The sequence below is a fragment of the Xenopus laevis genome, chromosome 5L, assembly GCF_017654675.1.
Source record: "Xenopus laevis strain J_2021 chromosome 5L, Xenopus_laevis_v10.1, whole genome shotgun sequence".
In the NCBI taxonomy this organism is placed as follows: domain Eukaryota; kingdom Metazoa; phylum Chordata; class Amphibia; order Anura; family Pipidae; genus Xenopus; species Xenopus laevis.
Genome location: NC_054379.1, coordinates 132,009,416 through 132,081,504, shown reverse-complemented (window position 1 = coordinate 132,081,504; position 72,089 = coordinate 132,009,416). Strand labels below are relative to the sequence as shown.

General features: G+C 38.6%; 1 protein-coding gene across 1 annotated transcript; it reads right to left on the bottom strand.

The window, feature by feature from the left end:
* Positions 1–21,381: 21,381 nt before the first annotated feature.
* slc25a36.L (solute carrier family 25 (pyrimidine nucleotide carrier), member 36 L homeolog) lies at positions 21,382–42,549 on the bottom strand. The gene is given in 2 exon segments (NM_001171958.1): positions 21,382–22,798; positions 42,145–42,549. Coding segments are annotated over 2 exon segments (216 nt in total). The 5' UTR covers positions 42,186–42,549; the 3' UTR covers positions 21,382–22,623.
* Between the last annotated feature and the right edge of the window lie 29,540 nt (positions 42,550–72,089).

The window sequence follows — 72,089 nt, the reverse complement described above, 5'->3', positions numbered from 1 at the left end:
ATCATTGGCTGCCAATGGGGAGAACAGAGTGAGCAAAGGCCAAAAATTGCACAAAAATTCAGTTTTACGGCAACTTCACAAAGCTGCAGAATGTACACCAGAGCATAAAGCGAGGAGAGCACGATGGACAGAAACAGAGGAAGTATTGGCTTTTGCATGACTGCTGTTTTTCTATTGAACAGTGGATTTTTGGGTCCACCAGGGGATCATATGCAAGCAATGAAATGTAAAATAGCGATATATAAAGGATAGGGTACATACCCATAATGCTAATACAATATAATGATAAGGTTTTTATGCATTTTGCGATTGCTTGGATAAAATTAGCAACACAGTTTATCAAGTTTTTAAAGCCACCTTTGGTTTGGCCAATGCTTATAGGGCAACCAAATGTTACAGATATATAATACACAATGGCCATGGCTAGCCTGTGGACTATATAGTGAATAAAGTACCCCCCTCTTGTAAAATATAAGGATATTATAAGTTACTGAGGAGTTCCATGACCATATAAAAATACAAGGCCTAAGGTCATGGAACTCCGGGGTACCTTCTAATATCCTTATATTTTGCAACAGGGGGTACTCTATTTATTATAATACACAAGTTTCAGCGAGTCATGTGGCAGAAATGACATCACTAAGCTCCGATTTTAACAGTTGATATCACTAGTCACTGTTTATAAGGATATTATTTACAGGATATTCATAGCTCTTGTGTATTATATCCTTATAATACACAAAAAGCCATGAATATCCTGTCACATGACTCACTGTAACTTGTGTATTATAATAAATAAAGTACCCCCTGTTGCAAAATATAAGGACATTAGAAGTTACCTCGGAGTTCCATGACCTGTATAAAAAGAATGGTCGTGAAACTCCTCTGTAACTTATAATATCCTTATAATTTGCAAGAGGGGGTACTTTATTCACTATATAAACAGAGATTTCACTTGTGTCTCACGACTCAACAGCCAACTCCCTCTACTATAAAACACAAGGATAAACCAGCGAGGAGGCCGATAGATTTTTAAAAGTAACTCTTTAACTCTGTTTGCATATAAAACCCATAAGACTGCACCAAAGAATTAAAGGGAATGCATTTAAACACCCCCTAAAAAACAAACAGATTTTCACAGGTTAAAGGCTCAGACAGTTTAACTACTATAATTTGCCTGTTGCCCAAAGTGAATATAGACTCACCTGCATATCTTTGGCAGGCATTACAAATGCAAACACTTTCCGATGCCAAACTAAAGCTGTAAAACATAATTCAGCAGAGACTGGATGGACTGATGTACCAAATCTCATACTTAGATTAAAAGGCTACATTTCAACCAGAAACCTGCCACTTAAGTGCAACCCGTCTAGTGGAGAAGATTGTGAAATTAGGAAACTTGTAATAAGGCAAAGCATCTTTATAACTATCTTTATTTAACAAATTAAATCCACCCACAATTTCTTCAGAATGGCAGACTCTCCATAGGACTTAGGCACAAGACCTGGATATACAGCAGGTCTATTAGTAGGAAGACCGGGGACTCCAAGGGGCCACGCTCAGTGCCAAGTGCTGATGAGTGTAGTTTGCCCATGCAAAGGACATTACTAGAGACAGGAATCACATGGAACAGTGTGCATTTTAGAATCAAAAGGTTAGAAAGGCTCATTACCAACCCATTTGGGCTGGAGGGGACACATGGCTTTTATAGACACACACTCTAACAGTATCAAGTTTAAGTACATTTTATAGCTTCGGGGATAGGGGCAAATGCTCGAAACTGTATCCCAGTCACTTAAAAGAACTTTTGTCAGTAGAAAACATGACAGATGTTTGTCCCCCACCAATGGACCTAAAAAATGCCAGTGTGAACTTGTACTGAAAATCTCATTTTAATTTACTGCTCGATACAGAGCTGATATCCGGTATCCAATAAACCGCATTCAGCCATACTGAAACTCTAAACAAGCAAGGTTCATTTATTTGAAGCTAATGTTCTATCTCAGGCTTCAGGATCTTAATCTACACTCTGAACCCACAACTGAGGAGAATTGCAGCCCAAAAGCAATTTGCTTAATTGGTGCATTATTCAAATTCCTTATCATGGCTGCCCATTACGTCATGTGTGGGGCCCTCAAATTATTAACATGGACTACAGAAATAAAGGAAATCGGAACTAAAAGCTCAAAGAAGAAACATGGTTGTTGCATGTGGGGTCATCTGTTGATCCAGAAAAGCAAGGAGCTAGCGCTTATTCGAAGAGCTGAATGGGCCAACTGGAATGCACAAGAAATGGACCATTTATGGTCATCTTAAAGCGTCACTACTGTATATCCTCCCATATTCCAAGAGAATTGTGCTTAGTACAGGGGAAAACCCATGCAAGCAGTTTTACAGTATGTCTCCATACAGGCTACAAGAAACCCTGGGGTTGTCTCCAATATGGAAAATGTCATTTATGGCTTCATAATGTCCCTCTAAGCTCTGTGCTCCTTCAGAAACAGATTATGGTGCTAGCACATGCAAAAAAAATTTGTTTACTCGCACATGCTTGAGCAAATGTCCGACAATTTTTGCAAAGGGATTATAACAGACTATGAAACATTATAAAAAAAAATTGGCTTCTCTCTGTGGATTCTTGCTAGTGGATTACAAGGAGGGCTGTGGGAGATGATTTAAACAGTTAAGAGACCCTTTAAGGGATGAGACACGCTCAGATTCGGGGAGATTTAGTCGCCCGGCGATAAATCTACTCTTCTTCGGGGCGACTAATCTCTCCGAACTGCCTCCCGCCAGCTAGAATGTAAATTGCCGGCAGGGTGGCACTCAGAGCAATTTGTTTTTCCAAGTCGCCCAAAGATTCCTCGTGAGGCAACTTCGGAAAACGAAGCGCACCAATTGCCATTCCGCCGGCGATTCTAGCTGGCGGGAGGCAGTTCAGGGAGATTAGTCGCTTCGTTTTCCGAAGTTGCCTCACGAGGAAAATTTTGGCAACTTCGGAAAACGAAGCGCACCAATTACCATCCCACCGGCGATTTACATTCTAGCTGGCGGGAGGCAGTTCAGGGAGATTAGTTGCCCCGAAGAAGAGATTTGTTGAAGGAGCGACTAGTCTCCCCGAATCTGAGCTTGTCTCTGCCCTCACCCTAATTATGTAAAATACAAAAGAACAGGAGCCTACAATCTTACCCACCCTCAGTTAACATTTTATGAGGAGATTAAGCGGAGTCCAACTGTACTTGGGTGTGATACTGCTCTGTTTACAGCCAGAGGAATGCCTAAACCCATAAAACAAGAAAAAACACAATGAAAAAACCCTCACAGCAACCTTTGCTTGGTGCTGAGTGTCACTTTTGAGCAGAGGAAAGTTTATTGAGCTCTCCATGTTAGTTTTAGACTCCACCTTCGAGCTGGCTCTTCATTTTAACATTTTGTTGCTTGATTAAAGGGAATAAAAAGATTGTAGCAGGCACAAACAAATAAAAATAATTTCTTGAAGCATCAATCAAGATGCGTACATGTGATCGTTACCTCTTCAAAGGTTCTATTCTTTTGTGATTATAATGCATCAAAAACTGCCTGAATCCACACAGCCCTTGTGTCCTGCTGGGAATGACATTGTAGTTTGTACTAAGGAATTTAGCTTTTTGATTATGTTGGCAGGTTACACCAACAGGAGATGAAGTTTAACGCCGTAGCATACAAAGTTATTTAAGATCACTGCTAACTACTACGAAGAGAACTTCAGAGAAAGCCTTGATACTTTGGACTGCTTTAGGACATTAACATACACAGTAAAAGTACTGCCGGGAGGCCATTTTGCTTGCAATAAAAGACAGTACAAATAGTTCTAGTGCTTTCTAAGAAAATACCACATCACTCTCATCTTTGATGCATTATATAAGCAAACGGTAAGAGATGCTTTTCGTATTCTGTACTCAAGCAGCTCATCCACATGTGGCCGTAGTTTCATTGTGAGCATAAGTAAACACAATTATCAGCCTTAAAGCAGGATAATGTTCAAGTGTATTTCTACTATTCTACAAAGGCTCAATAAAAGTAAAACAATGTACAAATTGCACAATATTTGAAAAGCCCAGTCCAGGAAACTCTTGGCAATTATACCACAAAGAAACTGGACCTATGTAGCAGCTGGAAGGATTACACAAAAAAAGCCCATCTCAGATGGGATGACCGTTCTGAATGTTATAGAATAAGGGGGTACAGGGGATTAAGGCACAACTTCCCTAGCCCCCTGCACATTCTATATTAGGCCTCATACGCACTACAGACTTAGCTGGGTGGTAAAAGCTAATCATGGCCTGACTGTCTGAGACTCATTAGTTCAACATTGTTCTGACTGGAGTCGTGTGAATTAGAATAGGGTCTGGAAGACTGACTAGCAGAACACAGAAATCTGTAGTGTACATGAGCCCATTTTGTGAACAAGCATTCCATCCAAGACTTCCTTTTCTGTAACTTCCATTCTGATATGCACCAAGCCTTACAGGATGGACTCCACTTAACCACTTTAGAGAAAATAAAATGCAATTCTAAAATGGCTGGTGTTGACAAGCATTCCCCACTCGGACATCCACCACATCACAGCTTCTTTGTGCCACACATAATAAATGCAGCAGGATTGCCTGTGGCTTCTGCAGATTGTGTACAGCTACTAGTGCACTTCATGACGGTTTCCCAGTCTTTACTTTTTGCCATTTTCTGTTGGTGCTGGTCCACTTTAATTCCATTTGGTCTTTTTGTCTACTTCATAGATAAGATAAAAGAAGGATGCTATCCATTCAGCAAATAAACCACCACCTCATACGTTGACATCATAATCGCTGTGTTAGGGATCTGTCTGATAAGGTGGGTTGTGAGACCTCGATAAAGGGCCCCGTAGCCTTCTTCCTTTACAATCAGTGACAGGGTCTGGAAGAAGGCTCGGTATTTTGTCCCTTCTTCTCGGAGACGAGTTCGTACAACCTCTACAAAAGAAGAAAACCGAGAAAAAAAAATATGAAAACATTTCCATTGTTGGAACTGAATCTATCTATAGTATCCATCTATAGTATCCATCTATAGTATCCATCTATAGTATCCATCTACAGTATCCATCCATCCATTGTATCCATCCATCTACAGTATCTATCCATCCATCTACAGTATCTATCCATCCATCCACAGTATCGATCCATCCACAGTATCGATCCATCCACAGTATCGATCCATCCACAGTATCCATCCATCCACAGTATCCATCCATCCACAGTATCCATCCATCCACAGTATCCATCCATCCACAGTATCCATCCATCCACAGTATCCATCCATCCACAGTATCCATCCATCCATCCACAGTATCCATCCATCCACAGTATCTATCTAGTACATACCACCCCAGATTATTTCATAGAAACACACATATACACATTTATGAAAGTTGGGAACATAGATTTTATAAACCTTCTCTAAAAAAAAGTCCACCACAAAACAAAACACAAACAAAAACTCCAACATTTATTTTGAATACAATGATGGTTTGTTAGGATGATCTCCCGTCCCTCATATGATTTTGCATAAAACTGTACAAAAAGTAAAGCTAACTCTCTAAATTGCTCATTGTTCTTAATCTGATAAATACACTGTGGGGGAGGGGGGGTAAAAGACAAGTCATTCCTTCAATCTTACCATGTGGATATGCAATTGTGGTGGCACATGTTTTAGAAGTTGCTGCTGCCAGCATAAGTCCAACAAAGTCTGAGGCCTCTTTTACAGACTCATCTTCATCTGGAATTTTCTGTTCCAGCAGTTTGCGTTTAATACTTTCGTAAATAACAAAGTGGATAACAGTTTCAGAGATGCCAGCATAGGAGGCAGACATGCCTCTGTAAAACCCCTTCAGGCCATCGGTTTTGTACACTTTGCGTATGCAATCTAGCGCACTCATTCTTCTTTCCCCTCGATTTCTAAAGAGAGATGAGAACATTAGAAGAGATACTGTACTCAAAGGACCTGAAACACACTCCTGCACTTATTTACTGGGGAACAGTCAATATCTTAAGGAGAACTGTATCAGATATATCAGATATAAGATAGGCACTAGCTAGTAAACACAATGCTTTATAAATAAAAGGCTATAAGAAAAAGGAGAGGTAACACAAAGATGTTGAGCTAAATTAATGTGAAGATTTAAAAACAAAAAACCAAGCAGATCAAAAACACGTTCCAGCAACCTACATTTATTATGCAATACAAGTATGGGACATGTTATCCAGAATGCTCAAACCTGGGGTTTTCCAGATAAGGGGGTATTTCCCTACCTCAAGTCTAATAAAACATAATTTAAACATTAAATAAACCCAATAGGTTGGTTTTGCCTCCAATAAGGGTTCATTATATCTTAGTTCTGATCAAGTACAAGGTATTGGTTTATTATTACAGAGAAAGAGGAAATCATTTTTAAAAATTTAAATTATTTGATTAAAATGGAGTCCCATAATTCAGAGCTTTCTGGATAATGGCTTTCTGGGTAGTGGATCCCATAGCCGTATTATAACCCTAGCTGGAGGACAAAAAAAAAAATAAAAAATAATCAAAGAAATTCTGGCCCATCTTGCAAACAGATAAAGATCACGGGAAGTTGTTTACTGAAGTTCAAGTATATAGATACAGTTGGTTTAAAAATCGTATGAAATGTACAGACAGCAGTAATATGCAGATATACATGCATGACTGCTGTAATATATAGAGAAATGAAAACTGCATTACTACCTACACAGAAATCTGCCTATCTCTGGGCCCTAATGTGGCAGTAACATTCTTTATTAGAAAGAGCTTTTTGTTTTCACATCATGTGCAACGAGGACTGTGAGTTGGAGTAAACAAGAGCACAGACACTGTGAAAGTTCTTATTATCTGCTCGTCACGTGATGAATAAGGAAATATCTTATCAATTTCTCACTGGGTCTCTCGTTCTCAAAAGGAAATGCTCACAAAACAGAAAATTTTATATAACCGTTGTCTCATGCAAATAAGGAACATTCTAAGCAAAAAATCTATTAATAATTCTGTACCGGTTTCTTACCATTATCCCCTTTTGTTTCAAAGTATTTTCTTTAATGGACGGTTAGCTCCAATACATAAACTAGGAAAAGGGCCAATGATGTATTAGAGGCAAATGTCCAACAAAATCAACTGCTCTGCACGTAGAGAGACAGATTGTGGAGAGGGGGGTTGGGAAGATTCACTTATTTTTAGACCGTGCAAAATTATTTGCTTATTTTAAGAAAGACAGAACTCTTTAATAGTGCAGATATCGGATTGGCAGCGTTTCGTTGCCCTTATCATGTGCTGCAGTCTGTAATGCACACGGATAAGCCATATTTAACAAACGTGCATAGATATCAATGCTCTTACCTTGCATCGAGCTGCAGGCGAGTCTTAATTAGCCAGATTGGATTGGTGGCTGTTATGGCTGTGAACCCTAAAAGGAAGTTGGAAATAAAACATTTTGCATCAGAAACAAATAAGGGCAACATAACACAATCAAATGGGGTTGAGCTTCAGATAAGAGAAGCTATAGGGAATTTACCCTGAGAAAGTTTTATTGGTTTTCAGTTTATGACATGCAATGACATGTACGATACAATAAGAGTCAGGTTAAAAACAAATGGTGTAGGTCTTACAGACCAGTCAGTCCTGGTTTTAGTAGCTAAAACACCAATGCATGCTCGATTATCAAAAAAAACCTTATGATTCTAAAAACTGTGATAATTAGTGAAATGGCACATCACAATCACCAAAGGAAAGTGATGCAAAACATTATAGAAGAGACAGTCAGGGAGAGTATGAAGGCTACCATATACACAGTACAATTAACTATGAAAGTGAAGCAGTGAATGTGTTTAAAAAAAAACAAAAAACTTTTTAATGGTAAATTCCCTTTACAGTCACCAACCAAGAACATTCTAATTACCCTTCCAGGGTTTGTTTATAGGGTCACAGGAGGGAAGTGATATAGTTACGTGATTAAACGTCAGACAATATAGTATAGTTCTGTATTATTCTGTTCTTGCATATTCTTATATACTACGTCACTCATTGAGCTCGCTAGAAAAACGTAGCAGAAACTGCGCATATAACACAACATGCATTTAACACAGAGTTTATTGGGGCTGACAAGTTACTAAAGCATATTTTAAAAATGACTACTATACCCAAAAACAACCAAAGGCTTTGCTCTTCATCTCTCTATTAGAATATTATGTTCATCTTTTCATCTGCTCCTTACCTATGTCATCCAGCAGGGCTATTTTACTCAGCACTTGTGCCCAACATTGTATTCCTCACCCTATAAAAGTCATCCCCAACTAGTGCCTCGTGAGTAACATGTTGCTCGCCTAGCCCTTGGATGTTGCTCCCAGTGGCCACTAAGTAAGTGCTTATTTTTGAACTCCAGGTTTGGAGGCAAGCTTTGGTTGCATAAAAAAACAGGTGTACTGCCAAACAGTCTTCTGCAGGCTGTCAGTCCACAAAGAGGCTACCAAATAGCCAATCACAGACCTTATTTGGCACCTCCTGGAACTATTTTCATGCCTGTGTTGCTCCCCAACTTTTCTGATATTTGAAAGTGTCTCAAAGGTAAAAAAAAAAAAAAAAGGTTGGGGGATCCCCACCCTAAAGAGATTAAAGTCATGGCACTGACCACCATAATTTATAAAAGGCACTAGGTTTGCACAGTAGCAATAATCAATAGCAACCAATAAGCTTTTGAACAGGTAACCAGTAAGTCCTACATGCTGATTGGTTGCTATGGGCTACTGCTCTTGGGAAACTTAAGGGCAGATTCATAGCTGAAAAAAAAAAAAAAAAAAAAAAAACTAGCTTGCTTTGAGATTGCCTCATACAAAGCTCCCATATAACATATCCAAATGTGTTTTTTTAGCAGTCATGAATGAGGGAGTCATAAATTATTGGTAAGCATAAAAAGGGATTTTTTATTAGTGATCTAAACACAAATGGCTATGTTTCTTGAGTTTTATGATGTCCACTGAGCTATAGTTTTAATTTATCTAACTCTGTTTAGTTATCTTTCGGTTTCCTATCTTATTTAAAACTTATTGACGTTACTGCTTCAAACTTCAAGTTAGTTATACACAGGCCAGTATTGCCTACCAATTTTAGCAGCCTTGATTGAGTTGGCAGCTTGCTTGCCAGTGTATAAGGTCAAAATGACAGCCTCCCTGCAATAAACTGGTTGGAGCTGAACCCAGTATTGGCAGTCTTGCAGTTGAGGACCATATCAGGCCTAGGGTTGCCACCTTTTGTCCCGTGGAACTCTGTGTGGGGGTGGTGGAGCCGCAACATAATGGGGGGATGGTCCGTAATGTCAGGGGCGGAGCTATGATCGGCTGATTGCTACGTCAATCATAGGAAATCCTGCCTGGTTTTCTTAATTTGGAAAACCGGGCAGGCAGTTTTGACCCAGACAACCCTTAAAAAAACCTGGTTGTACAAGTCAAAACTGGACAGGTGGCAACCCTAACTTCAGGCGGTAGATGCAGCCCTTTCCTGATGGGTATGTACCCAGGGTCCAATGAATGTAGAGTAAGTCTCCATTGCTTAATTAATGTTGGTATGGTCAGCCAAAAGCAGTCTATACTGAAATTATAAAGGCACAGCTTCAGAAGTTGGTTAGTGATACATAGTATTTAGTGATTACATAAAACTTTGTTAAAATAGGACTTCACTTGTATAATACAATTCAATATATGTGATATACAGTAAGTTGTTTTTGGGTATAGTTGTCTTCGAAGGCAGTGCATTCCATAACAAATATTTCACCAGGTTGAATGAAAAAAGTTGTAAGATACCCTCACCCTTTCTAATTATAATATTAAAGACAATGAAATGTTACTTTACTTATTCTAAAAATCAGAACCAATTAAATGTTAATGCAGTGCTTGGAAGAAGTCATGCTGCAGTTAGACATGGATATGTACCCATCTCACATGGAGAAAAGCTTGCAAGGACATTCCCAGCAATCATCCAACACACACGCATGGAAAACAAGATGGCAAACCACATGCTTTGGTCTAATTTATATAAAAAAATTCCATTAAGCCCGGTCTGATAAAAACACAGGGCTTCGTAATACCCTCTGGAAAACAGAAGGTAAAAATGAACAATGTGGGACATTAGCAGTGCGTATTCCTCGCAAGAAAGCAACGCTGGTCAGAAATGCAAATTGAAATTGAAAAAAGGAAAAGACACAAATATAACCAGTCACCAAAATGATCCGTGTGGGTCAGAAGACTGGTGATTAAAAATATCAGCCATAAATCTAGAGTGCAGTCTTTCCGGGAATACCTATTTAAAATATTTTAGTACTTTAAGTAAAAATTTATTTTAGTAAATATTTGAATCTATTAATATGAATTTTGCCAGACATAATTAGTAAATCACCATTTACTACTAAAAGGCTATACAGTGTACGCATATACAGTCACAAGTAGAAAGTCGGACAGTGACATTTATATTATATCTACTTCAATAAGCCATTAGATAGTTTCCGGATTATTATAGAGCAAGGCACACAGGTACTTATGGGCAATTTGCAGAGTTAATACCCAGGAAGCAAGTACTACGTGTATGGGCACAAAGAGATGCAATTGTGTACGAAGCATTAAAGGACAAGGAAAGTCTAAAATAGAATAAGGCTAGTAATGCTGTATTTTGTATACTAAACATAAACATGAACTTACTGCACCACAAGCCTAATCAAACAAATGATTTATGCTTTCAAAGTTGGCCACGGGGGGCTGTCATCTTGTAACTTTGTTAAACATCTTTGCCTGACCCTGCACATGCTCAGTGTGGTCTGGGCTGCTTAGGGATCGTCATAAACAAAGCTGCTTGAGTTCTGCACGGCTGGTAAGTAAGGCGGGGGCTCCCCCTGCTGGTCAAGTATGATTGTTTCCCTGCTCAGCAGTTAGGGACCATCTGACAATTCCTATCCACAGCAGTAAAGGGAGAATTTCACTGCATACAGTCAGGTTTCTTATAAAAACGGTACACATTTTTTAATTAAAGTATATTGGAGATAGGTTTTTTTTTTTTTTCATTAAAGAAAGTAAAAATGGGATTTTATTTTTTTGCCTTTCCTTGTCCTTTAATATGAGCCCTATAATCGTATTAACATGCATATATTTTACCATCATTCATAACAATAGAAAATATGTCAAGCTTAAAATAACATTGGACTATAAACAAAAAAAAACAGCACTGGTACATACAGCCACTGTGACAAGATTAAAATGTATTATTTGTTTAAGAAATACATATTTCTTAAACCCTCATTGTGGTCCATATGTTCCTTGTGACAGCATCTAAAACAACTGGTTTGTTACATGTTTAGAAATAATCTATATTAAGCTTCGTCGTGGGTATTTTCACTATGTTACCTGTAAGGTTTCAACATATAATCATGGCCTTGTCTTTAGCTCACATATGTGATTTTCACCAATCTACATACAGGAACGGGATCTATTATCTGGAAAACGTTATCCAGAAAGCTCTGAATTAAAGAATGGCGGTCTCCCATGGACTCCATTTTTTCTATGTGATAATAAAACAGTATCTTGTACTTGATCCAAACTAAAATATAACTAATCCTTATTGGAAGCAAAACCAGACTATTGGGTTTATTTAATGTTTACATGATTTTTTTAGTAGATTTTAAGGCATGAAGATCCAAATTACAGAAAGATTCCTTATCCGGTAAAACTCCAGGTCCCGAGCATTCTGGATAACAGGTCCCATACCTGTACTATGTTTCTATTTCACAAGTTACTTCTTTTTTGGGTTTGGCTATGGTTATTCTGCATAAAGAAGCTTTTCTTGGCTCTGACAGAGCAGTTTTCACGCATTCTGCATTTTGTATGATTTTCTATCATGCACTGTACAATGTTGTTTTAGTTTGTTCACTACCGGAAAGCTTCACAACATGTTTGCTCGATGCTGCTTGCCTTAGTGTGTAATACATTTTGGACTCAGCCTCCGCAGAAAAGTAAGCCAGATCAAACAAAAGCAGTGTATCTGATAACATAAAAATTGGCAGCCATTTCCAAAAGACTCACAGAGGGATAGACTGGAAATGTTTGTCGTCTACACTTCATACGATACGCGTTATATGTAAAAATTGTCCAATCACAGTTATGCAGGAAGGTCAATTTTACTGAAATGTATTCTTTAACTCCATCATTGTGTATAGGCCAAGATCCCACAGAGCCATTGTAATGAATTTGTATTTCATAAGGACCAAGAAGCATGGGTATGCAGGGCATATGAAAAGTGATCTATGGAGAAATATGCATGACGTGAAGTGGAAGCATGTGTTCAGTTGGCATGGCAAAGCTGTGTCACAGCACCTAAGGGCACAGCTTGAGAGAAGCGAGATACTGTATAAAAACTAAGTCTAATAAGAGAAGCAGCAGGACAGTTGGGCAATTGAACACAAAGCTTAAAATACATACATGCATATTGCAAAGACACACAGATACCTTATGTAACTGTTATAAAAGGTATATAAATAGTAGTTTCAAAAATAAGTTGCTTCACTCTCCCATGGGGACCCAGAGTAGTAGTTGGAAGGGCCCAGTAAGGATGAGCAGGCCCGGATTTGTGGAGAGGTCACCAAAGCCCGTTCCTAGGGCAGCAGGATTTTAGGGGGCGGCATGCTGCCCAACTACACCATATTGGTTCAGAAACACTGGGGGTGTGCAGGAGATACAATCTATTTTAAATTGAAAATTTGAGCGACAGCAGGCCTAGGGGTGCCTGCTATGTAAATCCGGCCCGGAGGATGAGATTTGCAGAGAATGTGGTTCCCGAAATACTCCTGTAATCTCGGCAATTAGGGGGAGGGATTTGGCATGAACATCTATTTGCTGTCCCAGATACTTGTAGAACTATGGCTGAATTACTGATATACAGTGGTGTGAAAAACTATTTGCCCCCATCCTGATTTCTTATTCTTTTGCATGTTTGTCACACAAAATGTTTCTGATCATCAAACACATTTAACTATTAGTCAAAGATAACACAAGTAAACACAAAATGCAGTTTTTAAATGAGGGTTTTTATTATTTAGGGAGAAAAGAAATCCAAACCTGTGTGAAAAAGTAATTGCCCCCTGAACCTAATAACTGGTTGGGCCACCCTTAGCAGCAATAACTGCAATCAAGCGTTTGCGATAACTTGCAACGAGTCTTTTACAGCGCTCTGGAGGAATTTTGGCCCACTCATCTTTGCAGAATTGTTGTAATTCAGCTTTATTTGAGGGTTTTCTAGCATGAACCGCCTTTTTAAGGTCATGCCACAACATCTCAATAGGATTCAGGTCAGGACTTTGACTAGGCCACTCCAAAGTCTTCATTTTGTTTTTCTTCAGCCATTCAGAGGTGGATTTGCTGGTGTGTTTGGGTCATTGTCCTGCTGCAGCACCCAAGATCGCTTCAGCTTGAGTTGACGAACAGATGGCCGGACATTCTCCTTCAGGATTTTTTGGTAGACAGTAGAATTCATGGTTCCATCTATCACAGCAAGTCTTCCAGGTCCTGAAGCAGCAAAACAACCCCAGACCATCAAACTACCACCACCATATTTTACTGTTTGTATGATGTTCTTTTTCTGAAATGCTGTGTTACTTTTACGCCAGATGTAACGGGACGCGCACCTTCCAAAAAGTTCAACTTTTGTCTTGTCGGTCCTCAAGGTATTTTCCCAAAAGTCTTGGCAATCATTGAGATGTTTTTTAGCAAAATTGAGACGAGCCTTAATGTTCTTTTTGCTTAAAAGTGGTTTGCGCCTTGGAAATCTGCCATGCAGGCCGTTTTTGCCCAGTCTCTTTCTTATGGTGGAGTCGTGAACACTGACCTTAATTGAGGCAAGTGAGGCCTGCAGTTCTTTAGATGTTGTCCTGGGGTCTTTTTGGGCTCTCGGATGAGTTGTCTCTGCGCTCTTGGGGTAATTTTGGTCGGCCGGCCACTCCTGGGAAGGTTCACCACTGTTCCATGTTTTTGCCATTTGTGGATAATGGCTCTCACTGTGGTTCGCTGGAGTCCCAAAGCTTTAGAAATGGCTTTATAACCTTTGAAATTGAACTCAGGTGTGATAAACCACAGTTAAGTTATTTTTTAACAAGGGGGGCAATCACTTTTTCACACAGGCCCATGTAGATTTGGAGTTTTTTTTTCTCCCTTAATAACGTAAACCTTCATTTAAAAACTGCATTTTGTGTTCAATTATGTTATCTTTGACTAATAGTTAACGGTTTTTGATGAGCAGAAACATTTAAGTGTGACAAACATGCAAAAGAATAAGAAATCAGGAAGGGGGCAAATAGTTTTTCACACCACTGTAGCTATGTATTCATAGGTTTGTACCTTGTTGTAGGGAAAGGGGGAGCCGGACAAAATGTTGTATGTTGGGTGGTAATTCCTAGAGCATAGTCTGACAGTTATGCTATGCTTACTGTGTTTATGCATTTAACAGGAAAATGCTACTGAATATTAAGCAAAACATAGATATTTTTAAAACATAACCTCTAATAAAAACAGTGTATGTATTTTAGCATTTGTGTTTAAGGAACATGGTAAATCCAAGAAAGAAAGAAAAAAAAAAATGAATATGAAAACACGCATACACCACAACAGAAAGGAAAGCCCAAAAATCACTACATGTTTGATTAAGAAAGTTCTATTTCCATTAAAAAAAAACATTTCCCATGTGTGGTTCTTACACTTTTTCGCTGCAAAGAGAAGCAGGGTCAAGTACTCACGAAGTTCTACTTAGTCCATATTGCAGCAGGACGAGACCTGCAGGAGGCGAGCATGAGATGACACATTCTCGCGCTTTTCACAGTTGAAATGTACAGTAAATGCCTAGAACAGACACAGGCTTTTCTGTATCGCAAAAACAAGCAGTGGTCCACAACATTGCGTACCAATGAAACCCACGGAAAGGATTTCAGTCATTTTGAAATTCAGATTGACAGGCATAAAACAGTTGTAATGTGAAAGTATCATTAATGTTTACATTGGTTATTTAGAATGCTATGCCTTACATGTCTTGTTGAGGCCCATTATTGCCATAAGATCTAACACACAGTATAGTATGAAGGCACAGTTAATGCGAATTTCTACTCGGCATATTTGCCTTCTGCAATTTGGGTATCGGCTATATTGTTTGTATCTCTAAACATACAGTCCTATCAGATGTTGACTAGCCATTCGTTTCATGCATTCACTTATTTTCACAGCAGGCAATATGTCATACATAAAGGCAAATATATAAAACAAGTATGAGCTGACCTAATATTGAACTGCTCGTGGAAAAACAAACTAGACTTCTGAAGAGGGTAACTTTACTCTTTAAAGTGTGTTTAAAAAACATAGGTCATATTTCTCACGATGAACTGGGGCAATTTATAAGCAAACAACACTTTGCATTTCTACTCAAATACATTAGCTCCAATCAACCCAATAATCTCTGTAATGGATCAGATTTAATTTGTAAACATGGCATAATGGTTCTTTGCATTGACTTTCTAAAGTGCCAGAGTGCAAGCACAATATATAGCGGGGAGCTCAAATGCATAATTCAGTATCTCTATCACATTTGATTGTATAGTCTATATTTGCCCCAGAACGGATTATGAAATATGGCCCATTATATTAAGAGCATACACAGAAAGATGTATTACCTTATTTCCATTCATAGAGGGTACTCTCAGCTGTTCTGACCAACACATACTGCTGGATAATAACAGGCACAAGCTTGACAATTTTTGAATCATGCTAAAAGGCACATACAAGATTGGAAGTGCACTATTTCTCCTCCAACCTTATATTTCACATGGCCAACAAGACAGAACGCTTACTGGAATTATTATTATACTTTATTTTGTATAATGCTGACATCTTATACAGCTTTATGGGTAACCTCACAGCACCAGTGTCAGGGGAAATGCTGCAAGGTAACAATATCATAGAATAGATGGATGATGAGATGAACAAACAAAGGAAATGAAAATTGGTTGGCACTACATTACAGGACAGAAACAAAAAAAAAGAAAGAAAGAAAAAAAAAAAAAAAGAATGCAGTGTTAACATGCTAAATGTGAGCTTGAGAAAACAACTGGGAAGGTAAATTACTACTTCAATCACATATACTATGACTGTTCAGGGACACTGAAATATTTTAACTTTGCACTGTGCATTTTTTTTTATTTGTTCACCCAATAGAAGGAAAATGTAATAGCTAAAAAATAAATAAATGGTTATGCCCATTTATATTAGAACAATGAAACATTTAAAGTGATTCTGTCATGATTACACTGCAAGTATCTCATTACTTCAACTGGAGGAGTCTATGTAACTGGAAGAGTCGCAACTTGGCCTAGCTGGACTTGGATTTTTACTATTGAGGGCTGTTCTCACATTTATCACTAGCCAGTGTTAGGGAGCTGTTATCTGGTTACCTTCCCATTGTTCTGTTGATAGACTGCTGGGGGAAAGGGAGGGGGTGATGCCACTCCAACTTGCAGCGCAGCATTAAAGAGTGACTGAAGTTTATCAGATCACCTGAGAAAACAACATGTCTAGCCCCATTTCAGATTTAAAAATTGAATATAAAAACATCTGTTTTCTCTTTTGAAAAAACATATTTCAATGCAGGATTCTGTTGGAGGAGCCCTATTAATTGATGACAATTTATGGTTAGAACAAACTTTCTTTTTCAGGGTGGACGTCTGTAATTAAAGTTGTAAACATCAGTTAAAAGTGGCACCTGAATTTATTATAGGTGTAGCCAGGCTTGTGTTACATTTCCATAGTCAAACATAAAAATAACTTCTAAATAAACATACACCTGAGCCCTTAACAAACACCAGTGTCTAATAGTGGACCCTCAAGGGTGGCCCTGCCCAAAGGTTGGACCCTTAAGGGCGGCCCTGACTAAAGGTTGGACCCTCAATTAGGTTAAACCCCACAATTAGGGCCATAAATCATTGTTTTTTAAGGAAACTTTGGCCACCGGATTGTCTGAATAACAAAACATGTTGATAAAAAACTGTTGGGAGAAGGGGTAGGATGCGAGTTTTACAGATACAAGATTCAAGTGCTGCATTAGGTTAATGGTACACTGGGCAATTTCTAGCATTTTGTCAGTCAAATGTTTTCATTCCAATTCAAGGGGAACTGCTGCCAAATACTGTGGCGCAGATCAGTTTAAATTGTTTATGCCACATGTTTGTGTAATACTCATCCGTTACTAGCTAAGAACTAAATGTCTAGCATTTTGTTACCCTCTCACAGAGGAAAATTCCCCCCCCCCCGGCGACAAAATCGCCATTACTCTTTATATTCTTAAGAAAACAATTACCCTTTAGGGTCAGGGCACACAGGCAGATTCAGGGAGATTAGTCACCCGGCCCCAAATCTCCTCTTCTTCTGGGCGACTAATCTCCCAAACTGCCTCCCCTGCCTTCCCGCCGGCTAAAATGTGAATTGCCAGCAGGGAGGCAGTTCGGGGAGATTAGTTGCCCTGAAAGAAGAGGAGATTTGACAACCGACAAATAATCTCCCTGAATCTGCCTGTGTGCCCTGACCCTTAAACAAAGGCAGTGCCAAAGAGAAGAGAGACTGAATATGAATAAAGTGTTAGTTCCAGAAAAAGGGATTAAGTGTTGGGTGTGTGATATTGAGAAAGGTGCCAAGAAGGAATTACATGTAACCACTTGCTACAGGTCACACGAAGATTCAATAAACAAATACCTTTGAAAGAAAAGATTTTTCTAAAGGAAGATTACCTTCAAGTTGGCCTCATATGTTGGACCATGCTGCAACTTCTTCCAAATCCCTCCAATCTATTCATTTAGTGGCCCAACAAATGCATTAGTACAAATTAGGCCTAAACATGCCCAGTGGCTTGTTTGTGGCCTTTCATTTGAGGACTAGGTTTTGCTCATTCACAAGTGTAATGGAAATGGAAAGTAATATTTTACAATAAGACCTTTTATAAAAGAAAATAATAAAACAGATAATGTGCCAGATGGGACCTTATCTCTGAGCTGGAAAGACAAAGGCACAAGCTGACCTTTAAACATTACCTTTTATACATGACCAGTTCAGGTAAAACTTAGCAGTGTTTTCTAATTTTCCCACAAGTACAAGGGTAAAAAATATATATAGTGAAAACACAAAAAGTGAAGTAGGGCATTATAGGATTTATAACTCTGCATTACCCCACGACTATATAAGGGCACAGTGATTTACACAGTGCATGTGCAGTGCACATACTGAATGGATTACCTTACAGCAAGGTAAATTACACTATATTGTACAGGTTATTTCAATACATACAAGGGTTATCCAGGACTCTGAAACAGGTGTTTGACAGCATGACTACATTGAACTATCAATCTCTTTTTCTGAACTATTTGCCCTAATTTCATCTATGCTCTCAAGGTGGCCATACACAGATGTCGATGTTGCCAAACGAGTGGATCTCGCCCCGATATGAGGTGGGCAATATTGGACTGATCCGATCGTGGGCCATAAGGCCCAATGATCGAATCATATTGCAGGAGTACGGGTGGTCGGATCGCAGGACTGCATCAATGAACAGATGTGGTCCGCGATCAAACAGGATTTTTAGCCCTGCCCAATCGGCATCTGGCTGACCTTCGGCCAGATATCGATTTGGCCAGATATCGATCGGGGAAGCCCGTCGGAGGGCCCCATACACGGGCCAGTAAGCTGCCGACTTGGTCTGTCGGCAGCTTTTATCGGCCTGTGTATGGCCACCTTAAGAAGTGTAGATTGCAATCCATTTGCAATGTCAAACATTACTCCCTTACTATGTTACACTCTACCAGCCTACGATCAGTCATATTCAACTATATAGACATTTACCTGCTGCACCAGCGGAGAACATATGAACCTGGGTGGAATCTGCTGCAAATACATGGTTCAGCCTTTCCTTACAGCTTGAGTAAGCTGCAAAATAGATGGCTCTGTAAAAAAAATGGATTATAGTTTCAGAGAATGCTTCAAGGACACAACATTATTTGAATATTTGTAGAGAGGTTATTGGCCAATATACCACCTGATTATACAAGCATATAAATCAGTCAAGAACAGTGACTAACTGTGAAAAAGTAAAATTAAATGCTAAAGTCTTGGGCTTATGTGGGGGGCATGGGGAGTTCGGCCTGCTGCATTTTTGGCACACTGCTAAAATCAAGCATATTTCATTTAACACATGAACTTGCAAGCGGCAATTTTAGGTGTTTTGTGGCATGCCAAAAACATGTCAGCCAAATCGTTGAAAGCTGCCACAGGACTAAAACCTTACCTTGAATGGAAAATACCTAAAGTGTAATTTCTGGTGCTTTTCAGTAGTAAAATGCCAACTCTGCTTTCCGGCGTCTTTCATCAGTCAATGGGAGTTGCAGCAAGTCATTTTGTGTGCTGAAAAGCACCATGTGGGCCATCACTCTAAGGATACCTTACACTAATGTTCTCTGCCAGTGGAGAGAATGCCAATCTGCTCTGATTCGCACCCTGTTGCGAAAGCTCACTATGTGCAGATTTTGTTTAGAAAATGCACAGGATTTTGTCATGTGATAGTACTGTAAGGGTTAAATGAGCAACACAGGTTTAACCTTTAACCTACCTGGAAGGAGCCACACCCACTAGGTTAGGACCCAGGCCTCTGAATAGGGAACGAGGACCTTCCTTCTGCAAGATTACTCTGAAAAGCAAACAAGACTGTATATGTAATTAAACTAAATGAAGGTGAGCATGTGGAAAGCTGCTTTTAGGCAGCCAGTTTTTTCATGTGACATAGGTACATAGACTAGTGACCTTCTCCTGAAATGAATAGCTCCTGGAACACTTCTAAATTCTTATTACACATTATACCAGTGACATCCTGCTCAATGGGGTAAGCTCTAAAGTCTGAATAATTGGATATCATTTTAGTGGTCGTGAGCAGGGTCCATTCTAACAATATACAAACTGCAGCTATAGACATCTACTTTGGTGAAATGTTTCTGTCTGTCCGCAAATTGTTGTCTTGTATGTGGAGAAGATGGTACCATGTAAATAATAATAAAAAGCTTAATACTTTAAGCTGTATCAACTTCGTAGCAGATGGTTATAATTAACCAGGGGAAAAATCAGTTCTGAGGGTCTATTGCAAACAAATGTAAAAAGATAATATACCAAGTGGTTAGAACCAGTTTCAAATGGCCCCACATCTTTTATATAGTAAACTCTCTTTAGCTTGATCTTCTTTACCTCTTGTATTGGCTATAGATTGTTTTCTTGTACAATTAATGCATACAACTATTTATTGTGCAACGCTGCAGAATATGCTGGGGTTTTATAAATACATTATAATAATACAAAGTCTGCTATCTTGTACAGCCTAAGCATAGTCCTTTATGGAATATGGAACTTTATAGAACTGAAAGAAAGAAAGAAACAAAAAAAAAAAAAAACATTGGAGGTCTTCGGTTACATAAAAATTCTTTAATTTGGCCTCCATTAGGAGAGAGAGAATATTGTGACAATGTCCAATTAAGACTTTCCAGAATATTGCGAATAACAAATAGCTATTATAAGCATTGGAGGTTGAAGTATAAATAAAGATATTGGAATGTGACAGTAAAGTGATACCTAGCATCCCAAAAACTTTTGCAGGTCTGGTGTAGCACATAAATGTTAATCATCCTTTTTGTTCCAGGTGGTCATCAAGACCACCCACAATTTCTTAATTCCTTAGGGGCTAAAAAGAACCTAAACCCCTATCCTTGTGGTCCTCCAGCAATCTTTTTGGGTAGTTGGCTGGAGGAATAAAAAAGGGATAAAGAAGGAGGATGGTGGAAGAGTCTGGCCTTGGTGCTGAAACTGGAGAAAAGGACGACTGCAGGCTACAAAAGAACTCCCTGAAGACAGACCTTAATGTGACCCCATTGCAAGTTGTCTTCTAATTTATTGGATGCCCCCTGCACTTTCTGTTTTCAATTACATTCTTGCAATAGCTCTGTTTATATCACAATGGGATTATCTGAGTGTATTTCTCAACACCCATTAGATTGATGCCCCTCACAATTTAGTTCCAGGTTTCCCAGGCTCCTCTGCCAATAACATGGAGGGTTCCTACGCTTGCCTCATCAAGTGGGCAGTTATGTGTATGCTCTGTGATCTATGCCAGATAAGAGTTACAACTACATCTCCGCACATGGCCGATTCATTCAAAATCATCCCCAAATATGGGCAATTCATTCAAAATGGCAAAATTGGCAAGTTGTTCCTTTGTGTACTATACATTTATTTGCAGGACAAACACAAAAAGTATACAGTTTTTTTTTTACACACACTTAATTAAAACACAAAAAAGAGGGGGGTGTTAAATGTTTATCACAGGAGAAGTTTTCACTATTTCTTCTGGTTACTGTTAAACCTGGCATTATGAAGAAATATATTACATTTTATGTAGACTTTATGTTTGTGCATTTTTTGTTAGCAGAAAAGGAAAAGGGCAGAAGGCAGCTGGAAACTTCCTATGAGCCGAGCAACCACGCATTATGTGCTCATATCATGCTCATTCTAATTATTCCTAATCAGCCTGAAAAACAAACCTTTCAGCAGATCAGAGAAGGCCACAAACATTTACAGATGACTGAACTGAATATGTATATCACACATGAAGCCCAGCCTGAAATGGGTCAATGGTAACAGCTAACCACTCAGGAAGTCATTTATTGCAGAGCCAGCCAGCATGAACTAAGAGGCAGTGGCAAGTTATTTTTCATCCTTCCCGGCTTGTAGAAAGGATACTCAATCCAATGTTACTATTAAAGGAAGTGTAGAATAAAGATATTTAAATATTTAATATTTAAAAGTGCCAATTTTTACTACAGCTTTAGTTGTGGGTCTGTGCGTCATTTTTTATGACTCCAACATGATAGCTAATAACAGATAAATAGAAAGACCTGTGCTAGAGAGCCATGCCACACAATATTTTAAAATGTTAAAAATGGGAGCATGAATAAGTAATTATTTTCTTTTGCTTTATTTTTCCAAAGTGTTACTGACTGCTTGCAGTTTTAGCCTTGATAAGTCTTCCTGGAGTGCTAGAACAGCCTTATACGAAATCTGCGGGAAGAAGGGTCTAGTGGTCCAGAAGGGCATGACCAGAAACAATTGAAAGAAGGTTGGTGGTCAGTACTTGGAAAATTGAGAAATATTATGTCCAATTCCTTATAGTTGCTCTGTGCTGCAATTCAATTTTATGAATAATCCAAAGGCAAAAAGTTCACTCGATAAAGGATATTGACCCGAAACATGTAGTGTTACCACAACCTGGAATAACGTTTTTGCAGTCAATCTGCTGGAGTTTTTTTTTTTTTTGCCTTTAGATTGTTCAGTGAAAAACATTTATTAACAGGGCACCATGAAAAATAAAATCTCCAGAAAACAGCACAATCATAGCTGGGCACTAATCCAAAGGGTACAATTTCTCTTCTTATCAAGTAGGTTTCTTTTGTTCTTACTTGAGGCAGTGTAGTGGTCCTGGTGATACTCTTGCCACTCTGTTAACACTGGCACCATTAACAGTGTTCAGCTGGACTTCAGAGATGTACAGAGTCACGGATGACGACTGTAGTCTGGTCTTTACAACTTCCAATGGGCAGGTCAAAATTGCACCAACAGTGCCTCCACATCTATGGTAGAATAAGACAAAAAGGAAATTACTAGAGCTTGTAGATACAAATGGCAAGAATCTAAAATGCAACTTAAGTTATGTTTTTTTCTACTGTAGAATATTTAGGGGGTTATTTATTAAAGGTCCAGTTTGTGAGGTTTTTTTTTTGTACCTCAAATAAACTCACAATTTGAACAAAGTTGAATGTTTGCTTATTTATGAATACATTTTTGGAATGAAAAAAAGAAACTTGTATTTATCGAGTTTTCAAGTGTAAAGCAGCGTAAAACACACGAAAATCAGGAAGGCAAAAAACATCTTCAAATTATTAAAGGGACCTCTGTTATGGACTTTTACATGAATTCGACAGGTTTTAGCTGGAGTATTTTTGGATTTGGACTTTAAGCAACTTCGGGGCATAATAAACTCAATTATTTTGGGAAAACAAAACTCCACCTTTAATAAATAACCCCCTTAATTTCCAAGCTTTCAGTGTAATGCTACTGTTCAAATGAATGCTCCATAAATAGTACAAAGCCTCCAAAATTGAAAAATGCTCTGAATTACAATCAATGAATTGGTCTGAATTGGCCAAAATGGTAAGGATACAGGAAAATCCATTAGCCAGTGGTTTTGAGCAATAATCATCTGACTTTTAGTTGCAGATACTTACCTAAAGAATGAATTAATTCGGAGAGGGAAAAATGCTCAGGTAACAAACGGGAAGAATCTTCCCGGGTGCAAATAACTGTACCTTTTTATTCTGGGACACCCTTTCATCCTTTTCCTGTTTGCTGACCCAAAACTTTAATTACTCTCCATGTTCAATTCTCTCTCCCAAGCTCCATTATCACCACTCTACTTCTTCACTTTTTTTTGGCCTAAACCAATGTTGTCACCACTAAGCAATTAGCCAACTGCCCAACTTAGATGTTATATTCTTTTCAAACAAAGAAGTGTGATTCTAGGGCAACTTTCCCAAAATACATAAATTACAAATTTGGGTACAGCCCCACCTGGGCTGCCACATCAGGGGCCCCCAAACCCCCTCTGTCAAATTGAGTGCCCGCCTCCTCGATCCACAGGGTCCCTGAACCCCCCTCGGCCCAATCTGACCCTGTATTTGTACATGTAATTGCTATTGAAAGCTGTATTTGTTCTCTGTACTCCTTATTCTGACTCTAGGAACAATGTTTTGAGTGTTGGCCATAAGCAGTTTATCAACCAATGCTTGGCTTCAATTAACACTGCAAGTTGCAGAAAGAGAACAGGCACAGTCAAAGCCAGGTACAGCTCCTTTGGCTGAATGGATAAAGATCTCATCCAACTAATACAGAGAAGTGCAATAAAGCAGAAGTGACATTGGTCCGTTTTTTTCCAGATCAATGAGTTTAACGGCCCAGCAGAGAGCGAGGGTTGCTCCTTATGGCTTGTGATACAAGGTTCTGTAATAAAAGTGTTTCCATTGCTAATCAGATCAGAAAGACTTTGCTGGGAAAGCCAAGCAACATTTAACACATCAAGTATAATATATAAGACCATTAAACAAAATGCAGAGGAAAAAAGAAACCCAGTAATCAAAATGGAAAATCATATACTGCTCAGCAACCAGGTAGATGCAGAAGAGATTTCATGGAGATTTTTTAAGGGGTATTGTGGCACATTTTTGCATTCACTAGAGCATGCTATACTATTTTGCAGGGATGTGTTTTTTTTTAAATATCGGTGTATATATACAGTTAATCCTGTTGGTGGCATGGGAACCCAACTGAAATGGGCCTTAGAAGACAGGTAACACATATATATTATATAATCACTCACAACAGTGCAATGACTGACTTGCAGAATAACACTGCTGTGGCAAGCTGTTGTGTGAAGGTTTCTGAGAATAGATTTTCTTCTGTGCTTTGGCCCATGGGGGCTACATTAATAAGGATTTTTTTAAGGCTATGAGAAAGTCAACAGGAACAGCCCAGGGAACCAAGAGAATATATTTTTGATAAAGTAGTAATAGAAGACTAAATATAACATAATATCTTGGCATTGGGCCCAGGTGGCTCAAAACAGGTGGTTAGGGTCAAGGAGAATGTACCCTTGCTGCAGTGTTCATCAGATGAATGCCAAAAAGTTAAGATGGATCAATGAGAAATATTGCCTCCAGATATACATGAAAAATTATGAGGCGTAGCCCTACAGCCAATGTGAAACTGGAAAGACCCAATACTGGTGACCACGTGCAGATAACTCAACAGGTATGAATGAAGACTGCAATGCCAACCATGTGTTTCTACAAACATATTCACTAAAGATGGCTGTTCGCTAGACATCTCATCCGCAGGGGCAACGCCAATTTACAAACAATTCTCTAGCAAAAGAGACCATCACTAGCACAGTTTCGCACCCTTTTACTCATGTGAACGCCCGTTACCCCGCAAATTCACTAAAGTGTGAATTTTACAGAACATTACCTCTTTCGCCAGAGTTTCCTTCGCCACCTTAGACCAGGCGAACTGATAAAATGAAGCTACATCCTCCTCAATCTTATGTCAGTGACATCATATCCTGTATGCCAGAAAGTCATAACAGTTGTAAAAAACACTGGCGTCTTTTCATTTTTTAAAGCGGCCTTCAAAAGTCCTACCTATTAAACATTTTTGTGTTAAACAATTTTATTAAAACAATGTGAGGGACATAAATGGTACTGGGGGGCCCATAGGTATTTTACAGTAACAATAGTTGCACAGTGTTTTCTAGTGGATAACAAAAAACAAGTGTCATAAATAACAGCACTTCACATTTAATTCACAGGCATACTGCCACAGAGGGTAATTTGATAAGGTCTAATTAGAGAAATAGGGAGGTTAACTGACTGTTATTTATAGTCAAATGTAAAACTGGACAGCAGAACCGTGACTATGCTCCAGGCAAGAGCACAAGAAAAAAAGAACGTACACAGAATTACATCGCCCTTTTAGCACGATAAATGTAAAATACAAATATGGAATCTAGAATTCCGAAGCTTGTTATTTAGAAAGCTCCAAGCAACATGTTTATTCCAGATTGTGGCTGAAACATATCACAGGATAGATGGTCTCATTTGTGCTCTCTTTGTAACAGCCTTCTGAATTATTCAGAATTAACCGACACGCAGTGCCAAGGTACCTCTGACAAAGAATGAACAAAGTGTTATAATTAGGCAGCACACAAACGCATTGGGAATGCAGTACCCCAGAGTTTTTAACATCCCCAGTGCCAAGGGAGACATCATCATGCTGGCACCAATAAAGGGCAGCAATGGGGAGGAGAAAGGCAACAATTGGAAAAGATGTTGCACAATAAAGAAATATATATATATATATATATATATATATATTTACATTTTCCTTCATATTTTTAGCAAAACATATTTGCACTGAGCAATTTGCAAAGATACACACTTTTCTTCAAAGGAGAAGGAAAGCTACCAAGTCAGTTTATTGCCAATAGATTAGCCTCAACAGTGCAAGCTAGAATGCCATTTTTATTCTTTTGAATGCTTTTTCATACCCGAGTAAACCACTCTAGATACTGTCTCTGTTTGTTTAGGACAGCAGCTGCCATATTAGCTTGCTGTGACACCACTTCTTGCCACGAGTCTCTCCCTGTTTAATCATAGCTCTAAGCTCAGGAGGGAGGGGGAGAGAAACAAACGGAGCATGCTCAAGCCCAAGCCCTGGAGGTTTAAGCTTAAAACAGGACGTCTGATACATAAATCCATGTATACACAATAGAAAGTAAGAAATGTGGTGTTTCTTTTGACAGAGGACTGAGCAGCATGAGGGTTTACTAGTGTATTCATATAGACCTTTCTGATAAAGCTTAATTAGTTTTAATCTTTCCTTCTTTAAAGGACAAGAAAACCCTGCTTTAGATGCACGCTTACCATCTTTTTTTCCAAAATTTCCCTATCTGCTTTCCAGGATTTGCAATTTATGCTAAAGTTGTGGCCTGATGCCTATGCAGAACAAAGAAGCAAAGTCTGCTCATATGTAGAAGGATTTCGGAGACTCCAGAGACATGATTATTATTGGGCAGGGGAGTCAATAACTTGTTGGGACAGCAGGTGGGGTTATGCACAAGATAGGCGCAGGAGATGTAGATATCATGTACAAAACAATAATGGTGAATCTGAGCTGCTGTTATGACATGATTTTATTGTGAGGGATTAAAGATAAAGTAAAGCATTGTTTGGAAAAAAAAACACCCAAAAAGCAGTTTGATAAGGGCAATGTTACACCCTTTGAGGAACATTGGGGGGCTTTCCTTGGCTTTAGATATTTGCATTTACTGTCAAAGTAAAAGGAAAGCCTTTACCACATGACTTTACTATGTTAAAGGGAAACCTTTGCTTTACTTAATCATTACCTTTTTTTCCCAAAATACTTTTTATTTATTGTTCGGTATCATTTCATATGTTAAAGGGGTTGCTCACCTTTGAGATAACTTTTAATATGATGTAGAGTTTGATATAATGAGACAATATACAATTGGTTTTCATTTTTTATTATTTAAGGTTTTTGAGTTATTTAGCTTTATATTCAGCAGCTCTTCAATTCGCATTTTAAGCATTCAGGTCCAAATTACCCTAGCAACCATGCATTGATTTGAATAAGAAACTGGAATATGAATAGGAGAGGCCTGAATAGAAAGAGGAGTAATAAAAAGTAGCAATAACAATACATTTGTATTAGGGATGCACTGAATCCAGAATTCGGTTCGGCCAAGATTCGCCTTTCATGGCAGGATTTGGATATGCCTGAATTCAAGTGCCTGGCCAATCTGAATCCAAAAAAATGACCATGTGCTGGGCGCTAGGTTATCATTCCCCATTTTCCTTAATTTACATATGCAAATTAGGGATCGGTTTCGGTTCGGTATTTCGGCTGAATCTTTGCAAAGGGTTTGGGATTGGCACGAACCATAAAATTGTGGATTCGACGCATCCCTAGTTTGTATTTTTAGTTTTAAGACAATACAGGCATGGCATCAGTTATGTGGAAGCCTGTTACCAGAAATCTCCAAATTACAGAAAGGCCATCTCCCATAGACTCCATTTTAGCCAAATAATCCACATTTTTAAAAATGATTTCCTTTTTCTCTGTAATAATACAACAGTACCTTGTACTTGATCCCAACTAAGATATAATTAATCCTTATTGGAAGCAAAACCAGCCGATTGGGTTTACTTAATGGTTACATATTTCTTTTAGTAGTTATAAAGATACAAATTACGGAAAGATCCATTATCCGGAAACCCCAGGCACCAAGCATTCTGGACAACAGGTCACATACCTGTATTACTATTTAAAATGTTCTATAAACGTAACTCTTGCAGCGTTCTTGTGCCAAGGATATGCCATTAGTTCTAAGGAAGAAGACTGGAGCAGTAAGTGGTCAGCAAATAACCTAGGACTGTCTATTCCTATGACTATTTTGAATATACAGCCTTTGATTATGATTCTATTAGTCTCTGAGAACACAATTTATCAGTCAATAGTTCATCCTCCTTATTAAAGAAAATGTGTCTCCTCCACGGGAGTATTTCGTTCTGTGTGTAAATATTACTAAGAATATAACAAAATACATATTAAAAACAGTTAATTATATACACCAACATCTTTTTTGCTAAGAAGAGTGTACCATGCAGTAGCAAAGGAATAAAAAGTACCCTTACTGCTGTATTCGACTTCAAATCTACAGTGCTACGCAATTTGTTGGCGCTATATAAATACATGTTAATAATAACTCCTTAGATCTGTGTGGAATAAACGCTAAACATTTGACACTCCGTGTTTTAGCTCAGTGCTTATTCTAATCCTGGTCACTTGCAGTTCTATCACATCACTATTCCAGCTTTATCAAGTCTTTCTCTATTATCGTTTACTAGAAAGAAAATTATTTGTTTGTTATACTATTTTAATTTACCCCGCATAAAGGGAATATGAATATGACATTGTTGGAAACTACAAATTACCAGTCCACCTCTTACATTTTACTGGATGAACTGGTAGGAGGGGAAGCAATGAAAAAAAAAAGCTGTTTTCCCAAGTCTACTTCACACAGAAGAAACATTGTCCATTCAAATATATTTAACCCCACAGTGTTATATTATTAAAAGAAATAAACCATAATCCACTGGGTGTCTTCTTATGAGAAACTGGGCTAAAAATGGCTAGCATGCCCTTAAAGGAACAGTAACACCAAACGTGTATCAAAGCAACTAAAATACAATGTACTGTTACTCTGCAATAGTAAAAGCTGTGTGTTTGCTTCAGAAACACTACTATAGTTTATATAAATAAGCTGCTGTGTAGCCACAGGGGCAGCTATTCAAGCTGGAAAACAGAAGAAAAGGCACAAGTTACACAACACATAACAGGTAACTTTGTCCAATACAATGGTGTTTTATCTGTTATCTGCTATGTAACCTGTGCCTTTTCTACTTTTTCCAGCTTGAATGGCTGCCCCCCTAACTACACAACTAAACTATAATAGTCTTTCTGAGGCAAAAACACGGCTTTTACTAGTGCATGCCAACATTGTATTATATTTAAAACTCTTTCATTTGTTGGTGTTGTTGTTCCTTTACTGTACCAATAAATAAAACCCATGTAATAGGGCTTATCACATACGCAGTGAGAGGGGTAGTTTACCTTTCAGTGAGAATCGGCTCTAGATTACTGTCAGGTTCATACTGTGTGAAGTGCAGCCCACTTACAGTACAACAGAAATCACTGTCTGCCATTAACCCTAAAGCAACATTATGGCTTTGTAAATACTGTAGAGAAATGTAAACTTTATTATCAAGAACAATATCAGTTTATCAGGCCACTGGCAATGTAGAGTAACAGAACTTGGCATAAACTTTGTACCTGGCAAAGTAAATCCCCAGTGGGAGCCCCATTAAAAATCAGACGTGGGCTGTAACAATGTCTCTAATGAGTGAAGTGTGTAGAGCAGCGCGTTGGCCAGTGTGCCCATTAGCAAACAGTTTTCACACAAACACTATGGGAATGGAGCACCATGGCCTCATTGAAAGACAGACGCTCTTTTGTGTGGCCAGTTTTGGCAGCCAGGAGTGATGTGTCCAAGGAATAAAAGAAAATAATCCTCTCTACCCAAGCAAGTAATAGGGTCTCAGTAGAAATTAAACAACTCCATTAGTCTGCTCAGTAGTTGATGTACTGTATACTATGGTATTCAAAGAAAACTTGCAGTTGGTCCTCATTTTAAAAATATTGCCCTTTTTTTTAGTTTTTTGTTAGGCAACTATCCAGGTTGATCTTTGCTTTACTTGTATGCGCAATGAGGAGCTCGCCGTTACACTCTCCCAGGAGTCCTTTGCGGGTTCCCGGCCACTCCCACTCAGCAAAGCAGTGCTCAACATATATAACAGCTTTTAATGGATGAAATAAAGAGATGATGTAATACAAAATGTGAGAGACTGCAGTTAATCCTGGACAGAGAGTACGTTATCACTGTCCAGCTTGAAACTGCTCTTTGGTTGTTAGAGCTTAAGAGGGTAGTCCATTTTTAACTTTTACTATGGATCCGACCACTTGGATGTTGCTCCCAGGGGACTCAAAGCAGGTATTTATTTTTGAATTTCAGGCTTGGAGGCAAGTTCTAGTTGCATAAAAAACAGGTGTACTGCCAAACAGTAACCCCTAGCTACCAACTTTTTGCATACTTGTTTTGCTCCACAAACCTTTTTACATTTGAAAGTGGATCATGTGTAAAAAATGTTGGGGTCCACCACTATAGTGTGTCCAATTCCTGGCAGATTGTCTTAGACAATCACTGCATACATTATACTAAAAATTAATTAAAACTAACCTGGCAGCAGTTGGGAAGCCAAGATGGAACATGAAACATAGAAGACCTGAATAAAAATGAGGAATACAAAATTATAAACACAGAATCTGTCTTTCAGGGCCTCCATGTAGCACAGTGAAAGTACACATGGGTTCTGCCTTTTGTGCACATGCTCCAGCTCGCGGATAGCAGGGCAAGTGCACCATGGCACAATGCAAGCCAAAGAACAAGCTCAACACCCAGGAAGTCCATGTTAGTGTCTGGGGTAATGGGTGGGTGCATATCAACACCCGCCGGGATTTTAGAGTTATCTTACAGTCAACTCAACAAAGTCATAGCACTATTTGGCCTAGCTGAACAGAGATGCTCCCTACGCACAAAACTACTTCTATAAGTAAAAACTCTGCTTACTTCCAAACAACAACAACGATTCTGAAAAGAATTCACTGCTGCATATATTCTTTCCAAACCAAGAGAGCAAAACTTCTGCAACATGTCAACATGAAGGGGGGTTATTTATCTAATTTTTTTATTAAACCAAGCTCGACCAAACTCCCAACCATGATCTTAATTTGTATATTAATAAATTTGGTGCGGGAAAAGACCCTTTACAAATTTTTCAGATTTCACGGCAAAATCACTAGATTTTGTCAGGTGATCACATGAAACCCCCTGAATTTTTCAGATTATTGGCCGAAACCCAGCGCAGACTACGATATATTCAAATTGTAAAAGGGACATCTGCTATCTACATGACCGTGGCTGCTTTGAGATAGTGGATTTTTAGATTCGGACTATTAGCAGCTTCAGGGTATAATAAATCTTGAGATTTTTTTTTTCCATATAAAAACTCAAGTTTTCCTCCCAAAAAACCTTGACCAGAAAAAGAAAAAAAAAAATATTGAGGTTTCAAAGCTCAACGAGGGCATCAGAAACCTTAACTAGTGTGCCGAGTCAGCAGATAAAAATCATTAGTTGATCTCATCTTGCTTTATTCACAATACAAGACTGCACAAGTACACACTCTCAGGCAGATGATCAAAGTGCTAAAGGCTTTGTACAAAGGAATAATAAATATTTAATCTGTTAATCACATGGATGCAAAACATAATAACTACAGCAAAACACAGGGTCACACAGAAGCTGTTCATCGGCTTTTCTCTATCTGCATTTATTTTTTAACACAAAAATGGGGGGTGCGCTTTCATCTGGTAATTCTTACAAGGACATGGACAGCATGGTGTCAGCCTGTGGAGCACACATGGAGTGGATTTCAGTGTGAACATGCATACTCTTATGTTTTCATACTGAAATCCAACCCATGTTTGCGCTCACAGGCTGACACTCTATAAAATGCAGTTGGAAAAAGTCTATGAACAGTCCTGTGTGCTTATACCCTAATGCAATAAATATCCATATGCACCACATCATTATACATTTAGCTCAAAATAACCAGGTGGGTGGTAAATGGTTAAAATTCAACCTTAACCAACGTTAAAAAAAACCCTACCATACACAGACCCCCCCCCCCTTCTCCCCCAGCCAGTGTTACCCCAGGCTAATGCTCCTAGCATTTTAACTTACCCTTTAATTTACCCCTCGGTGCAGATTCAGGCATCAGAGGTCACGGGCGCCATCTTCAACTGCTTCGGTAATCTTCGGACTGAGATCGGCTCTTTGACAATTTTTGAGAGTTTCGGCGCATGGACAGTTGTCGCAAAACAGAAAATTTCTCCAACTGCGCATGCGCCGCCACGCTGGTCTCATTCCGAAGAGAAGAAGATGGCACCTGTGAACTCTGATGCCTGAATCTGCACCAAGGAGTAAGTAAAACGTTAGGGGCATTTGCCCGGGGTAACATTTAGGCTGGGGGGAGGGGGGTCAGTGTAGGGTAAGAGGGTAGGGTTTTTTAACGTTAGTGTTAAATTCTCCTCTAAGCATCTTCCAATGCTAAAATCGCTTACTTTTCTATGCCGCTCATAATACTATTTAAAGGAAAGTGCCCTGGAAGATGCACACAGAGTGGCAATAAGCAGACGTGTGTTTCTGCTCCTTGTGAGCCTTCCTTAAAATATACAAATAGGCTGCTGCCTGCTTGCTGTGATTGTGATTTCCAAGACTAAAAAAAACAAGATCGAAATAATTTATATAGTTTGATTAAAGTTTATTTTGCTTGACTACCTTCCAAAAATTGGATTTGGAATTGTTTCTTAGGGTGACAGGTCCCCTTTAACAAGACAGCAGCTAAACTCAAAACTTTAGAAAGAAAATGTTAAAGAAATTAAAAACAATGAAGACTAATTAGAGTTTGTTTAAAAAGGGGAATGTCCTCTTTAAAAGTCAAGTCCATAGTAATAATTTTACACTTGAAACTGTACATTAAGCAAAGCCTATTGTTGTGAAGGTGACTTACATGTAACTGTGGTGCATAATTATAAACAAAACAGAAGATGTACTACGTTATGATTATCCGACAGCCTGTCCTTTATGTCATTGGGTGTCTTTCTAAAGAAGGTGAATATTTTGCTTTTAGACAACAACATGGAGCTGGGTAACCAAGTCAAACTACATTCCTTCCTATGCATATCCATAGAACTCCTCTGCTTGCCATGACCCTTCGCCTACTTGTGAGCGGCTCCCAGCCAAGAATGTGTAATAGGTTAGATGAGAAGTATATCCACGCAAACATTAACTGCAGTCCATACTCAGTCACATCCAATTGCATGGAAATTCATTCCTAATTCTTGAGTTCTATAATGTGAGGTTTTCTGTTGTAACCAGTCATTTATGAAAATATTATCTGTGCCAAGTAGGTCACTAAACCAGTTCCCAACAGATCGGGTGGCAAACAAATGTAGCAAGTTTTTTATGTATTAAATGTGAAGATATGAAAAAGATAATACACCATCTTGTTGTACTATAAGGGGCCCATTTACTTAGCTCGAGTGAATGAATAGAGGAAAAAAACTTCGAATTTCAAATGTTTTTTTTCGGCTACTTCGACCATCGAATGGGCTCCTTCGGCCTCGACATTCGACTTCAAATCGAACGATTCGAACTAAAAATCGTTCGACTATTCGATAGTCGAAGTACTGTCTCTTTAAGAAAAAACTTCGATCCCCTAGTTCGCCACCTAAAAGCTACCGAAGTCAATGTCCGAAAGTCCCCATAGGCTTCCTAAGCATTTTTTGGTCTAACAAAAATCATTCGATCGATGGATTAAAATCCTTCGAATCGATTGAACTAATATCGTTAAATCCTTCAACTTCGATATTCGAAGTCGAAGGATTTACCTTCGACAGTCTAAAATATCGAGGGTTAATTAACCCTCTCGATATTCGACCTTAAGTAAATTTGCCCCTAAATGTTGTATAGCAACCAGGCAGCAGCTTGGAAGAATGGGGGGGGGGATCAAGAAGAGAGGGCGAAAACAGAAATTTAAGCAATTAAAAACAAGAATAATATAGTTGGACCTTCACAGTCTACTTGTTAATGCTGGGGTTAATGACCCAGACAGCATTTTTTGTTAAAGGCTCAACTTGGGTAGAAAAGCTTTTTTTGGGGATCTATAGGTCTCGTGTAGGATTCCCTTTAAGGGGTTGTTCACCTTCCAACACTTTTTTCATTTCAGTTGGTTTCAGACAGTTCACCAGGAATAAAGACTTTTTATTATTACTTCCTATTTTCTATTTGTGACGACTTTTCTAATATTGAAGTATAAAGTGTAATTTTTCACCTTCTAAAGCAGCTCTGGGAGGGGGGGTAGGTCGCAACCCTGTAAACTGTTCTAAATGGATACATTTAGTTGATACATTTCTTATCTTTGTCCCTGCTGAGCAGAATTCCTGAGTTTCATTAAAGGCAGCTGAATTGATACAATAGTTGCTAATACGCCACAGATACTGTTGAGAAATATATCCATAAAAAGTCGGGCAGATGTGGATTGGGCAGGTTTAAAAATCCCCTTGGATCGAGGACCACATCGGCATGTTGATACAGTCCTCAATCCGACCGCCCGTATTCTACTTGTCATCCAATCGTTTGGCCCTATGGCCTACGATCGGATCAACCCAATATCGCAGACCTCAAGGTAGGCATATCAGAGAGAGATCCGCTCATTTGGCAACCTCGCCAAATGAGTGGATCTCTGTATGAATGGCCAGCTTTACTAAACTGCTACTGGGAAACTCCAGAATAAAAATGTAATCTAAAATCCTTATTTAAAAGAAAAAAAGGTGTTCACACGTTGATCTACCCATTTAAGAATGCTGTACAAAGAAACCTATACCCCAATTGTAAGACACTCCATAAGAATGTCTTGGTGCTGGCAAAATCTGTATTGACTGTATTGGCAGAAAGTAAACAATTTCCCTTACACTACCAAAATATCCATCTCAGAGAATACACAAAAATTGCACATCCATGTTATAAACTAAAGGTGGTTGAATCATCAGGTGTACTTTTTCCCCCAAGGCTTCTTCATGTTGGCTTTAATTTGCTGTATAAATAATGACATAAAATGTGTGCCTATGTTTTCTTGAGACTTTATTGTTAGGACTAGGTTATACAAAAAAGCACTTTGATTTGTCTTGGCACTGTAATAGGATGGGGCCTTTCTAAGTCAGTTTAGCAAATTGACCCAGTAAACTGAAAGTGAAGTAATTGTGAAGTTGTACACCATCCCAGCTCACAGAAAGGGACTAATATCAGAACAACCATTCATTGGGAGTTAGACAATTTAGGTTTCCACAGGCAAGCAGCCACATACAAACCTAACAAGTGCACAATGCCCAGCATAAGATAGAATGATGTATAGGTCACCACCAACAGATTATGGAGCAGAGGAAACACCTGGGGCTGATTTACTAAAGGGCTAAGTGACTAAAGCTGGTGAAGATTTGCCAGCGCTAGCGTTTTCAGGGACATCGCCAATTTACTAATGGGCATAGGCGTCACTTCGCTAGCAATAGAGACAGACGCTATCGCTCATTTGCGCTCCATCGGCATGCGAATTTTCGCTCTGGTGAAAGGACGCAAATTCACTAAAATGTGGATTTTACTGAATGTTACCGCTTTCGCCAGACTTGACTTCGCCAGCTCAGACCAGTTGAAGTGCATTGGAGTGCATAGATCTTCCTCAAAACGCTGGCGTCTTTTAGTTTTTTCAGACTGATAGCCTGCAAAAGTTCTTAAAAAATATTTGGGGTAACCGGGTTCCCCCATACATTTTCTAACATATGGCACATAAACTATACAGCGGGCTTATGTGTAAGGCATTATAACAACTCTATTTTCTTTATTAAGGTTCCCTGGACTTGTGCAATGTAATGTGTTTGCTGCAACATATACGTCCATTCAACTTTATAATTTCCCGGGGTATGCAAATTAGCCTGAGCAGACCTCTAACGATGTTGCGCTAGGCATAATTGAACGCTAGTGCATCTTCGCTTTGGTTGCCAAATTCGCCAGTGTTCGGCGCCCTGGTCACAACTTCGCATTTTAGTAAAGTAGCGTTGTCTGAGAGAATTTTCACCTGGCGAAGTGTAGCGATGGGTGCAAAGCCGTCGCTGGCGAATTTTCGCATGTTAGTAAATTTCCCCCCTGCTCTGGAGAGATCAATCATGCTTCATTGTCTTAGGTGGATATCAGAAAAGAGCTGCCTGTGTAATTCTGACAGTAATATTTGGAATAATGGTCTGGGCAGTTTTTCAGTGCCTATGATATGGTCCAGTGAAGGCAAACCTTAATGCTACATAACATATGACATTCTTGACAATTCAATGCTTCCTGTTTGAGGCAACAGTTTAGGGTAGGTCCTTTCCTGTTTCAGCACAATATTGACCCGATGAAGAAGAGTTTTATTGTGGAATGAATTGGAACAATGAATGGGAGCCAAGATGAATGGAAACAAATCCAACCCACAATGTTCCAATATGTAGAAGTCTCCTCTCATAGGGAGAGGCTACAGTGAAAAAAGGAAGGACCAAAATCATATTAATAATGCCAAGTTAAAAAAAAAAAAGATGTTGGACAGGCAGGTGTAGGTCGAATGCTTTGTCCAGATAGTACAAGTCCTTATATGTAAGAGGGCAGATTTGAAAAAAGGGAGTACCTGGATTTTCACAACAATTTCGTAAAAAATAAATTTCGCTGGCCAGAGAGATCATGGACAGATGCAAACAAACGCAAAACAACCGTTTAAATGAAAATAAAAATATGTAAGCACACAAGGCCTCAGAAAATACAATACACCATAAACAAAAAATATATAAATGGGAGACGCAGGGTGTTTCTGCTTCACAGCACCATCTTTCTTATGGCACATAGTAATTATGGGGTGTCATGTTCACAAGGCTAGATCCTCAAACAGAAGAGGAAAAAGGATTCTTCATCCAGTAATACTATCCTTAATTTATACAGTGGTAAAAATTCTATACAGAATGGTTTATGGTTAACCTGTGAAACGGAAGCTTTGGAAAACAGCTATGTGTAGTTTTAGAATTTATTTTCTCTTTTGCTATACGCGGAAACCTTGTCTTATCCAGGAAATAAGCAGTGCAAAGAATTAAAAATCAGTCCTTACATGATTGCCTTTCCATTTTTACTAGCAAATATAACAATATCCTGTAATCGACAATAATGTGGCTTGATTCATGGTTATTACAACACGTGTCAGGGCAATGCCCTTGTAGTAGTAGTAGATTGTTGCCAATATCAACAGATCGCCAAGTTATACCTTCCTACCTTTCATTTTCATGGTTTCTACTGCCAGAAAAGGTAAAAAGGTATGCAGAACAAGTTGACGTGAATCCTGGCAGGAAAGCATAGCTTGGCAAGCCACAAGATTTAAGGAAATAAATCACATTTATCACAATTTAGCTGTATAATGAAGAGCAAATGAATGTATAAAGCATCCAATAATTAACAGGTACTGCAACAAAAAGGAAGCAGGTGCATCCAAGGGCAAAAAAAAAATCATAATCTTAGAGAACACTTCATTTAGCCATCAGTCATCAGAACAAAGCCATCAGTCAAGGCTGCTAAATATGTGTTCTCCAGTAACTATAGCTCCAAGCACCCATGGTCGTTAGGCTGGCAACATTGGCCAATGCACAAATCTGGCAAACAAATAGATCTGGGCTTGAATTGGCAACCCACAAGTTAGGCCAGTCACTACTAAAGCCCAAAGTTTATAGAAGTGTTTCACACTAAGCCACTGTACTAGGTAGAAGGGTTGCATTACATTTGCTAGTATTTGCTATGCTTTTACAAAATATTGGTTGAAGTACACTTCTTTTATTTCTCACACTTTTGCAAAATTCTTCCTGTTTTCTCTCTGGGTTTATACCATGAATTTTTAATCTGAGTCTGGATCCAAAAATGGAACCTCACACGGCTTATTGTGGGTCTCCATTAGCTCCTTCAATACAATGTAATTTGCGGCTACAGCAGAAAACTAATTAAAATCATTAAACACCACTGTAAATTACTTCTCGCGTTACAAATCTGAGGAACATCTTTTATGTTGTTTTTGGTATATGATATTTCAAATGAATAAATATTTACAAAAGTAGCAGTGATACAACCAGAAGAGTAATCAGCATGGCTATATTTTGATACATTGCTGAGTTAGGTTAGGAACCAGAACACTAAATCTTTTAAAATATTTATATTGCCAAGTAAGGTTTGCCTGTAACAGAAAAGCAAGTTCACCAGGTTTGTCTTAGACCCCAGACGTTGGTTCAGATGAAGCATTAACTTATTAGTCGCAGTTATTAGTCATGCACGTATAAACGGAGAAAAAAACATAACTGAACAAATTGGACCACAAGTAACTATATCTTTGTTGCTGTGGTCCATTGTGATCATTTAATGACAGGCATAATTCATCCTTTATGTCTTAATAGTATATACTTGGTAGAGGTTGGTTGCAGCCATTTACATGAAATGAAGGTTAAGTTGTTGTACCGTGTTACAAAGTGGTATAAAGGTGATAACTTTATTGGCTAACTAAGTTACGAAGTTGTTGAGCAATGTGGGTGTTTGCCAATAAATGTATCACCTTTATACTACTTTATTTTTTATTTCAAAAGGGTTGCCCTGTAACATGAAATGAAGCACACTCAAGAGAAAAAAAACTGTACATTATAACAAGTTGTCGCAGTTTGAATTAACGTGCCTTTTTTCTTGTTAGTGCAGTTGTTTTCATAAACTTCTGCTAGTTTAAATATTGCACCAGAGGCACAAACCACAAGCTTATTTGTTGTGATGCTGTAAACTGAGTCATGACTGTTGTGAAAATGTGTAGCATATACATACGGAGTGCCCATGGCTGTACATCTGAAGATGATCTATGGATGTTTAAGTTTGGGTTCAGTTGCTTCATGAGTAAAATATGATGGGGCTATATTTGTGAAGGGCATGCAGCAGTGCCTCCACTTATCGCTATATAAATCCATTGTATATGGTGACCATGAATGAAAACCCAACAAGACCTAGGATTTAGTTGCAGTTGTATGCCACATCCTTGATTGAAAATTCCACCAAGCTGAAATGGATGAACCAGAGAGAAAGTTTATATATTGTAGAGAACAAGAAAATAAGGAGGAAAATACATACCCTTTTCAAACAAAGGCCCTATAATCCCTTACATTTTCCATCTAAAACTTAATTTAGCCAATTTCTTGCATAGAAGCAGAGTTAGTAACTACCCATAAATCAGTCATGGCTGCTAGATTTGGAAAAAGAAGAGAAAGCATGCCAGGGAGTTGAGAACGCTGTGTAACAATTCACCACAAAAGAAAAAAAGTGGGTCTGTTGCGGGATATAGTACCAATAAAAAGCAGCAGCAAAGGCATGAATATCACTGCTGAACAACCCTTCATAAGTAGCTGAAGGGCTGATTGCTACCTGTATGGGCAACGGTTGGATAGGCAATAAGGGCTCTGTTCTGACGCTAAAGTCAAAGACCACTTGAAATTAGAATGCAGTTAGTAAGTCACTTTGTATGTTGATGTTGATTTTTAGCATACGTCGAGTCATCCTTGAAAAAAAGAAAAGTCAAGCAGCAATTTCCCATGTCCACTTATGGTTTAATATATATCCATAAATCGTCCTTTAATGAAATGTTTAAACAGATATGTGAAATAAATGACAGTAACTTGATAAGACAACAAACTGCAGATGCACAGTGAAATAGGATAACTTACTGTATACATAATATACATGGTGCGCTGAGATCACACATCCCAGCATATTTACAAGTATAAATGGTAGGGGCTGTCTGGTAGTTCCTCATACAAAAACAGGATTAAATTACAAATAGGATATATACTTAATGCTGCCAGACATCAAATACGTATTTGAACCCTGTACAGAAGATAGAATTAGAAAGAGCCGTCAGGCCTGCAACAATGAAGAGAAGCTACTACGGCCAGTAATAAGGTAGCACTGAGGCAAGACTCTTGAAGACTATTTCAGAGACATACAGTTAGTTTAGCCCTAAGTTTTCCCAGACATGTATGCTAAAGGTGTTGAAACGCAACTTTACTCTTATCATATTACCATGCATTGCCAGTGTTAAGTTTCAAACTCAACTGTAAGGGCAGGATCATTTAGTTCTAGAATGGGTAGGCCTGCTGGGGAATTATTAATTTTGCATATACTGTCCAAGTACAGATACGTATGAGTATTTATGGAGACTAGAGTGTGGGCTACAATTTTGAGACATAAGTACATTTCTTTTCATTCGAGAAAAGTATACCTTTAACAATATTCAAACAAACTGAAGTAATAGATTGGGGTTTGGATATCGTAACAGAAATATGTAGTGTTTAAATTGGTTATGTAATGGTTTTTTTGCTATACTTATAACTGGCTGGAGGAGGCCAGTACCAATACCTGTCCCCATTACTTCGTATTTTTACATAAATTGCTTATGTAAGAAACCATTCTGGTTAATTACCACCAATTGCTAGGACTATGGGTGTATGTGTGGGGCTCCTCAAAAGAATCAAAACTCCGATTTAACGGCACGAGTGCTGACTCTGTAAAAGAGAAAACCAAGCCATCGGATGGCTTAAAATTTACATCTATAATAAGTCATCAGCAAAGTAAAACTTTGTGGCGAGGCAACAAGCAACCTACTTTGGCCACTCATATCAGCTGTCTAATTGACCAGAATAAGACTGCGAACGGGTTTAGTTCGGGTGTTCAGTTCTGCTGAGACTGCCCAGATTTAGATTTAGCTAAGGACCCTGTAGTGATGAACACGAGATCCGAATCAATAGCCTGTAACGCTGGAATGTCTTTTAAATGTCATAAAATTGTCTTTGATAAAATGTCTAGCTAAAAAGTTACCAACATTGGGTTAACAGTTTGGAACGAAACAAATGTTTTTTCCGGAATTGACGAACATGTTGCCTTTATCATTAGAACGATGCAACCTTCTGCAATGCCTTGTACTATTACAGCCGCAAGCTTTCCTCTATGCTTTACCTGCTTTTCAGGCTCTATGTAATATTTCCCCTGAAGGAAGGAACAGGCGATAACATGGACATAACCTTATACTGCGACAGAGCAAGTTCACATAATATGTACTGTAGCACTATAGCAGCCGTACAACCAAACACAACAGAGAAATGGAAACTGCATAAATGAAGTTTCATTATTTTAAATCTGTGCACATATGCAGCATGTCAGAATACCCATTTAATGTTTACACCAGCACTGCCACACAGCTGCCCTTCTACATCACAAATGGCTATGCATTCTTGCCATGTCAGTTGGGTTAAATCAGCCTAGGATATTAATATAAGACATATATTCACAGGTTTCAGTAGAGCTAGCCTTGCCAGTTCCCTCTTCCCCATATTCTTATGCACATCTCAGAGGACAATATGAACAAGTGTTTTATAAATACAGCTGACGCACTACAAAAAGTTTTTGGAGCCTAATAAAATGTTCATATCTAAGCAGTGCCAGTCAATGCATACTTTGCAGATCCTTCCGTACGCTGCAAGAAATAGAAGCATTAGCTTATGAGAAGTGGATTGAACACCAAAGGGCACCCTCCTCTGGCACTTACAAATACAGGCGGCGAAAAGGATAAGGATTTGTTTTGATATCTATTCTCGGGGAGAATGACATTTTCCTGTTTGACGTACAAACCGTGAAAATCTGGTGCTACAATCATTTAGATTACAATTTTAAATGACACACTCCAGTTTTGCATATGACAGGCACACCATTTTATTGTGCGTTACTGTGACAAATTAAAAGTTCATAGAACTGTTCTTCTGTCAGCGCTGCAAGGCAATTCATGGTGAGTAAGACAGAAAACATGAATGACAGGCATTTAATTCTTTAAAAAAAAATACATTTACAAGGAACTGTGGCCCTAGTTGCTTTTTGAACCAAAACTGCCAGCATGGCCTGGAGCTGGGAGGTGTAGTTCAGCCACAACAGGAGGGCTACTGGTTGGACATTCCTAAATGAAGAAAAGGCACGTACCCTCCAGCAAACAGATGCACCAGGGTGTCTCTCTGGCTCATTCTCTCTCATTCTTGTCCCCTGCAGAAGGGGAGCAGTGGTGTTGGATCCAGTAGAAACACTTCTTCTCCCTGTTACCCTTGCAAAGGATCTAGTGCCCTTCCCCGTCCTTAACAATCTAAGTGGCACCTACACCCCCGGGGTTTGTTACAGTTGCACCAGCAATGCAAATCACCGTGTAGCCCAGGCGCAATAACGTTTAATGAAGAGATCTAGGAAACGGGCGCACACACAGGAGCCGTGTGTCTATAACTAGGCCCGCTGGCACATGCACAGCTGCTGATACAAACCCTCCCTCCCTGTCCTACAGCTCCGGCTCCCTCTGTATATAAATATATATAGGACTAAACATGAAAGGGGCAGTCGGTGAGGGATCCCCCCAAGCCGCACTATCCCACACCCAGTAACACTAATTCTACGTAAAGCTCTGCGCCGCTCCCCCCTGTACCGCCACCGCCTGACTCTCATGAATATGCAGCGTATAGACATAAACACAGATTCCGATTGGCTGGCGTGCCTCAGGCGGAAATGACGACACGCGAATCGGCGTCCCACACAGTTCTAGGGAGGTTAATCCAAATACACAAACCATGCACAACAGTGGATCTTTACTTTCACTTTTTTTGGTTTTCACTTTACGCTTATGATGTAAATGTGGAAGTCAAACAGTTGTTCAGTTATGTTTCACACAATTTCTTGCTTATAGAATTGGAATGGGATGTGAGTGACACAGGGGCCCTCTGGTTGTTCATTGCCATTCTGCAGGAGTCCTTGTCAGTAAAACAAAGGTCTGAGACTATAATATAATAGGGAAATGGAGTCCTTGTCAGTAAAAAACAAAGGCCTGTGAGGTTTATAATCTGATAGGGAAATGCACCTAGACTAGGGCTCATAAAAATCTCCTAAAATGAATGTAAAAACATAAAGGAAGTTAAGTTCGCACAGCACCTGACCCAGCATTGATCCTATGTCCCCTTACATAAAACTTCCACCTCCCACAACAGTTTGTGTGGGAGAGAAGATACCCAGAAACCACATGGCTACCGGTTGCTCATTTGCATATTTGGCAGATTCCGCTACAAAGAGGAAAATATATTAATTTATGCTATGATTAGGATTGCCACGGCCTGGTCGGTAAAAATGTCAATGTTATTTATAGGGAAAAACCATAAAAATATAGAAAGGTCGGTATTTTGTTCCAGAAAAGTTGGCAACCCTAGCTATGATTAAGAACCCCCGGGGAACATTCAGGGGAAATAACCGAGGACATGAACAACACCGTGCACTTAAATTAGACATTTTATACGAAGTGTAGGCGATGCAAGTGTTATTAAAAAAGTGTATATAAAAAATTATTAAAAAAAAGTGAGGGGACTGCTGCTCCTGTCAATAAGGTGCAATGTATTGACACAGACAGAGCAGGGAGGTCAATCTGGTAATCAATGTGCTGGTGTGTATTGACAAATAGTCATATGGGAAGTGGGTAGAGTTGCCACCTTTTAAAACATTTTCTACCTGCTGGCTGGGAACAGGGACAAAAGGGGGCTGGATTATGATGTAAATGGGGGCATGATATGTTTTCCTGTCTCCTACCCTGCTCTGCCTGTGCCTGCTCTACCCTATCTGTGTGTGCCATATTCTGCCTGCCCTATGTTGCCTGTTTGTGCCGCATTTTGAGTGTCCAACTCTGTCTGTGTGTGCCATACTCTGCCTGCTCTATGCTCCCTGTGTGTGCCATACTCTGCCTGTCCTATGCTCCCTGTGTGTGCCATACTCTGCCTGTCCAACTCAGCCTGTGTGTGCAATTACTTCACTCAAACTACACAGACAGGTTATATACAAAATGTGCAATATTCTGCCTGTTTTATACTGCCTGTGTGTCATATTCTGCCTGCATGTACCATATTCTGCATGTCCTATGCTGCCTGTGTGTACCAAACTCTGTTTGCCCAGGCTGCCGGTGTCCATACTCTGCCTGCCCTACTCTGCCTGTATAAGCCATATTCTGGCTGCCCTATGCTGCATGTGTGTCCCATACTCTGCCTGTCCCACTCTGCCTGTGTGTGCCACACTCTGCTTGCCCATGCTCCTTGTGTGTTTCACACTCTGCCTGCCCTACTCTGCCTGTTTGTGCCATACTCTGCCTGTAGGACGTGAACCTAATGGGGGTTTGTTAACTTTTTAGAAATAGTTGTTAGGGGGTCCCAAAGCTTTTGGAGAGGCTGTATATGGATTAAAGGATATGCCTTAATATGACAAACTTTTTTCACATATGAGTGATGAGTGAGCAGTGAGCACCAACCATTTGGTTTTTTGGTGTGCTACCATCATTAATGTTGGCAACGTCTTAACTTTTTTTGTGATAACACAGTTGTGGTTTAAAAAGCGTAGTGGTCAAAACTGGCTTCCATTATCGACTCTCCACCATGTAGGCCATAACAATTCTGGCCCTTGCTACTACAGAAGTTGGACAGCACTTTTATAGGTCATTCCCCTGTTCTGTTTGTTTTAGAATTTGCCCTGTGAGCCCCATGTGTGCATGTACACATGTGCAGTGAGCAATTTGCTGAAGAGGAATGGGCCACTTTAATATGTGCACATGCACAGCGATGACAATTCTGACAACACAATTGGTCATGCCCCCTGCAAGGAGAAAAAAGTCCCATTCAGTGGGTAAAATCATTTCAAACAATGCCAAGTGGGTGCTAAACTTTACACGACAAACACTTTTGTTTATTCTGCTAAACAATCCACATAAATTGTAAATATATGAGAATGGTGTGACTTTTAATTTGTCATCCTTTACCCTGTGCTGAGCTAAATTCTAAGCCCCACAGGGTCAGGGACCAGTGTTTAATTTATCAGTTGCAGTCACAAAAATTTGGCTACATGCGTTACACAAATTCATAGCATTCATTAAAGGTACTTGCATCCAAACATGGCCTTGCACTTTCACATAGTTATGCTTGGAACCGGTGTGTCTGTCCTGCCTCCTCTTCTGTGCCCAAGTGGTCAATTAATGCAGGGGAACCCTAGATCTACAGCTACTTCAAAGATGGCGGTAGCTCCATGGTTCTTTCAGCAGGCTGTGTCAATAGGTACAGTGCACTTGCTCATAAAACATTAAGTATAGACATCCATTTGACACCGATATACACATGAAATTGTGTGTTTTTATGCATCAGCTGCAATTGCACCACTCCCAACTCACCCTTGCAAATACAGTTATGTTGGAATTATGGGGAAACATGCTTCATTGTGGGTTAAAAATCATGGTAATTTGCCTCCAATAGCACTTTGCATATTGCACTTGTGCTCATAAATGAGCTCTAATATGTTTCCCTTTTACAAATGGATAGTAAAAAAATAACATACTCTCTCAGTACAATCCCTATAACCCAATAAAATCCAAACAAGCCTGCAGTTATTCAGCTGTACCTGGACTACAACTTTCATTATTCTCCTACAGCAGGATTGATATAAAAAACAAAAAAAGTACAATATGGACCATGGTGACAATCTCCCTGATACATAAAATGTTATATGAATGCATAAACTAGTAGGCATCTATACCCATACATATACCCTTTAGAATTTTTGTTGCACAGACAAAATAAAACTCGAGACTCAGTTCTCAGCACAACAATTCCTTTCTCTGTTATCCCAACAAGATACAACACATAAATTAAAAAAATGTAGTTCTATTAAATTCTAGAGTACTAAATTGCATTATGATATTATACTTAATATGAGACATGTGCATAGTGCATGTGTCCAATTAAAATTAGTTTAAATGAGTCTGAACTCTGAGCTATTATATTCTGTTCTATTTAATAACACTTAGATGTAATTTGCTTTTTATAAGAAAAAAAACCATAATATTTTTTCCATTTCTGTGAGACTTTGTCTGAAATGGTGGCACCAACTCCAAATGCTGTGGTATTGCTACAGCCTCTATCCTCCAATATTCTCTTGTATTCAGTTCCAAAGCCTTTCTTGAAATGTTCAGCTAGGTCTTCCCTGTCCTTATGTGTGTGGTTGCAGTTCCCTCTCACCTTATGCAGATCCAGCAGGGGAATTGCAATGCCAGCTAGGGTACCATTGAATTCCAGACTGCAGAAACTGACTGACTATTCCTTTGCTCAGTAACATGGAGATGTTCTCCAACATCTATTACTGCCTGTGCCAGTTTTAGCTTATGAATACAAACTTCTATCTATCAAACCCATCTCTACCACTGAAAAACTGCTTTTAGCAAAAGCCATACACAGAGAGAAACTATTATTCCTAATTATTCATTGCCCCTCAAATCCAGTAATATATAAATAGTTTTATTTACACAGATTATAGACTTATAATATAATCATATGTGTCATATAATAACATTTTATCTTGGAGCATTGCCTGCCTCTCTGTGATTTAGCTTATGCACTTTCTCCTTCTGAAACCCAAGATATATATACCGTATGATTACATTCAAGATTATATTATATGAATATTTATCCTACCAACACCTTTCTCCTGCAAGAGATAAAACAAAATCATGGTTAAAACCCATTATCCTCTGCCACTTATTACATAACTTTTTGACCAGCTAAAAGAGACAAATTTTTTTATAATTTATGCATGCCATACAACCTCATCAGGATTTGTACAGGCTGTAAATGAAAGATGGCCTTCCATGGATTGCATTATAAATACTTATTATGCCCTTTGGACTATGCCATCTTTGTCAATGATAAATTTTAAGATTGGGATGCTCAGTGGACATTGAACATGTCCAGTAAATCTGGACATGCTCAATGGACCCTCTCCTTATTCTAGTTTAACTTTGTTTTTATAAATTATAAAAATGCAGATGGCTAGTCTAGCATTTTCCCAATAAAGATCTTCTAGCAGAAGCCCATCATTACTCCTAAAATAATTACTTCTCTCTTCCCTTAACTTAACTCAAAATCAGTTCTTCTGATTCTACTGCCCTGTCTGACATGTCTGCCAGCATAGCCTATATTCCTTCTGAATTATACTTGTATATTCTCCAATAAGCTCACCATTGTACATGCCAGACAAGAGAATGATAATCTCTTGAACTCTGGAATCACCCTGGGTAGTGATCCTCAATGCTAAATGATTTTTTTGCCTCACGTAGTACCTGTACTTTTGCCTCCCATTCCCTTCCTTATAGACCTACGATCTCTGCCAATACCTTTTTTGCCCTTGACTTACCATGGACTTCATGTACCTCAGTCTAGGGGCTGTTATCTGGGTTGTCATTGGTTATTGAATTAGATGGCTCACTCTTACCAAGGTGGTCTCTGATCAGTATAATAACATGACTTGTTTTATTCTTCTACGTAAGTTTTTCTTAACATTTTTCTCAGGGCTTATACTATGAGCTTTGTGACCCAAACATTATAGCAATGCTTTGTTCTATAAATTCTTGAGATCTCTCTACAAATCCGTAGGATACATAGTTACATTTTCTTCTGTCTATCCATATCCAGTGGAGGCACTTAAAGCATCAACCACATTTCTACCTGCCAAGATGACTTCACTGAGATTTCTCTTCACTGCATGAACTTCTTCATGCCTTTGTTTCTTATTTCTGATGTTCTTTTTGCTAAGGATAACCTTGCTCATCTGTCTGCCAACGCCAAGGTGTTAGCTATCTATAGCAGACTATAAATTATGTATTTGTCTCTACTATAATGAAAATTAAAACAAAAATGACACAGTTTTATTATTTCCATCAACAAATCCAATTTAAAAACAATGGTATAGTTCCAGTCTGAATATTTACAGCATATATGTCCTCAAAGAAGGTTTCAACGCCATCTAGAATAGATTTTCTGTACAGAGATTATACACGTTTCCCTTCCACAGTGGCCAGAGCAAATTAACCTTCCTCCAAGCACAGGTGTTAAATCTATAACCCCGTGCACTGCTGTGGGGACTGCCAATATACAGAGTTTTTGCTCCCTTGCTCTTTTTTTTTCCAGCAACAAAATAATTTGTTTCTTGACTCGTAGGACTGCTTCAGGCTTTCAGTTTGCTGGCTTTTGCCCAGTGCTATACATAAAGCAAAAGTACAAGGGGCAAAGAGAAAAAAAGCAAATTTTGGAGCCATCTTTATAAATATGTCCTTACATTTTACTTTTCCACAACTGCCTTTATGATAGAAAGCCTTTTGCATTAGCAAACATTCCATTTGAATAAAGCAGTGGGGGCAGTGCAGGAATGTTATTTGGTCCCAAATACTTTACGACATATACAATATGTATCTATCCCTTATCTATCCCTAACCCCTTGTACATAGGAGTAAAAAAGTGCATGAAGCCCTAATTCTAGTCATAAGCATACAATTATGGCGGCATGGAGATGGTCTCTTTTTCAGGTGCAATATAAAGAAAAAAAATATAAAGATAAAAAAGATAAAGACTATTTGGTCCTCCAAAGATTCATGGTTATAAGAGATATGTACTGTATGTATTTATTTAGTAAGTAAATATATGCAGTGTATTACAAGGTGTGCCAAAATAGGAGGTAATTAATAACTTATAACTATATAAAAATATAGGTGTTGTTAAAATAAGCCTATATTATGTAGATAAAAATAGTCTGTAAAAACAGCAGATGGTTTCATGTTTAATGGGGCACAAAAGGACAAGAAGAGGAAGAACAGAGAACAGAGACTCTTGGACTTTGCTCAGAGAAAGTCATTGGTAATGTTAACTTGTGAAAGGAACTGTGAAAAGGTTAGCAGCTAAATCCTCACTTTAAACTGTTACTATAGTATGTATGGTGAAATGTAATTAAAGTCATATACAAAAAAATGATTTGTTTAAGACCCAATTTATTGCATTTCTAAAACCCCCTTAAAGGGGGAAATAAACCCTTAATTAAAAACCCCCTACCCTACATAGACCCCCTTACCTGCTCCCCCCCACCCTAGCTGTTACCCCTGGTAAATGTACCTATCTCTTTAGTTACCCCTCTGTGCAGATTCAGGGCATCAGAGTTCATGGGCGCCATCTTCTTCTCTTCGGTAATCTTCAGGAAGAGAGCGGCATATTGGCGCATTCGCAGTTGGAGCAATCTTCCATTTCGTGACAACTGCACATGTGCCGAAAGTCACAGAAATTGAAGCACCGGAAGAAGACCTGAAGATTACCGAAGAGAAGAACATGATGCCCGTGAACGCCAATGCCCTGAATCTGCACCGATGGTTAAGTAAAGAGTTAGGGGCATTTACCAAGGTAAACAGCTAGGCTGGGGGGAGCAGGGAGGGGGTCTATGTAGGGTAGGGTTTTTTTTAATTAAGGGTTTAGTTCTCCTTTAAATATTTTCTGGTACAAAAGTTTTGAACATGCATTGGTGATAATAGCAAGATGGTGTTGGCACACTCCACACTAAAGTATACTGGGTTGGTGCATTTTTAAAGCACATGAGCATCCATCAGTAGTGACTATTGTTACTGGGAAGCACCTTACAACGTTGCACCATTCTGTGACTTGGGATTAATTTTTCTTTTAATTGTAATTATTTCTGAAAGCCAATTTATGGTGAACTTTTTCTGTCCTAGAATTACTGGGACTAAATAGGATTAACAGTAGGAACCTATGGCGAGCTAAGATGGGCCCCAGTAAATTTTTGGACCACATAAGAGAAATCTAAACCCATAATATCTAAAAAACACTATTATGTTCCAAGTACTTCTTAACATTCAATTGCCGCTATGTGATTTCATTTTAATTTCTTTGATTAATTCTATGTCACAGATATTCCCTTGAGCTCAGTTTTCAAAAATATATATGCATACCAAGGTGGTTATGTCAGAGGAAAAACAAAGAATTATGTTTATGCATATACAATATTGTTTTAGTTTCATAACTAATGTGTGCACAGTTAAAGGCAGCATTTCAGGTGGGAACAAGCCCTGTCATAGAATCATGAGGACAGGTTTGAATATCTGTTTACTGATATCCAGCAAGGATGCTTATAACTCATTGAGTAACACCAAACTAAAAACAGGTAATAACAAAAGCATGTAGCATTGTTTGATGTTGCTAGAAATTGTACTAGAGATTTGATGCACACAAATCCTCATAAAATCATTGTATTATAAATCGTATATGATCAATAAAGAAAGGATATTCTCGTTAAGTAATCTTTAAAGTGGTTGAAAGGAAATATCTGAAGACTGTGTATCGACAGGGGCAGGCCCTGTTTTTTACTTTGTATTTTATGGGGCATAGTTTTCAATGGTCGAATTTAGAGTTTATGGGAATTTATAAAAACTCCCACAAACTCCCATAAACTCGAAAATTAGAAAAAAAACAACCAATCGAAAATTATTAAAATATTAGATTTTTTTTAAATACTGGTGAATAGGAATAGGATTTTTTTTTAAAAAAATTAGATTTTCAAAAGTCCACCAAACAACTCCAAATTGATTGTAGGAGGTCCCCCATAGGCTAAAACACCAATTTGGCAGGTTTTAGATGGCAAATAGTCGAATTTGAATTCTTAGAGTAACAGTTCATGATAAATTTTGAATTCTGAATTTTTTTAAACTCGAATCGAATTTGGACTATTCCCTAGTCAAATTACACTTAAATAAACTTGAAATTTGAATTTAAAATTCTAATTTTCAATCCGACCCATAAATCTGCCCCTATGTGTAGAGACAACATTTGTTATCTAAGATTTGGGTCTATATGAAGTTGGATATTGACCAAAATGAGCCCAGTAAGCACTTTCGCCTGCTTGTACTTTAGTTTGGTGTTACAACTACTTTATGTTATTCACCTCTATTAACATTTATTCACAATGCATTCTACATAAATTAAAGCCAAATTTATATACTGTATATATTTATTATTTGTTGACTTTTGCTTCATGAGAGGCCCTCCTTGATACATATCCTGAGTGATCATCATTAAACCAGGCCAAGGTCAGTAATAAATAAAAGTCCCTTGGGTCTGATGGTTTACGTTGTAGCAGCAGGTTCTTCTTGATGCTACATCTTTCAAGCATTGTCTGGCGAAAGGGCTGACCAAACAGGTTTGCTAACTTTGGGGCTGATAAACATAGTTGCTAAATTGCACCAGTGCTATTATAAATAGCAACCAATTTTATGTTTGCTTTCCTTTGTAGGAGACTAATTGCTAGTTATTTGGTAATAGTTATAGCATTAAAGTGGATTAGATTTATTAGGGTATTCTGGAGCTTAGATCATATGATATACTCCAAACATCCCTTGTATTTCTAAATGGTATAGGTAGTGACTGTCTCACGATAAAAAAGGTGCCCAGTTGTCCTCTGTAAAGCTTTCTGTTGGAATACGAGGGAATGGAACGTTTAAAAATAACTGCAAATGAGGCAGAAATGCAGTGTAATCATCTTATCTCTGCTAAGACTAAATAACAAACCATACAGAGTTTTTCCTATGGTAAGAACTTGAAATCATATCCTTGATGAAGTGTGTGATATAGATATGAGTGACTTGCCTCCTGTGTGCGCAATTCTGAGTGATTTTTCATTACAGGATACAAGCCTCATTAGGAGAACTGCTGCCATTAGCCGGTGATTTATTCTTATCAATAAGGTATACTGATCAGGCTTACAGGATACTGATCTTGTACCATTCAGAGACCAGTCAGGAATAATGCAGGTATAATGATTGATTACTTTAAGATGCCTTGTTGAATTATATTTACATACATCAAATCTGTAACTGTAGTGGTAACAATTTTGGGCCTTCAACACCATTTAGCTAAGTTATAAAAGCTATAATGCCCACTGTATAACTTGCCTGTTTGCATATCTCCAGGAAGGTCATCAATGACATTTACAGATATCTAATAAAGGTGCATGAGGGCTGCAAAAGGGTGGGGTTATTCACAAAAAGGGCAAGAGTTTGTGCAGATAGGGGTCAGTGTTTGGGTGACTCTGGTAGGTTTTGGTGCATCAGGGGAGTTGCTATGTGGCCTGCTGAATAGTAATGGCAACCATGCTTCATGGAGATAAATTTTCAACTTAAAACCCTCCATTCACGGGACCATTTTCCCATTCACCATTGCTCTTAGGAAAATGAACCAAATAGTGACCATTACTTTACATTACTAAAAAGAACCAGTTCTAGTTTTGATTTAGCCTCCCCCTCAAAAACAAAACCTATTCAAATACTCTCAAATGGCTTCTTTCCCTCAACCCCTGCATTCCACTGCTAATCTTTTTACAGAAAATCCTGCCCATAGGCATAATCCTTCACATGAGTTTAATCCTACCAAGCAACGACTGGAGTTGCCCCAAAGTAACTGCCACACACAATACAATAGTTTAACAAGGTCTTACAGCTTTTCCAGCAGAAGTCTACACACAGTCTCCCTCGAATCAATCTTGAAACCTAAAAACTTAAACATGGCACACTCCCATGGTTTTGGCATCTCAATGTTAAATATCTATATACGGTGGTTTGGTTCTTAAAGTAGTGTGGGTGGGTTGGAAATATGATTTGGTTATCCAAAATCCGCAATCAGTGAAAAAGTTATTTGATCATGTTACTTCTGTTTTTTTCATCTGCTTTGTAAGCAAAATATTTTTTAAAATGTAACAACTCATATCCAAATCATTAACAATAAAGAACAATGTGTTCCCAGTTTGGAATGAACACTGCTGAGATCATTGATCTGCAAATCCATTTAAACAAAATAATGGTCAATTTGCTTATCTCTGTGAAATGGCAGACAATTACATTATATCAATAGCAACTGCCTATTAGAGAAAAAGCATACTTCAGACTCTTTATTGGTCAATGGACAAAGTTTGAAGTCAGAAGGCACAATGCAAGTCATGAATATCACTCTTGGCACACACTTATAACATATACCAACTCATTGTAAAGCTTGGCACTTACTTGCCTATTGATTCTGTTCAGACCAGTTAGATAAGAATATCACTATATATATGTTTGTAGAGCAGGCATTTAAAGAGCAATCCTCCAGGCAGACTTGTTCAAAAACAGGTGTTTATTGAAGTACAAACAAGGATTACAGGCTTACACGTTTAGTGTTCTCACAACACAATCATAAGCCTATGATTAAGGGGCAAATTCACTAAGCCGCGAAGCGCCGAACGCTAGCGTTAATTCGCTAGCGTTTGGCATTTTCGCTACTAACGAATTCACTAACGAACGCTGGCGTAGTTTCGCTAGTGTTACTTCGCAACCTTACGCCAGGCGAATTTTCGCTGGCGACGAAACTACGCAAATTCACTAACTTGCGCAGTGTACTGAACGCTACCTTTTACGCTAGACTTCCTTCGCCACCTCAGACCTGGCGAAGCGCAATAGAGTAGATAGGAATTGTTTAAAAAAAAAGTCAATTTTTTTTCCAAGTCCCAAAAAACGCTGGCGTGTTTTCTACATGATGGCTGATAGGCTGAAAAATATCGAGAATTTTTTGGGGCTCCCCTTCCTCCCCCGCTACATTTCCTGACTCATGGCAACTTACCTAGACAGTGGGCACATGTGTAGGGCAAAATAAAATTTTTATTTGCTGATTTGAAGGTTTTCTTTCAGACTTGTTCAAAAACAGGTGTTTATTGAAGTACAAACAAGGATTACAGGCTTACACGTTTAGTGTTCTCACAACACAATCATAAGCCTATGATTAAGGGGCAAATTCACTAAGCCGCGAAGCGCCGAACGCTAGCGTTAATTCGCTAGCGTTTGGCATTTTCGCTACTAACGAATTCACTAACGAACGCTGGCGTAGTTTCGCTAGTGTTACTTCGCAACCTTACGCCAGGTGAATTTTCGCTGGCGACGAAACTACGCAAATTCACTAACTTGCGCAGTGTACTGAACGCTACCTTTTACGCTAGACTTCCTTCGCCACCTCAGACCTGGCGAAGCGCAATAGAGTAGATAGGAATTGTTTAAAAAAAAGTCAATTTTTTTTCCAAGTCCCAAAAAACGCTGGCGTGTTTTCTACATGATGGCTGATAGGCTGAAAAATATTGAGAATTTTTTGGGGCTCCCCTTCCTCCCCCGCTACATTTCCTGACTCATGGCAACTTACCTAGACAGTGGGCACATGTGTAGGGCAAAATAAAATTTTTATTTGCTGATTTGAAGGTTTTCTAGGCATTTGTAGTGCAAATACGTGTTCCTCCATTGAAATTTGAATTTCGCGCCGTATGCAAATTAGCCTTCGCTAGCGTAACTTCGCTTTATATAGCGAATCAACGCTAGCGCAACTCCGCAACCTTACGCTACCCCTGTGCGCAACTTCGGATTTTAGTGAATTTGCGGAGCCCTGGCGAAACTACGCCTGGCGAAGTGCGGCGAAGTGCGGCGAAGTTGCGCCTGGCGCAACTTTGCATCTTAGTGAATTTGCCCCAAAGTGTTGTGAGAACACAAAACGCGTAAGGCTATAATCCTGTAATGCAGTGGTCCCCAACCAGTAGCTCGCGAGCAACATGTTGCTCTCCAACCCCTTGGATGTTGCTCTCAGGGTCCTCAAAGCAGGAGCTTATTTTTGAATTTCAAGCTTGAAAGCAAGTTTTAATTGCATAAAAACTAAGTATAGTGCCAAGTAGAGCCCCTTGTTGGCTGCCTGTCAACATAGGGGCTACCAAATAGCCAATCACAGCCCTTATTTGGCACCCCAGGGGACTTTTTCATGTTTGTGTTGCTCCCCAACTCTTTTTACATTTGAATGTGGCTCACAGGTAAAAAAGGTTGGGGACCACTGCTGTAATGTATAAAAAAGTGGTGCATTCTAGCCACAGCCCTGATCTTGTCAGGCCACTCCATCATCCCTTTGTGATCAGCCAGACTGGCATAAATCGGCTCACTTTCCAGAAAAAAAATAAATGCCATTTACCCATCAACTGGGTATAGTTGGGATGTATTTTGATTTCAACACAAATGCAGATGTACGTGCCTATAATACTACAGCTTCATTACCCAGATGGCCTTCTGCACCATGGGATTCAGACTCCACTCACTTCACTCACGTGGGGTCGTATGTGGCTTTTTCTCAGGAAGGTGATGTGATTCTTTTTGGTAAATGGTTATTCACAAAAAAAATTCCCCAACAAGACTCTCTTCCCAACATACCCCAGATTGCAGCTTACTCTTCAAATCTCTTTGTAGCACACCCAGCTTGTCTTGTCATGCCAATTCTTGTTGCTGAACATCATAATGTCACATCTAAACACACTGGCTGGGAGTTAGACAATAGATGTGGCCATACTGAGAGCGTCGCCACAAACACAGTGACTGGGTGCAATTAATTTTCATCACAACCTTACGCTTGCAGTTATAACTTCCATGAGGTACAGAAGGGATATATTCCTAAGAGAGTAAGTCATCTGTATTTAATATGGAAGATAAAATTTAGCATGACCACAAGGTGTTTTGCTATTGTCACATATGGCAAACCCAAACCCTGGATTCTTTACCAAGCATGCTCTTCTGCCTTTAACAACCACCTTTAGCTTTGGGCCTGGCCCTCAGCTACTTGGGTGGACAGAGACAATATTTTTTTCTAATTTTGGTTCTGTACATTACCACAAAGAATTTTAAATGAAACAACTCAGATACAGTTGAACTGCTTTAATTTAGTGGGTTGAACAAAAAGATTGCATAAAAACGTGAGGAACTAAAGCCTTTTTATAATACAATCACTTCATTTCAGGGGCTCAAAGCAATTGGTCAATTGACTCAAAGGCTATTTCATGGGCAGGTGTGGGCAATTCCTGCGTTATGTCATTATAAATTAAGCAGATAAAAGCCCTGGAGTTGATTTGGGGGGGGGGGGTGTCAAGGGGGCCTAGCGGCTCCCAAAGGAAGTAGTCCGGACCAAGGAGGAAGCCAGGAACAAAAGTCCAAGATCATGGTATCCGAGGGGTTAAACAAGAGAATAGTCAAAGTCCAGGCAAAGTTTCAGGAGGCAGGCAGATCAGGTTCAAAGTCAGAGTTTCAGGCAGGAATCAGGATAGCAATAGTAAAACACATCCAGGTTCTATAGCACAAGAAACCTATAATTGGGCAGGGTTTCAGTGTCCAGGGCGTCCTTTTATGACAAAATCCCGGCACCAGTGATGACGTCATCATGCAGCGACGCTGCACCCATGTGTTCAACATGGGCGCCGCCATCTTGGATTTTCATCAGCACCAGTGATGACGACATCATGCATCGACGCTGCACGCATGTGTTCAACATGGGCGCTGCCATCTTGGATTTTCATCTCGAGCGCCGGGAAGGTGAGCAGCGCCGTTGGGTGCTTCTGGCAGTCCTGACAGGGGGGGTGCTTGTATGTGGAAGATTTTTCTGTGAACAGACAACATGTGGTCAAAGGAGCTCTCCATGCAGGTGAAACAAACCATCCTTAAGTTGCAAAAACAGAAAAAAAACCATCAGAGAAATTGCTACAAATATTAGGAGTTGCAAACTCTACAGTTTGGTACATCCTGAGAAAGAAAGAAAGCACTGGTGAACTCAGCAATGCAAAAAGACCTGGATGTCCACGGAAGACAACAGTGGTGGATGATTGCAGAATCATTTTCATGGTGAAGAGAAACCCCTTCACAACAGCCAAAAAAGTCCAGGAGGTAGGCGTATCGATATTCAAGTCTACCATAAAGAGAAGACTGCATTAAAGTAAGTACAGAGGGTGCACTACAAGGTGCAAGCCACTAATAAGCCTCAAGAATAGAAAGGCTAGATTGGACTTTGCTAAAAAAAAAAAACATCTAAAAAAGCCAGCACAGTTCTGGAAAAACATTCTTTGGACAGATGAAACCAAGATCAACCTCTACCAGAATGATGGCAAGAAAAAAGTATGGGGAAGGTGTGGAACAGCTCATGATCCAAAGCATATCACATCATCTATAAAATATGGTGGAGGCAGTGTGATGGCTTGGGCGTGCATGGCTGCCAGTGGCACTGGGACACTAGTGTTTATCCATGATGTGACACAGGACAGAAGCAGCAGAATGAATTCTGAGGTGTTCAGAGACATACTGTCTGCTCAAATCCAGTCAAATTGATTGGAGGCGTTTCATAATAACCCAAAAATACAGCCAAAGCAACCCAGGAGTTTATTAAAGCAAAGAAGTGAAATATTCTTGAATGGCCAAGTTAGTCACCTGATCTGAACCCAATTGAGCATGCATTTCACTTTAAAGACTTCAGACAGAAAGGCCCACAAACAAACAGCAACTGAAAGCCGATGCAGTAAAGGTCTGACAGAGCATTTAAAAGGAGGAAGCCCAGAATCTGGTGATGTCCATGAGTTCAAGACTTCAGGTTGTCATTGCCAGCAAAGGGTTTTCAACATTTAATTTTCAGTTTTTTAATTTGTCCAATTTCTTTTGAGCCCCTGAAATGAAGTCATTGTGTTAAAAAAGGCTTTATTTCCTCACATTTTTATGCAATCTTTTTGTTCAACCCACTGAATTAAAGCTGAAAGTCTGCAGTTCAACTGCATCTGAGTTGTTTCATTTAAAATTCATTGTGGTAATGTACAGAACCAAAATTAGAAAAAAGTTGTCTCTGTCCAAGGATTTATGGACCTAACAGTATACTCTTGGAAGGAGCCAGCAAGGAATGAGCTGGACATGGCCAGACAGGCAGATTCAGAACCAGATAACAGGAGTAGAATTGTGAGGCAAACTCAAGGTCAGGAACAGGCCAGGATTAGAACCAGAAAGTCACACAGGGAACAGGAACAGGTAGCAGGAGTCAAAGGAACAGCAAACACAGGTTACAGAGCACCTAGGACCAAACACTCTTGACCAATAACTGTCAATTAGACTAATGACTAACTCAGAACACCTGTGAGTAGATTGACAACAGGTGAAACAGGCCATGCCTACTTGGGAATACAGGGATACCAATAGTAGTTACACAGGCCCTTAGCTGCCTGTCTGCTTATATAGAGCAGAGGTAATACAGACAGCATTGATAACACCTGGTCACTGGTTGAAGCCCAGGCAGAATGTTACCTTAACGCCCCATCAAAGGGGAGCCACTGGACCAGTGGCAAGGATATGAGAAACATGGAACATGCTATGCATTTTAATAGATGCTGGCAGTTATGTCTTATTTCTGGACTTGCAATACATCTGGTTTCTCTTTATGCAAATAAACCAGCACTAAAAATAGAATGCTTCAAATACAACATTCCCTTAATTATAAATTATATAGTCTGGATGCTACAAATTGCTTTAAGGCAGTAAAAAGATCCATGCTCAACAACAATGGGAAAGTTAATGCAGAACCTCATGTGTTGGAGGATGAAACACATGATCAGGAAATTAATTATAGCATGCACAAAATTATACTAAAGGGGGATGTATTTTATAAAGAATGATTTCTTACAACTCTAATTGATGTAGTAATGTACCAAACTATATTATGTATGAAACGGAGGACAGTTTTACTCCTGGAGAACTAACCTACAAATTATAGGGAAATAAAAATCACGCTTTCTCTGTATTTACTTCCCCATTTATTGGTGAGTTTTGACTTTGATTTCTGAATTTAAGGAGCTGTTCAGTCTAAAAATGAAACTGGGTAAGTAGATAGGCTGTTGAAACTAAAAACGTTTCTAATATAGTTAGTTAGCCAGAAATGTAATATGAAAAGGCTGGAGAGACTGGATGTTTAACATAATTGCCAGAACACTACTTTCTGCTTTTCAGCTCGCTAACCTGTTACCAGTCAGTAACCAATCAGTTACCTGAAGGGGAGCCACATAGGACATAAGTGTCCAGTCATTTTGCTTTTGAATCTGACTTGCGTTCTAAGGATCAAAAGCAAATTAACTGAACTCCGTTGTCCCTTGTGGCCTCCCTTCAAGTCGCCGACTAAGTAAGAAGTTAGAGAGCTGCAAAGCAGTAAGTAGTGTTGTGGCTTTTATGTTAGACATCCAGTCCTTCCATCCTTTATACATTCCATTTTTGGCTAACTATATGAGAAACATTGTTTTTATTTCACACAGCTACTGTATCTAGTTACCCAGTTTTTATTTTTACACTGAACTGTTCCTTTAACAAAACGAAGGACCCTTAAAGAAGTTCCAAAAGGGACCCTCTCTAGAGACAAGCCAGCAAGTTCCCCAGATTTATGTATGTACATTTATTTCCTAGGCTCATGTTTCTCTTCACGGTATCATTTTCAAGCATTATCTGTGACCTATTAAATCCCTGAGGTTCTGGCAGGTTCATTGTTACAGAGAATTTACCAGCTAATGATGATGATAATGATGGATCCCATACCTGTAGAAATATTGAAAATTAAAAAAAAAAAATTAAAATGTAATGTATTATTCTCTACTCTTCTTCCAAGCCTTTTAGTGTGTAGGGGAGCATAGAGGACACTACTTGCTAACAGTAGTCATACACTTGAAGGGGCCGATTTTTTTTGGGCTACTTCGACCATCGAATGGGCTACTACGATCTTCGACTACAACTTTGAATCGAAGGATTCGAACTAAAAATCGTTCGACCATTCGATAGTCGAAGTACTGTCTCTTTAAGAAAAAACTTCGACCCCCTAGTTCACTATCTAAAAGATACAGAACTCAATGTTAGCCTATGGGGAAGGTCCCCATAGGCTTGGCTAACTTTTTTTGATCGAAGGATATTCCTTCGATCGTTGGATTAAAATCCTTCGAATCGTTCGATTCAAAGGATTTTATCGTTCGATTGAAGGAATAATCCTACGATCGCACTATTTGCGCTAAAATCCTTCAACTTCGATATTCGAAGTCGAAGGATTTTAATTCCCAGTCGAATATCGAGGGTTAATTAACCCTCGATATTCAACCCTTGGTGAATCGGCCCCTTAGAGAGTTATTTACTAAAATCCCATTTTTTCTGATTATTTAAATAAAAAAAGTCCAGTCAAACTAGAATCCATGATTTGACCTCATTTATTATTTAAAAAGCTTGAAATCAAATTGTGAATAATCCAAACTTGATTCAAATTTTAAATTGAATTCAAAATTCGAGATTTATCAAACCCTGGCCTTTAAATATTCGAATTTGATTATTCGCTACCTATAACCTTCCGAGTTCACATACAGTATGAGGTCCAGGCATCAATTTGAACATGTTACTAGCCTTCCTGACATTTGAGTTTTTTTTGGAGAAAAAACTTGAATCGAGTCTAGTCAAAATTAGATTAATTCATTTCGAGTTTTCAGGTCGGTAATATTGTTCATTTTAGATATTTGTTTTTTGTTATATAACCCCCCAATCAAATTTCGAGTATATAAGAATTTAAGAGTTAAAAATTCACATGAATTCGACTGCCTTTGATAAATGTGCCTCTAAGTATGAACTTTGTTGAAATGTTTTATGTTTAAAATATTTGTGTGGATAAGCTTATGTTGCATTTTTTGGATATTTGCTGGGATAGAGAAGATCATGGGTGACATTTATAAGTACAAGGTGCAGTGCATAGGCACAATATCACACCCAACTTTGTATGATAAAATATTCAATAAAATAAAGTAGTTGCATCTAGGTTTTCTGGCAGTTGCACCTACTAAAGTTGCTGCACAGCTTGCGCCTAAAATTGCAATCTAAACTAGCAGCAGGCACAATTACAGTACATCTGTAATTGTTTAGCTTATCACAAATCAAACAAATCTATTTATTGGCTAAACGTAAAGTATACTGTTTATATCTGTTATATTTTTGGATTATGTATACTGAAAGGGAAGAACACTTTATATACCTGATATTCGTTTGTTAATTGCACCCTAAAAAATTTGTCTGTAAGCCCCAAATTGATGCTATTTCACATAGTGTGAATATGATGTAAAGGAACCAGAACAGACAGGTTTTTACTGATTCCAGAATGCAGGCCAGGGTTTGTGGAGAGGCCACCAAGGCCCGGGCCTAGGGTGGCAGGATTTGAGGGGGCGACAAGCTGCCCAACCACATCCACATTGGTTCAGAAACACTGGGGATGCGCAGGAGATACAATAGTTTTTTTAAACTCCCCTGCGCTAATCCCAATTGTTGCAGTCCTGATGATAAAAATATGAGCGAATAAAACGGAGGGGACAGGGGCAACGAACGACAGCGGGCCTAGGGGTGCCCTTTAAGTAAATCCGGCCCTGCTAGAATGTCAAAGGACCAACCTGGGGCAGTTGCACTCATATGGGTGTATGGCATTTTTTAATTGAATTCATGCGAGAGACAAAAACCTTTAAGATGCAACAGAAGTGAGCCAGTTAGTGACATTCTAGATGCTAAAAAAACACATGTGCCAGTAGTGTACAGAGTACAGCTATGCATGGGTGCCATGTAAGAGATATTTTGCACAACTACTTTCATAGTGAATGAAGATAGGCTATGAGAATGGAAAGAATATCCTTGTTGCCCATAAATAACAAGGGATCCAAAAATTCTTCCGAAAATTTAAATCTCTAGACTAGAGGTTACATCACGTAACATCCACATAACGCAAGAGAGCCTCTAAGCACTTGTGTGACTACCCACTTAGTAAAATGTTGAAATCAAAATTCAGTGTTTTGCTTTTTATAATCTTTTTTTTTATTTAACAGCAACCACCTGGGTTATACTGCAATGGGTTTATTCTGTAAAGTGAAAAATTCTGAAAAACAGTTGGTTCCTTATTTTGTATATTTATCTTAAAGATGCACCGAATCCAGGATTCGGTTCGGGATTCGGCCAGGATTCGGCCTGAATCCTTCTGCCCGGCCGAACCGAATCCGAACCCTAATTTGCATATGCAAATTAGGGGTGGGGAGGGAAATCACTTGACTTTTTGTCACAAAACAAGGAAGTAACATTTTTTCCCCTTCCAACACTTAATTTGCATATGCAAATTAGGGTTCAGATTCAGTTCGGTATTCGGCCGCATCTTTCACAAAGGATTCGGGGGTTCGGCTGAATCCAAAATAGTGGATTTGGTGCATCCCTAATTTATCTAATTGTTAAATTGTCACAACGGAGAAATATAGGGGCTGATTTATGAAATGTCAAACTGAGCAATCCTCAAGGATTCACAGCAGCTCAATATTTTCACAAAATTGCCCAACTGTCAGGATTGTTTTAACGAATTGGCACATTATACATACATGTCTATAAAATCATAATAATAATAACAACAACAAAAGCAATAGCAATAATAATACTAATAATAACAACATTAATAATAATAATAATAATAATCCAGTGAAACCTCATTTTACATTGTTGTCTTGTTGTCCCACCTATATATTATGCATAATACATTTCCCTGATTTTACATTTTCCTAGATTTTACATCTTTTTTTCTGGTCCCCTGAAAATGTAAATATGTGTGTCAGTTTTGCTTTGAGCAATCAAACGCCCTACTGATAGTGCTCAGTGTACATTTCTAAAAATCCCCTTAAATATTGCAATATTCACAATTCCATACATGAAAATATTATGAATACTGTATGAACGCCAGGAATCAGCTGAACAGTGTAATTCCCCATATGCATAGAGTATGTGACCTGTATGGGCCCCAGAATGAAAAGAGTGCCTGTGAATTTTATATAGTCTACAGTAGGGAGACATTATTCCATTTAATGCAACAAAAATGTACCTTTTTGTGGTCATACAATTCCTCTGTAACTGAGCAGTCACTTAAAAATGATATAGTTTCTTTAAAAGTGATGTCCACTCAGAATTTTAAAAATATGTTTGTATAATGAAAGACAATGTAATAATCTAAGCAACTTTACAATGTACTGCCTATAAGCCTGTTAAACTGAGTAACTGGGCCCTTAAAGGGGTTGTTCACCTTTTGAGTTAACTTTTCGTATGATGTAGAGAGAGATATTCTGAAATAATTTGCAATTGGTTTTAATTTTTTGTTATTTGTGGTTTTTGAGTAATTTAGCTTTTTATTCAGCAGATCGCTAGTTTGCAATGTCAGCAGTCTGGTTGCTAGGGTCCAAATCCCTAGCAACCATGCATTGATTTGAATAAGAGACTGGAATATGAATAGGAGAGGGACTGAATAGAAAAATGAGTAATAAAAAGTAGCAATAACAATACATTTGTAGCCTCACAGAGCATTTGTTTTCTTAGATGGGGTCAGTGACTCCCATTTGAAAGCTGGAAAGAGTCATTATAAAAAGGCAAATAATGTCACTAAGAACCTGTTCTTTAACATTTCAAATAATCTGTTCCCAGGCTATTCCGATAAATAATACAGAAGATGCAGAATTAAAATGTATGCAGATGTTGAAACATTTAAGTGGTAATTTACCAATGCCCCAGACATAAGTGCTAGAGCACTAGGGGGCCTATCTATTAGGGATGTACCTAATCCAGGATTCGGTTCGGGATTCGGCCAGGATTCAGCCTTTTTCAGCAGGATTCAGATTCGGCCGAATCCTTCTTCCTTCCCGAACCCAATCCGAATCCTAATTTGCATATGCATGAAATCGCTTGACTTTTTGTCACAAAACAAGATCGTCTAAGATGTTTTTCCCTTCCCACCCCTAATTTGCATATGCAAATTAGGATTCAGATTTGGTTTAGTATTCAGACGAATCTTTCAGGAAGGATTTGGGGGTTTGGCCGAATCAAAAATAGTGGATTCGGTGCATCCCTACTATTTATCATACTGTATAAAACAATTAATGACAGAAAAACGCTGTGTTATATATTTAATAAATATATCAAGTTGTGTGTTTTATTCTATCCTGCCTCAATGCTGCATTTCATGCCATTATTTTATCCTGCTTGAGACCTTGTATAATACATTTAGATGGTGGCACACGTGGCTACTGGAGGAGATTAGTCGCCCAGCGACAAATCGCCTCTTCTTCAGGGACTAATCTCCCCTAAATGCCTTCCCGCTGGCTAGAATGTAAATCGCAGACGGGATGACATTCGGGTCGCTTCGGATTTTCCTCGTGAGGCAATTTTGGGCAGTTTCGGAAAAACAAAGCGATCCGAGTGCCATCCCGCCGGCGATTTATATTCTAGCCCGCGGGAAGGCATTTAGGGGAGATTAGTCGCCGAAAGAAGAAGCGATTTGTCGCTGGGCGACTAATCTCCTCCAGTAGCCATGTGTGCCACCACCCTTAAAGTCAATGGTAATAAATTCAAGTAGCTAGTAATTTCCAGTGAAAAAAAAACCAGTGATTAATGAACGCCATATTTTCCCAAAGTATTTTCAAATAGTATTTTTCCATAGTATTTTCAAACAGAGGTACATGATCTCTGAAAATCAATACACAGATTGATACATACACCGTTTTCTTACACAGTGATGACTGCTGAGTCCCATATCTGTATTATAAATGAGATACGGTTAATATAGACAGATGCATACAGTATATTTTATAAATAAACTTCATTTAAAACCTATATGAATGCATTCAGCTCACTGAAGATCAGTACAAAGAACCGAGCAGCACCAGATACAGTATATACTGGGCCTTTACTGCCACCTAGCTTTAGTAAAGGTAAAGATGTGTATTGTAATCATTGTTTTGTTCAAGTTTTTTTGGAACAGTAACACCAAAAACTGAAACTGTTTCAGAGTAATTAAAATATAATGTACCATTGTTCTGCACTGGTAAAAGCTGTGTGTTTTATTCAGAAAGACTACTATAGTTTATATAAATAAACTGCTGTGTAGCCATTGGGGCAGTCAATCAAGCTGGAAAAAAGGAGAAAGGGCACAGGTTACATAGCAGATAACAGACAAAACACCATTGTATTGGACTGGGCTCATCTGTTAGGTACTGTGTAACTTGTGCTTTTTCTTCATTTATCCAGCTTGAATGACTTGAGCTTATGAGCTTATTTATATAAACTATTGTAATATTTCTGAAGCAAACACATGGCTTCTACCAGTACATGCTAATAGCATATTATATAGTGAATAAAGTAGCTCTTATCAGTGGTGGAACTACCGGGGGAGCAGAGGGTGCGAGCGGACTAGGACCCGCATCCCCTCTGGGCCCCCCGGCAGCCAGCTCACCAGTGAAATCCGTCATTTTCGGAGGGGGGGCGGGGCCCGGCTGCGAGTCACGCACCAGTTACGGCACTGGCCCTTATTGTAAAATATAAGGTTGTTATAAGTCCCCGAGGAGTTCCATGACCATATAAAAGCACAAGGCCTTATACAGGTCATGGAACTTCGAGGTAAATTCTAATACAGGCATGGGACCTGTTATCCAGAATGCTCGGGACCTGAGGTTTTACGGATAACGGATCTTTCCTTAATTTGGGTTTTCATGCCTTAAGTCTACTAGAAATCCATTTAAACATTAAATAAACCCAATAGGCTGGTTTTGCTTCCAATAAGGATTAATTATATCTTAGTTGGGATCAAGTACAAGCTACTGTTTTATTACTACAGAGAAAAAGGAAAATTTGTCACATGACTCACTAAAATACGTGTATTATAATATATAAAGTACCCCTTGTTGGAAAATATGAGGATACAGCTATAGGATCCCTTATCCGAAAACCCGATATCCATAAAGCTCCGAATTACAGAATGGCTGTCTCCCATAGACTCAATTTTAATCAAACAATCCAAATTTTTAAAAATTATTTTTTTACTCTGTAATAACAAAAGAGTTATTATCCCATTATCCAGAAAGCTCAGAATAACGCGAAGGCTGTCTCTCATAAACTCCATTTTTATCCAAATAATTAAAATTTTGAAAAATGATTTCCCTTTTCTCTGTAATAATAAAACAGCAGCTTGAACTTGATCCAAACTAAGATATAATTAATCCTTATTGGAAGCAAAACCAGCCTGTTGGGTTTATTTAACGTTTAAATGCCTTTTTTTTTTTTTTAGAAGACTTAAGTTATGAAGATCCAAATTAAAGAAAGAGCCATTATCTGGAAACCCCAGGTCCTGAGTATTCTGGATAATGGGTTCCATACCTGTACCTTGTGCTTAATCCTAACTAAAATGTAATTAATCTTTAGTGGGAGCAAAACAATCCTAAAAAAAATTCTATTGTGCTTAATTGAAGTAAATTTATGGGGTTATTTACTAAAATCCAAATTTAACTCATAATTTATTATTATAATTATTATTATTATGCCAATTTTAGCTTATTTATTAATAAAAAAAACTCAATGTAATTGGATTGTGAAAAAAACCCAATAAAATCAAGCGAAAACCCAAATCATACAAATTTTTTGGGCTTTTTTCCTGAATCGCTTGATGCCTGCCTACCCCTTCTGCCCTTCTGTAACTGCATATGCAGAGGAGGAAATTAATTTTAATCATGAGCAGCATGGAGATGTGATGTGTGGAGGGGAGGAGGATTAGGTGCAGGGGTTACAGAGTTCTGATTTGGCCTGTGTCTGACGTCTATCATGAGCTAAACCCTCTATGCTCCCCAGTGCATCTGGCTTTCCTTGTCCTTTAAATCTGTTGCATTCTAGTATGATGGAACCTGTTATGCAGAATGTTCAGGATTTCCAGATAAGTGGTCTTTCCTTACCTTGCATCTCATTACCTTAAATCTATTAAAAAACAAATTTAAACTTTATTTAAACTCAATAGGATTGTTTTACCTCCAATACATATTAATTATATCTTAGTTTGGATTAAGTACAAGGCACTGTTTTATTATTACCGAGAAATAGGAAACCATTTGTAAAATTCTTAGTTATTCGATTAAAATGAAGTCTATGGGAGATGGCCTTCCCATAATTCTGAGCTTTCTGGATGAAAGGTTTCGGGATAACGGATCCCATACCTGTAACAACATTCATTAAAACAATGTAATCACTGGTCACCTCATTGACATCTAATTGGATGTGTCTTTTTACCCCCCCCATTAAATTTGTGTCTCTTATGCTCTTTAAATTTTCTTAGAAAAACATTTAACAGCCCCTGATATATTTTACAGCAAGGTAACAGTACTCTGCATCTTAATCAGCATTTCTGAATGAATAAAATGCTCCCTAAATATAGTAGCAGTCGTTAATGTTAATGTATCTTTATAAAATAACAAATTCACTATTTTATTTTCTGTACCTATAGATGCTCTAAATGGTAATTTTACTCTAGTTATTGCCATTTGTGCAGTAGGTGGCAGTGTTGAACAAGCTTAAGAAATGTGTGTGGTTTCCGTGAAGTACATTGATCTAATTGATCAGTTGTCCCTTGACATACCCGCTGTGATCCCGTGGCACTAAATGAAAGGACACAACTTTTTAAAGTTGGAGAATTTGATAGAAGTAATAACATAACAAAATATGGCAAATTTAAATAAATATTTTTTGGGAAATGCAATCCATCATTTTTATCATGCGCTAATATAATGTGTCAAATTCAAATAGAAAAAGAATGAATTGAAGTTTGAAAAGACTGAGCAAGATATATTCCAATATTAATTTGCTGAACAGCACACAAATAATAAAACTGCAACACCATATCATTCATTTGCCTTTTGCTGAGCTAAACCTCCACTACATGATTAATTGGCTCTCATTTTTGGGCAAAGTTAAATAAAGACGTCAGTACTTTGTTTAATTCATGCAATTCAACAGATTTTAGTCTTTACAATTTCACGCAGCAGTGACCAGTCACACTCTTAGGCTGACGGCTGTTACTGAGCTACACCTCCCTGCTGCCACCTACTACCTGTTGATACTTGAGTGTAATGTAATAAAAGGCACAGATTTAGATGCTAATATGACAACCCACAGCAACCAATCAGCAGGTGGCATTTACTGGTTGGCTGGTTGAAAAGAAAAAGATCTTCAAGTCAAGTCAAGTCAAGTCAAGTGGAATTTATTGTCATTTCAGCCATATACAGTAAATACAATACATAGTAGAAACGAAATGGCGTTCCTCCAGAACCCCCCGGTGCTATACAACAACTCTAGTACACGGTCATGCTGGGCAAAGTGGACATTTCAGTTCCTTATGAATATATTCATTTCAGTCCTTGGGAGTTGAGATAGATCTTGTTGCTATAAGTTACAAAACATGAGCAAATCTTGCTCCTAGATTGTAGTGATAAAAATAAAAAGACATCAAACAGAATTGCAGGTGGGGCTGTTGTTTCAAATTCAAGATATTAACAGTGCAAATGCTACATATATCTTGGAAACTAGGGGAAAATAATTAATGCAAAAGGCAAAAGTGCTCAGAAGAGCACTCCGAGCAATTTTACATGAAATAGCTTCAGGTTAGTTAGGCCCCCTTATAAATAGCAATAAGCGGAGGTGGGGGGAGAGAGACAACAGGATGTATCAGGGATGCCATCACATGGGTTTTTCCGCATTCTTTTGCATCAACTAGAAGTTATGTATGACTTGGATAAAAGGTTAAACTTGATATATTTTAAAACATAGTTTTTTTGTTTCTTTATTTTCTTGTGCATAAATCCCTCTGGCCTCTCTATCCTCTGTTCTGCTTGCTTCTCCAGCTAAATGGATAGGTCCCTTCTTACACTGACTCTAAAGAGCAAAAAAGTAAACAAATAAACAGCTAAAGTTGACGTTTTAGTGTGAAGACAGGTGTTTTTTGTGTGACTGCTATGTGCTGGCAGCTATCATTTCAAGGGAAGGTATATGAAGGACTGGGTTGGTGGGACTCTGGAAAAGAACCTGGTGGGTCCTGGCCCTTGTGGACCCCACAGCCTGCTCCCTGCCAGGAACCCCACCTAATTGTGGCTTCAAGGAGGAAGTTAAAGGTACACAGAGTGCATATGGAGGAAGTTGGCAGCCATTTTGACGAGTGGAAGAGTTCACACCACAGTCCGACATTGCCTTGGGTAATAAGAACCCTTGGGAAGTGACATATTGCACGGAACTGAACTTTGAATGTACAGCATTAATCCCATTCAGAGTTAAACTGTTAGACTGGCTCTTGTTGAACCCTGCTAAACGTTTGTTTTCAATACAGACATGTTAGAGCTGAATTGTCAGATATACAGGTAGAAACAATAGAATTCTACCGGTATCTGATGATTCAGCAGTAACAGCGGACCATGTTCAAAATTTTCAGACCTACCTGATCAACAAGCCAACATTGATCAATGACTGATATCCAAGTCTTCTGACGATATCAGTCAGCTCGTCTCCTGTCATACACGCACCAAATATCAAACAAAATGAAGTTTGGTACATTATTATCTGTGCATCTATAGCCACCTTTAGTCTGTTAGGGTCAGATAGTTCCCCAATGTCCACATTGCAAGAGTATTACTTTTATGTAGCCTGCTACCTTTCTTTCTATATACAGTTTATTATTGCTGCATATCTTATTTTCTTAGTGAGTCCCCCTGGGGTGTATTCCTCAGTGCCCATTAGGTGGAGGCACTGCTCTGTAACATGTCAGTTTCCTAGTCACCTAAAATTCCACAGAGGTTCCAGGTTTGCCTGTCAGCCACAGGTACATGCCAACTGTAAAGTGGAGTGTGATCCTATTCTAAGATGTGTGTCAAGAAAGGATTCCCTGCTAATACTTCTGAGCCTTCCAGTGCATATTTTTCCCAAATTTCCTTTTATATGAAATAACAGACCTTTCTGAGAAAATACATTTATTCCAGGCTTTCCAGCTTCCATACTTTGTATGAAACACAGTCGCTCAAATATCGTATCAATAATCTGTAGCACAGATTTTCTCCAACTGCAATTTAGATGGAGGGGTAAACGGCAATTTAAGTTTGCTTTAATGATCAACCAGTGAAGCAGCTGTTTTGTTGGGCTGGAAATGCTTCATCATGGCCAGTTATGTCTCTAAACATATAGGACACCAGTGGGGTCATTGATTGCCCCACTCGGGGAGGACTCCATTGGTATTTTGATGTGGTCCTCTCTCAACAGGCCTGCAGAATGATTAATATTATTCAGTTATTGTACCAGGGCAAAACAGTTGGATCAGACTGATTTGATCCACTGTATAGGTGGGCAAAATTGTGCAAAGATTCTCACTTTTGCTGGCCTTGCCAAATGAGTGGATCATTATGTGTATGGCGAATAAATTTGCAAAACTGCGGCAAAAATTCACTGGCGAAAAAGTGCTGCATCAAAAAAATTTGCTTCAGAATAGTCGCACATAAAAATTGTCGCATGTCAAAATTATTTGGATGGACGATAATGCATTTGGACAAAATAGGAGCATGTATAAAAATTGTCACAGACGTCAAAATTATTTTGACTCCCATTGACTTCAACGTGTTTCATGAATTTTTCGTGAATTTTGCTGTAAATTCGTGATTTTTTTGGAACAAATTCGACCATCACTATTTAAATGTGCTGTTGGACATAATTATATATAATATATTAGAGACTCAGGGCTTACCTGAAAGTTGTATGTTTAGTCTTTTTTTAGTTCAACAAGAATTATGCCCTTTTTTTTTTTACTGAAAAACAGACTGATAAAGGAATTGTTCAGTATAAAAATAAAAACTGGGTAGATAGATCATCTGTTCAAAATAAAAAATGTATCTAATATAGTTAGTTACCCGAAAATGTAATGTAAAAAGGCTGAAGTGACTGGATGTCTAACATAATAGCCAGAAAACTACTTCCTCTTTTTCAGCTCTCTTGGTTTCCACTGATTGGTTACCAGGCAGTAACCACACGTGGCCCCCCTTCAAGTCGCTGACTAACTCAGAGTTAGAGAGCAGAAAAGCAGGAAGTAGTGTTCTGTTCTGTTATATTAGACATCCAGTCACATCAGCGTTTATATATTATACATTATATGTTTGGCTAACTTACTATTTTAGAAACATTTTTTATTTTGCACAGCCTATCTATTTACCCAGTTTTTATTTTTACACTGAACTGTTCCTTTAAGCTTTTTCCTGTGAAACAGGATTTATATTTATTCATGGACTGAATGATTTCACAAAACACAAGTCATTCATCCAAATTCAGTCTTATCTCGTGTGAATCATAAAAAAAAAACCACTGTAATTTTACATCATTGTTTTACATCAGCTCAGATGTTAGTGACCCATTGAAGTCAATGGGACAAAAATAGTTGCCAAAGAATGTCTAGGGATAAATGTGGTGTAAAAAGCTGAATAAAATGCCACTCTTTACACAGCTTATTTCAAACTAATGCATTTTTTTATTTAACAATTTTACACTAGGCTACACATTTGCCAGAATTCACGCAGCTTTAGAACTATATGTGATTTTACATGGTGCACTGAGAAGTTAAAATGCCATTGCTTGGCAAGTTTCAACAATGTTTTTTGAACAGCTTTAAAAATATGCCCATAGTTTTGCATAAACAGGTATGGGATCTGTTATCTGGAAACCTGTTATCCAGAAAGCTCTGAATTATGGGAAGTCTGTCTTTCATAGATGTCATTTTATTTAAATAATCTACATTTTTTTTACATTTTCTCTGTAATAATTAAAAAGTACCTTGTACTTGATCCAAACTAATATATAATTAATACATATTGGAAGCAAAAATATTTATTTATTGTTTACATAATTTTCTAATAGACTTAAGGTATGAAGATGACAAAAATTATAGAAAGATCCGTTATCCATAAAACCCCAGTTCCTGAGCATTCTGAATTACAGGTCCCATACCTGTATGTACTGTATCATTCATGACACAATATCATGTTGAGTTTTCAGAACAAAACCTTCACATATATAGATAAACCTATAGCCAAGATATATTGTGAGAATATTATCAGTGCACAGAACTATATGAAATATTTCGAATAAAGTGCCCCCTCTTGTAAAAGATAAGGATATTATGTTATATTATGTTACCAAGGAGTTTCATGACCATATAAAAGCACAAAGCCAAATGCTGAGTGTTTTTATACAGGTCATGGAACTCCGAGGTGACTTCTATCATCCTCATATTTTGCAACAGGGGGTACTTTATTTATTATAATACACAAGTTTC